Below are 72089 nucleotides of genomic sequence, written 5' to 3' on the forward strand. Positions count from 1 at the left end.
AGATATTGATCACAATTGCGAGATAACATCGCATTTGCGATTAGGCCGGCTGGGGGGCAGTGGTCGCATTTGCGACTTTTGCTTCGCATTTGTGAATGCATCAGGGTCCGCATTTGCGACCCCTCTATCGCAATTGCGATCAAGGCAGAGGGAGGCCCAGTTTGCATTTGCGCACATATTGTCACAATTGCGACTTCGCATTTGTGAACCTGGTGTCGCAAATGCGACATCAGAGGCCTAGGCACAGCTTTTCAAAACGGGACTTAGGCCATTTATTTCATTTTACTTCTACACTTGGGCGATTTGGGAGCTTTCAAAGAGAGGATTTCAAACCTAATATTGTGAGGTAAGTTATCCATACTTAATGTGAGTTTAATACTTGGATTGTGGGTAGATTAGCATACTAAAATTAGTGAAATCATGGGATTTGAGTGAAAACCTAGGGTTTTGATAAAAGTTAGATTTACCACGAAATTTGTTATGAAATGAAATAGAAATCATATATTATTGATCCTTGGGTTATAAAGAGAAACTTTCTTTGAAAATTTTTGGAATCCAGGCACGTGGTCCTGGGGTTGGATTTTAGGAAAATTGTGTTAAGGGTTGGGAAATTGCTTAAATAGTTATAATGCGATCTTGTGAGCTTGTATTGACTAGTTACCACCTCGTTTATCTGGTTTTGGATTGTTCGGCTCCAAATTGAGAGTTCGGGCTCGTTCTTGGTATTGGAAGTGCACTTTGGATCGTCTCCTATCTAACCTTTTAAGAGGGAATTGTCCCCATAGGTGATGTAATCTAATAAATTGTCATTAAATGCGGGGGCTACGTACACACTAGGTGACGAGAGTCCGTCCGTAGCTACTATTATGCTAAGTCCGGGTAGTTTAGGATATGGAAGCATATTTATGTGGCATTCTTGCAACTCTATGTTTAATTTGGATTGCTTAAATCATGGTGATTATGATAAATGAGACTAGTTAAGAGGAACATGATCTTTCTTGGCCTTTTTAAAGAGCAGTTGATAACCCAGTGAGTAATTGCTCCAAAATTATGTGTTCTTGTCTGCTTGTTGCTGTGTTTAATTACATTGATCGCGTCGCATGGTTGATTCGCGCGTGGGGTAATAGATGCATCTATGGTTCGTGTCGTTCGACCCTTGGCAGTGCACAATTTACTATTATGTTGGATCGGGCCGTATGACCTCGACATTATTTACGCATGTTTTACTCGGTATTTTTCTTCTATGACTTGAGTTTATTATTTGTCCTGGAATGGGAGTTGCCAACTGTGACATTATGTAGGAGAGGACCTATTAGTTCTTGCTATACCCTGCTAATTAATTGTTTTATCCATGCTAATTATAATTTATCTCTCCTATTGTTTGACCCTAGTAAGTGTCAAGTCGACTTCTCGTCTCTACTTCTTCGAGATTAGACATGATACTTACTGGGTACATATTGTTTATGTACTCATACTATACTTCTGTACTTAATTGTATATGATCTGAGGCAGGTACATCTGGCTATCAAACTGGTGCGCATCCTTGAGCATAGTTCGAGACTTCCACGGTGAGCTGCCCCTTCTTGTGCCGATCAGCAGGTTGATGGAGTCTCTCTTTATTTATTTTTGCTTTCTATTCTATTTCGGAAAGTAGGATGGATTTATTCTTTTGTATATTCTATTAGTTGCCCACAACTTGTGACATCAGGTCTTGGCACACACATTAATAGACATTTCTTTTGGGTTGTATAATTATTATTGGATGTTGCATATTATCGTCAGTTTTTAATTGCAAATTAAGAAAATGTTGTAATTCTTTGGGGTGAGTAAAATAAGAATTTACTAATACTTCCGCGTTGGCTTGCCTGACAACGGTGTTGGGCGCTATCATGACCTATTATGGAAATGGGTCATGACAATTTTTATTAAAACATCCATGTAAAAATACATATATTTTCTCAACTTATAATTTTTCTAATCTCATATAAAGAGTAAAAATTCCCGTACGCTTAACTCTTAAAATGGAAAAAAAAAGATAACCTTCTTTTCTTGAGAGAAAATAATTTCTATCTTTACAATAAAGAAAATCTCATAAACTTTCTTATATTATGTGTATAATTTATCATATCTGAAATAGTAATAACGATAACTATCCAAAATCATACTTATAAAACTTTTACTAAAATACTTCACTTAAAAAGAAAATACCACACTAACATAATGTCTAACAGTACCAAGGTTGTAAACTTACAGGATCTCATAATAATAATGTCTTAAATCATCTATAACCTCCTAATAGACATAATCCCTTCGAACTCATGTGGATTTACTACGGCACATCCTAATGTTAAGGTACGAGATGCAACAAGGAAATTCATCAACAATAAGAACTTTTTGGGGGTTAGGGTTTGAAAAAGACATAGCTGTACGAGGAAGAAAAGAAGATTGAATATTCAAAGATGGAAAACTTTTATGAGAAAGAAAAGATAAATATACTCAGAAGCAACCGTCAAACAAAAAGGTAAGGATGGGAACGTCATGATGAAAACTGTCACTTCGTGATTGATGTAAGCCGTAAAAAAGCCTTAAAAGCGTTGAAGGGTTGCAGAACCAATCAAACGTCACCACGTGTCACATGTATTAAATAGAAGTGACATGTGAAGTGTTAATTCTAGAGAAGGTATAATGATATGTAGAATGGCGGCAAAAATTCCCGCTTTAATGAGATCCATTTGCCAAATATTCAATTGATGAATAAATGAAAAGTGAGGGGACTATCTGTATTAGGAAAAATCAAATTAACATTTGGAATTAATTATGTGCTGATATGTCAAGACACGTGGATCAATGAAAGAATGACAGCTAGCAAAGAGTATTCAAAGAGACACAAGCCTTAATAGGTACGTGCGAAGATTCAAAAAAACAGGAAGGAACGGTTACTCAGATCTCTTGGTAATTTGAAGAGAAATCGGAGGAACGAACCTAGATAGCAAAAAGTACGTATTATCCGTAATTAATGAGCATCAATGATGGAAAACGTTACAAAATCTTCACGAAACAATTACGATTACCAATTATAACGTTGCATTAATGTCATGCTCATTATGGCTCTGTTATAAGAAAGAAACGTAGTACTTAGAAATAGCTATAAAAGAAGAGAAATAACATTTGTAAAGGGACACAGATCATTATTGGAATACACGGATTTACTTTGCTTTCTTTTGCTTACTCAGCTATCTTTCAATTCAATTCTTCTTATTTTATTCTATAGTTGATTATCAGTAACCCGAGTTCTTCTAAAATTAAACTTTGACCGAAATTCTTATTTTCTGGTTAAACAATTACGACTATCTTAGTATTATTTTATATACCCCATTTAATATGGGACGACAGTCCCAAAATTAGCTATCTCAGATAAAAAAAAGTCAAATAATAAAAATGCCCTTCTTAAAGCATTTCTTCCAAAATTCTTTAAGAAAACAAATGTTAAATTTAAGGTAAAAGTGTATCTAAGATTATCTTGATAAAACTAAATAAGCATTTTATATTATACTTCATATGTCATATTTTAATAATAATTAACCAAACATCTATAGAAAATAATATATTCATTAAATACTTTTATTGTTATTATTATTATTATTTAATTTCTTTTTATAATCCCACATTATAGTTCTAGTATATCCTATTTGAGAACCAAGTGACCCCTCCCCAAATATCTTGTCGTAGGTTTCACAACAATTATGTATGAGAAAACAAAATACGAAAATTATTAATTTGATGAAAATATATCTACCATTAAGTTTATCTTTTTCTCTCTTTTGATTCATCGACTTATAACCTATATATATATACTAGTATTAGGGTACGCGCTTTGCGCGTGTACCTATATCAATAAATATATAATTTTTAAAAATTATATATATATTATTCAATAATGTGTTTTAGTTATTGAAAAAATATCAAAGAAAGAAAATGTAAGTTTCTAAATATAATGAATGTTAATCTCACTAAGCTAGCTCATTAAACAAAGAAATCCTACGCCACATAAGTCTTTATATATCTTATTATGATTTATGAGATAATATATATCTTATGAAAATTATTGTTATCTTTATTACCAAATACTATAAACAAATAACAAAAAAAATACTTTAAAATAATTATTCAAAGATAATAAAATAAATTGAAGAATTTGAATCTTTGGTTCTTTTAGAAATTTGTGAGCGTAGAGATAAAACTATAGCTCCTAGAAACCTATAGATAAATAACAATATAAAGTATGAAATTCTAGTGGTATGGTTTGAAAAGTATGTCGTCATACTTTGTTTGTTTGAGGACATATTACTTTGAACATTTGAGGTTTAACAAAGTATTTAATTACTTTATTTCTCTCCCCAATCGTGATTATGTCCGGCTAAACGGATTCATATCTATGTCGAATACTTCACATCTATTACATATTTACTATAAATAATTTCTAGGCTCTGAAATTAATAAACGACTTCAAAAGTTCAGTACACCTAGCAGAGATGCTTCTTTTGATGATTTGAAGATAGAAATTGAAAATTTGAAAAAGGATATTAGGTCTCTTAAACAAAATCAAATGATTTGTGACCACCGGATTACTCAAATTGAGAAAAATAATTCTCTAACTGATTTTTCGGCTAAAGGAATTTCCGAATCTTCAAATGAAAAGGGAAAAAAAATTCTAAGCAGATTGATTCGATTAATGAAAATTCTGATATGTTTTTAGGAATGATGCAGGTTGTTACGGCTCATAAGTGGTACATTAAATGTACTATCTTGATTGATAATACTTTCTCACTAACTGATATAGCAATGATTGATAGTGGAGCAGATGTAAGTTGTATTCAATAGGGCCTTGTTCCTACTAAATATTTTCAAAAGACCACTCATTCGGCAAAATTTGCTTCTGGTCATGCTTTAGATATAGAGTATAAATTACCAAATACTCGTATTTGCCAAAATAGAGTTTGTATTCCTCATTTTTTCTTTTTGGTAAAAAACTAGTTATACCCTCCGATTATACTTGGAACCACTTTTATTAATGCTATTTACCCTTTTAATAACATAAATGCACAGGGTTTTTCTGCTACTTATCAAGATAAAGAGATAAGTTATTCTTTTGTTGCAGATCTCGTAACTAGAGATATTAACGCCTTGATTAATATGAAACAAAGGCATGTTGATTCATTACAATTAGAAATATTGAGCATGAATATATTTGATACTTTACAATCTTCTAAGGTTCAGCAAAAGATTAAATTGATTGCTGAACAGATGGCTGTTGATGTTTGCGCCGATCACCCTAGTGCCTTTTGGAACCGAAAAAGGCATATTGTAACTCTTCCTTACGAAGAAAACTTCTCCGAGGATGATATCCCTACTAAATCTCGACCTTGCCATATGAATGCCGAATTAGTTGAATTCTGCAAAAACGAGATTGACAGCTTGTTACAAAAGGGTTTGATAAAACCCTCAAAATCTCCTTGGTCATGTTCTGTCTTTTATGTTAATAATGCTACAGAAAAGGAACGTGGTATTCCTAGATTAGTTATAAATTACAAACCATTGAATAAACATCTGAAATGGATTAGATATCATATCCCCAATAAAAGGGACTTTCTATCTAGATTATATGACGTCAATATATTTTCAAAATTCGATTTAAAATCTGGATATTGGCAAGTTCAAATTTTTAAAGAGCATACTTATAGAACTGCTTTTAATGTTCCATTTGGTCAATATGGATGGAATGTCATGCCATTTGGTTTTAAAAATGCCCCTTCTGAATTTCAGAAAATTATGAATGATATTTTTAACCCTTATCTAGATTTTATCATCGTTTATATTGACTACATATTAGTATTTTCTAAAACATTAGAGATGCATATTAAGCATCTTGATATTTTTAAGAAAATTGTAATACAAAACGTTTAGTAATTTCTAAACCAAATGAGTCTATTCCAAACAAATGTTCGATTTTTAAGTCATAATATTTGCCAAGGAAAAATTACCCTGATACAAAGATCGATTGATTTTGCCTCAAACTTTCCTGATGTTATTACTGACAGGACTCAATTACAAAGATTTTTGGGAAGCTTGAATTATATATCTCCTTTCTACAAAGGTTTATCTCGAGATCTAGCCCCTTTATATGACAGGCTGAAAAAGGATCATAAGCAGTCTTGGACTGACCAGCATACTGCGTTAGTCAAAAGTATTAAACAGCGTGTTAAGTCTTTACCTTGCTTAACTCTTGCTAATCCTACATGGCAAAAAATTATTGAGACTGATGCGTCCAACGTTGGCTACGGTGGGATTTTAAAACAAGTGAATCCCAACAATAAGAGTGAATACCTGATAAGATTTCACTCTGGTAAATGGACCGAAGCCCAGAAGAAATATGCTACTGTGGCTCATGAAATGTTAACTATTGTTAAATGTGTTTTAAAATTTCAAGACGATTTATATAATCAAAAGTTTTTAATAAAAACTGATGCTCAATCTGTTAAATATATGTTTGACAAAGATTTCAAACATGATGCGTCTAAATTAATATTTGCTAGATGGCAAGCTCAACTGGCGCCTTTTGATTTTGAAATTCAATACAAAAAAGGAATTGATAATTCCCTTCCGGATTTCTTATCCCGAGAATACCTTGATTAATTATGAATTTCTATACGACTTTTCTAGATGAAGAATTATTAATTACTATCCTTAAAGTGGTTAGATTAAATGGAGATCTACAAAGTCTCATAATTGAATTGATAATTGAAGATATCGTTGATAACCTGATTGAAAATAATTTTTCTATTCATGATTATGCTGAAATTGTTAGGGATAATATGCTGGATTACCTCTTCTCAGAATAAATTGACTTGTTATTTATGCAGAATGGACCCTTCATGGGCCACCAGAGGCATAGGTAGGGGAAGATCTTCCCCTAGTAGATCATATTCTCAAGGATCGTCATACGGATCCTCATCAAATTCTTCGGTGATACAAGCAGGAAAAAAGACTTTAATAAACTCAAAGATATTTCATAAAGGAGATTCCTCATCAGGTCCGTCTATACATCTGGATGATATTCCAGAAGATAATCCGTTATACTGTCATCTACAGGCATATTTGGCCGCCAAAAAGCAAAGTAATACATTTGCTTCAATCGCTAGAGAAGAGGACAACGATGATATCAAGTCTTACGAAAAATTACCAAAGAAAGAAATAATATTTCTCCTAGAAAACTCTGAGATTCAGCGAAAGGATGAACCATGGAAGATATTCCAGAGATACCTGATTAATGGGTTATACTACCCGGGTGAATCATATAAAACCTGCGCTATGAGACCATCCTCATCAGCACATGTAGTGCAGAATTCCAGCACTTTTCCGGTTATAACACAAGTGAGAACGTTTATAACTTCTCAAAAATTATTATCAAGCAGATTATATCTGTTGAAGAATGGGGGATATCCACAATGAAAGAGAGGCAAATAAGCCTTAATAAATCACCCATGAATTTTACTTACTGGGATTATATACAGGCATTCGATAGAGTATTATATTACAACAATGATAGACATAAACACACTTGGTTTATTAAAATATGTGCAAAGATATTTGTAGAACCTATCCATAATTGGTTTCTGAACTGGTGGGCACATCACGGCCCCACAACAAAGATCTTGCCTGAGCCATTTCTTAAGTTATACAAAGAATGGACAAAAATTTCTCCGTTCTTAACAGATTTATATCATACAGGTCATATCTGTTATTTAGAAAAGATTGATCAGATATACTTCTTCATTGAACTCTCTATTCCGTGGATTCACAAATGGACCCCCGAATTGGGGTTTACTGAAGAACAGATTCCTTGCTTATACATGGTCTTCTACAATAATTTTTGGGATAAGTTGATGAAGAATGATCCCAAAACAAAATTGTTATATGGCCAAGAATTATTGGATTCCATTTCAGCACAGATCCAATTATATTCGACTGCTCCCCAGAAGAAAATATTTGACGACAGCTCAGTCAGACATATTGCTAGAAGAATCTCTGTTCAAGAAGGAGATAAGACACAATTAATAAATAAATATCTGGAAGAAGTAAAAAGAAATCTACTTCAAACTATAAACCAGACTGAAAGGTCAGACACATCAATGCACAGTGAAACAAGTGGCGATGATATCGCAGAAGAAGATTCTCAGCCAATACAACCGGAAGTAATATTATCCGACAAAAACATGGACAAGGTGGAAAATTTCCTCCAACAAATGAATGATTTAGACAGAAGAGGACTCTGACTAAAAGCCGCCAAAGACCCCACACAACAGTAGATACATTGTTCTCCACAGTAGAAACACTATATAAGGGACCCAAATACACTATTCCCAACAGTAGAAACACTATATAGGGACCCAGATGTGGGACCCAATTTACTATTTAAAGATTCTTTATGTTTTTTTTTCTTTCTTTAAATCATCAAAAGAAGCATCTCTGCTAGGTGTACTGGACTTATGAAGTCGTTTATTAATTTCAGACAAAGAATAAGGCGCAAAATATTCAAATTCGTTCTTATGTTTTTCAAAAGGTTTTGAACTACTAGAACTAGAACTTACAGCTAAATTAATAATTTTTTCACAAAGTTTTTCATCGGTAACTTCTTTTAAAAGTTCTAGTACATTATCAGATGTAATAGTTTTCATATTCAAATCATGAAATTGTGATTGCAATTTATAAAATTCGTCATCATCACAAGTACAAATATCACCTTTGCAAGTTATGCAAGAAGTATCAACATTTTTATCACTATCAGATAAATCAATTAAATCAACTTCATCCTCAGATTCAGTCTCAGAGTAATAGTCAGATTCTGATCCTGAAGTGTATAACAGGCTATAAACCTTATCGCGTAACTCATCATCGAGTTCTAAGGTTTTCAGCTTTTGAAGCTTGCAATTTGGAGCAATATGACCAAACTTTCCACATTTATAACACTTAATATCAGCGATATCTCTCTTTGATATATTCTTCGCAAATCGAGTAGATTTGCGATGCGCTTTTCTAGTATCATGCTCTTCCTTAGATCTATATCGAGACCTCTTTTTCTTATACGGGCTATCCGGGTTAGGATACCTATGATATCTGTTTTTCTTCTTCTTCCTACTTTGAGTGGAGGTTCCGGGTAAACCGAACTGGGTACAGAAGTCACCTAATTGGGATTTCTCTTTAAGCTTATTAATCTTAAGCTGTCTAAAAAGCTTTAGCTCATTACACAAGTTTAATCCTTCTTGTGTACATACTCCTATAAGTTTACCATAGGTATAATTACCATACTGAATTTCACCGTAACTACCCCTTAATACTTTCCTTACTCTCTCAGCAAATAAGGAAGGGAGACCGTCTATAAACTTAGCTTTCCAATGCTCATATTTATTCTCGGGTAGTTCCATAACCCTACTCATAAAAGTATCTTTATACCATCTAAATTCACTAAGGGTCCTACATCTAAGCCCATTAAGTAAGGTTCTGATGGTCTCATGATTTGAGGTAAATCTACCATTGAAATGCTCTAAAATTGTAAGGATAAGGGTATACACCGCATCCTCTCTACCCTTAACTAGAGCCATACCTATATTATCAACACCCTCGTCTATGGCAGTAGCATTAATAACTAAAACCTTTTCCTCAATGGATAAATAATTATCCCACCAGCCACGAAGTTGGCCAGTAAAGCCCGCAATAATCATTTTGCAAATAGTTCTATCAGTATTTTTAACACTTTTGCAGATAGTCGAATACATAAGCATTCTATGTACGAGAATAGTTAATTGTCTATCAGTTAGACTATCTAGATTCCATTCATAAATTTCGGAACCGCTATAAGACGTATTAGTCTGATTCCAGTCGCGTTCCTCAATCAACACATCTTGAGGAGTAGGACGGGGATAATAGTAGGTTTGCATCCTAGGCTTGTCAGCATACCTACTATTGGGTTTAACTAAACCTTTGAGTTTATTAAACTCTAACCATCTCTCAGCTTTATAATCAGAAACGGTCTCAATTTTATCAGCAAAATTTTGAGATAAATCAATTGGTTTAATATTCAAACCAGAAAGCTTTTTATCAAGGAGTTGTGCCAAGTCATCAAGAGATTTAAATTTAAAATCCTGAATCTCAGGAGGTCTTTGAACATGAGTAAGAATAGCTTGATCAACTGTTTTACTTCCTGAAGTGGAGGCAACATCAGTTGGTTCTTTCTTAATAGTTATTTCCTTTATTAAAACAGTCAAATCATCAAGTTTTTTATCAAGAGAACCGATATGTTCTCCTAAAATTTTTACATATAAACCCAAATAATTGTTTTGAGAAATCAATTTATTAATTTCTGCGATACTAATAGCTGCAACGTTATCATCAATAAAATTTTGAAAAGCAGTGAAGGTAATACCAGTATTATTAGGTAAAATAAAGGGGGCCTGAGGAGGATAAATGACTTTAGTAATATTACCACTCCCATCTTTATAAGATCTTTCTAGTACCTTTATATAAAGAGGCAAATAAGTTGTTATAAACCAAGGAACAAAATACATAATTTGATTATGCAGAGCACAAGTTTCATAAAATTCTTGAGAAATACTATTCAAATCATCTTTACTATAAGCATCGAAAAACCACGTTTTAAACTGGCTCCATTTATCACTAAAAAATTCCTTTTGAATATATTTTCGTGCCCGAGAACCGGGGCTAAAATCAATTTGGTGTGGAATCATTAAGTACTATTGGGGTCGAAATCCATCTCGGATACAGAAGGAATATCCTTATCTGAAATATTGTCATTGTCCTGAACAATATTTGTTTGAGGGTTAACTTTAACCCTTTCAATCCTTTCGACAGGATTATTACTAACTTTACTAGTAATAGTGTGTAAAGAGGTTGCACGATTGCGAGCTGGACCGTAGACTGGTTCAACAGGAGAAATATGTTGAATAGCAGGTAGAAGTCTATGATTAGAAAACGAATGTCTATTATAAATAGTAGACTTATCATCAAATTGAATACAAATCCTACCATCCGGATTTTGAGTAACATGCGAAAATTCAGTATTTGACAAGTCGTTAGTAATCTGACTTGGGGATATAACCGAATTTAAAGTCCAAGTAGTTGAGAAATTAATTTATTCCCACCTAATAGGTCTCCTAGTGATGACCTTGGACCTTGCAAAATTGGTTTCTACTAGTATGGTCTGATCCGATGTATCGTATAACTTACATCTAGGATTCAAAGTAGATAACAATTTAAAATAAATCCTATAAGACAAACATATAAGTTCAGAACCAGGCGCATAATTATAACCATGCGTTTTCACATTTAAAGTCAAGGCATCAAGAATATTAACATCAGAAAGAGATAGTTGCAGATTGGGTTGAGTATTAAAATATACTGGACCATAGGCCACAGTAGATTCAATCGAACCCATCAGAGATTGTCTGAAATTCAGATTTCTAGCATCTCTAAGAGCTGCCAAAAAGGTTTCTGGTAACCCTTTAAGGGTTAAAGGTTTAAACGCAATTTGAACCATACCAATATGCAGATAATGATAATGATGTTTATATAAATCTATATCGGGTTTGTTTAACAAACGAATAGTCTGTTCAGACGAATTTAATGCCAAAGACTGTTCAGTCGTTTTTATTAATTGTTTTGAAGAAAGTTTATCAAACCAACCATAATCATAAATGGTTTTTATAAAAACTTTAGGAATCGCCCACTTATTTAACAAATCAAGGTTTTGAGGTATATCTACCTCTTCAAGTCTAGTACTTTTAGTACTTGTTTCTCCCGGATCCATTCCAAAAGCTTCATATCTATGTTGAATACTTCACATCTATTACATATGCTCTGATACCATTTCCACCAGGATCAGGGTAGGCGGGCGGTAGTCCGCACGGCCATCCAGATCTAGCTGTTTCAGTACCTTTGAAGGTTGGCGGTAGACCGCACGACCAGTAAATTCGAAATATACTAGGATTTTATTATAGTTTTAATGGATGTATGGAAGGATCTATCCTTTTACCCAAGCAAGGGGCCTGTCTAGGTCCGATACATACTCTTATTGAGCCCATGTGTCTAGTAGTTCTAACTGTGAAAGGGATAGCCCTTTTGACAATTTCAGCGGGCTTTAATGTCACAGCTGGCTAGACGTAGCCACTAAGGCAAAGCCAATAAGAGTAGTATCAGAGTCGACTGTACCACAATCTTGGAACCAAGCCAAGAAACTATATTAAAATTCTTTTATATTTTGAAAGAGTCTGGATTCTTCATAGTTAATATGCAAGAGAAGTTAGTTTTTCAACATAAATATGAATCCGTTTAGCCGGACATAGTCACGGCTGGGGAGAGAAACAAAGTAATTAAATACTTATAAAATTAAAATAAACAAATACCTTTAAGGCTGGGATGCAAGGCCCTGAGGATGGTGAACTGAACTTCGAAACTTTATTTACTTCAATTGATTTACAAAATGAAGAAGCCAAGAAGCTAAAAGTCTTTGCAAGAGAGAGAGAGAGTTCTTAGAGAGAGAGAGAGGGTTTTTACAATCTGGCTCTTCAAATGAAGAGCTCCTCTATTTAAAGAAAGAAAAAAGAAACATAAAGAACCTTTAAATAGTAAATTGGGTCCCACATCTGGGTCCCTATACAATGTTTCTACTGTTGGGAATAGTGTATTTGGGTCCCTTATACAGTGTTTCTACTGTTGAGAACAGTGTATCTACTGTTGTGTGGGGTCTTTGACGGCTTTTAGTCAGAGTCCTAGGCTCTTATACCATTTCAGCACAGATCCAATTATATTCGACTGCTCCCCAGAAGAAAATATTTGACGACAGCTCAGTTAGGCATATTGCTAGAAGAATCTCTGTTCAAGAAGAAGATAAGACACAATTAATAAATAAATATCTGGAAGAAGTAAAAAGAAATCTACTTCAAACTATAAACCATACTGAAAGGTCAGACACATCAATGCACAGTGAAACAAGTGGCGATGATATCGCAGAAGAAGATTCTCAGCCAATACAACCGGAAGTAATATTATCCGACAAAAACATGGACAAGGTAGAAAATTTCCTCCAACAAATGAGTGATTTAGACAGAAGAGGACTCTGACTAAAAGCCGCCAAAGACCCCACACAACAGTAGATACATTGTTCTCAACAGTAGAAACACTGTATAAGGGACCCAAATACACTATTCCTAACAGTAGAAACACTGTATAGGGACCCAGATGTGGGACCCAATTTACTATTTAAAGATTCTTTATGTTTCTTTTTTCTTTCTTTAAATAGAGGAGCTCTTCATTTGAATAGGCAGATTGTAAAAACCCTCTCTCTCTTTAAGAACTCTCTCTCTCTCTCTCTCTCTCTCTCTCTCTCTCTTGCAAAGACTTTTAGCTTCTTAGCTTCTTCATTTTGTAAATCAGTTGAAGTAAATAAAGTTTCGAAGTTCAGTTCACCATCCTCAGGGCCTTGCATCCCAGCCTTAAAGGTGTTTGTTTATTTTAATTTTATAAGTATTTAATTACTTTGTTTCTCTCCCCAGCCGTGACTATGTCCGGCTAAACGGATTCATATCTATGTTGAAAAACTAACTTCTCTTGCATATTAACTATGAAGAATCCAGTCTCTTTCAAAATATAAAAGAATTTTAATATAGTTTCTTGGCTTGGTTCCAAGATTGTGGTACATTCGACTCTGGTACTACTCTTATTGGCTTTGCCTTAGTGGCTACGTCTAGCCAGCTGTGACATTAAAGCCTGCTGAAGTTATCAAAAGGGCTATCCCTTTCACAGTTAGAACTGCTAGACACATGAGCTCAATAAGAGTATGTATCGGACCTAGACAGGCCCCTTGCTTAGGTAAAAGGATAGATCCTTTCATACAACCATTAAAACTATAATAAAATCCTAGTATATTTCGAATTTACTGGTCGTGCGGTCTACCGCCTCCCTTCCTTATTTGCTGAAAGAGTAAGGAAAGTATTAAGGGGTAGTTACGGTGAAATTCAGTATGGTAATTATACCTATGGTAAACTTATAGGAGTATGTACACAAGAAGGATTAAACTTGTGTAATGAGCTAAAGCTTTCTAGACAGCTTAAGATTGATAAGCTTAAAGAGAAATCCCAATTAGGTGACTTTTGTACCCAGTTCGGTTTACCCGGAACCTCTACTCAAAGTAGGAAGAAGAAGAAAAACAGATATCATAGGTATCCTAACCCGGATAACCCGTATAAGAAAAAGAGGTCTCGATATAGATCTAAGGAAGAGCATGATACTAGAAAAGCGCATCGCAAATCTACTCGATTTGCGAAGAATATATCAAAGAGGGATCTCGCTGATATTAAGTGTTATAAATGTGGAAAGTATTTGACGGCCATATGTATGTACAAAGTATTTGAAGAGGACATATTCAAAGATAATAAAATAAATTGAAGAATTTGAATCTTTGGGTCTTTTAGAAATTTGTGAGCGTAGAGATAGAACTATAGCTCCTAGAAACCTATAGATAAATAACAATATAAAGTATGAAATAGCTAATATTGAATTATAAAAAATGATGTAATACGATATGAAAAATATAGGGAGCTATCATTTATTAAAATAAATATAAAAAGAAAGAAAAATGATAAGGGTAATTTTTGTGAATTTTTATTTTGTCTTGGGTTATATCCTTATTGCTTCAACTTAACATTTTAGCAATTTAACTTTTAATACTATATTATAATAAATTTTTCTCTATTTTCTTATTTCTTTCACGGCAATTGCTCTTATTGTGTAAAATAATTTGTGTACCTTAAGAGTTTTATCAACTTGACAAATAAGTTTACTTACATAATAATTTTAAAACAAAATTGAATTGACTTTTCCGTTGCTTTATTAATTCAAAGACTTAATTATTTGTTGAGATTTTATGCTTTTTTGATAGTATAGAAGATACAAATTATTTTCAAACTATTCTCCTACTCGAGCATAATATTATTCTCTTTATCGATTTTATGTAATATTGAAAACTACATTTAATAATTAGAACAAATATTTAATTAGGTAATGTTAGAATTATAGGTTCCCTAATAAGAGGAATCAATGTAAACATATTTCTATGGAAATCACGTGAGTATACAAGGAAAAGAAACGTAATACTCTTAATTAATTCTCTTAAATAATATCTATTTTAAAGTCCTTAATATTAGGGTTTCTTATTTAATTCAATAAGGAAAAATCTAGTAATCAAATTTTAGTTTCTTTTAAAGTCCTAAATATTAAGATAATAATTAAATGATTATTTTGTCTAGTGTGAGCTTTATTTTAAAAGGATAAAAAAAGCGAACGACATTTCGCTAAGGGCCTTCGTGCTTTTAATATAATATATATATATATATATATATATATATATCACATTTACATAACTACATATCCCACAGATTATGCACATATTTTTCTCTTGATCTCCCAAAGATAGGTAAAGTCGTTTTATAGATTATTTCTCTAACAAGTTTAATCGTCATTTTTGATAATCTGATTATAAATATTAATGTATTTGTGAAGTTTGTTGGCAGCTAGTTTAGCACTCAACCATACAAAATTTACAGTTTGTAAACAGATTTTAACAAGTTCAGTTGTATTATGTTGTAAAAAAGATTTTAATTTTTTTTAAATTTTAAAATAGCTGCAGTATATAAAAAAGGAGTAATAACTATTTTTCAAACAGTACTTTGTTTTAGTCCAAATTCGACATGCCGAAAATTAAAATAAGAAAAATGAAATCTTAAGCAAATCGTCTTGTGCCACATATCCAATATTTAGAATCCCATGAGATACGTCCAAATACCCGTACCCGTGGACTCTCCGCTTCCGAAAGCTTCTTCCGTCTCTCTCGCATGGCGTATTTCTGCACTCAGGTTCTATCCACTTCCTTCTTTACTCCCAAACCTCAGGTAAAATCTAATCCCATCATCTGCCCATACTCCTATTAAAACCTCATGCTAATTTCATAATCTCAAGACAGATTAAAGTTGGATTTAGTAAATACTAGTAATTTAAATCAACTTTGTTACTCTCTTAACTAATTGTATAATTTATTTAATAACATAAAGTAGATATAGTGTCTGCATCTGCTATGGAAAAGCTAAACTCGTTCCTTATTTTCAATTTTTTAGATTCCAGTGCTGTTGAATCCAGGCGTAGCTTGCATCAAAAGCTTTCATCAGTATAGGTTTTTGCATATTAAGGCAATGCAAGACGATAAGGTTTCCACGCCTACGCCGTCGGATGAGTGCATGGTTAGAGTTCCGCATGTTCTGACGGTTGCCGGCTCCGATTCCGGCGCCGGAGCCGGAATTCAAGCGGATCTCAAGGCTTGTGCTGCTCGGGGAGTTTATTGCTCCACTGTGATCACTGCTGTTACTGCTCAAAACACCGTAGGGGTTCAGGTAGGGGTGTCAATGGTTCGGTTCGGCCGGTTATTTTATAAAATTTATATCGTATCAATTTTTCAATTATTCTATTATGTATAACCAAAATTAGACTTTTCGAAACCATCCCAATCATGTCGGTTTTTCTTCGGTATCGGTATGGTACGGTTCGGTTAATTTTCGTTATTATTTTAAATATCATGAAGTAGAAGGCAATAACATATGTTCTTTTATAGGACTTAGCAAAACTCTCCAGACATTTTACTGTTTAAAGGGTGATGAATTAAAAAAAAATGACTAGAGTATAAATCCATCAACTATTCTACAACAACGTAAAAGAAACCAAGCAAAGGCAAAGAAAATATAAATCACACGAGTGGAAAGATATTAACCAAGCTAGGACTCAAGAATAAAGTCTATAGAAGATTAAATATTCAAAAAGATAAATCTAAATTATATGAAAGGAAACATATTCATTGTAGTTTGCTACTCATGATTGCTAGACTACTTTGTGTCTTGCTAATAAAGATACTTGAAATAACTTAGTTTAAGTAGAAGTAGTATAATAGGTTTTAGGAATTAATATTTTGAGTTTAATTACTTGTTGGCTTGTAATAGTTTTCATAATTCCAAGCCCAAAGAAAAATTTAATGCATTATTATTTTTAAACTTACTACATAAATATATTTTCCACATGTAAAATTTATTCGGTACGGTTCGGTATTTTTTCGGTTTATTTTTATAAAATAAAAAACCAACCCTAATTATCGGTGTGGTTATGGATTTATATAAAAATTTGTAGTTTCTTAAAAAGAAACCTAGAAATCGGTTCTGTGTGGTACGGTTCGGTCGGTTTAGTCGGTGTTTGAATATCCATTGACACCCCTAGGTTCAAGTATTAAAAGGCTATAGTCTGTTTATGTTTTGCTAGTGTGTTTTCGATTTGTAAAATTTATCGTGGTTTATTCTAGGGCGTGAACATTGTGCCAGAGGATTTTGTGGCGGAGCAGTTGAGGTCGGTGCTTTCTGATATGCATCCCGATGTGGTAAGTATATTATGTTAATGTTACAATGCTCGCATCCATTTGATGATGTTGTTTATGTACAATATATATTGACTTGAGCAACTGAAGAGAGTAAAAGTCCCGGTCATTCATAGGATCATCAATAGTTCTAGCCGAGGCAGGGGATTATGTACATGGAGTCAAGTTATGATGCTGCACAAAATGGAATATGAGATATTCTTTTCGGAGTATTCATATATTGCTATTTTGATGCTCTTAAGATTTTCCAGCACAGGCTCACTGGTGCTTAACTTTAATAATAGGGGATTACATTCCCTGTTTACTTCACTCTGTGCTTTCATATATCTTAATGTTCTCATTGGAAACTGAATTAATTGGTCTTTTTAGTCCAAGTCGTATGTATCTTACTAGTAAGTAATCTAAAGACACTTCCAAAGACCAATGTTGCCTTGTAACCCCCGAGATTATTACAGGAAACAACGAACACACTAAGAAACTTGGAGCTGTCTAGCAATAATTGGTATAGATAATTTAGGAGTTAGGACGCAAGGTTGGATGGCTGAAAGTAATGTTGATAGAACATCCCTTATAAACAAAGTCATTGGTTAATTTACTGGTTTCCAAATTATCAGGACCATTTTCTTCAGCCATTCATATTGGTTAAATATCATGCCATTTTTGCTTTTCAGTTTTTTCTGTTAGCGCAAATGTCACCATATATGTGAAATTAATTTGAAGAATTGATTGGCTATTTGGGTCTTGGATACTCAGGGGATAAAAGAGAGTCCCATGTTTGGTTAGCGATTGGGGATCAGATTTGGCAGGGATTATAGTTCCCTTTTATAGGATAATTTTATGCCATGGGAGAGGTGGGATAAATGGTTATTTGAACAACATTAGCCCACCTCTATACCTGATTCAAATGCTTTATTGATGTCTTCTCGATTGTATATATTGCAAAACTATATATACAACCTGATCTGCTATTCAAGATATACATGGAAAGAGTATACCAACACGATCAGGATAAGCAATCTGCAATTTCCAGTAATGTCTCAGTTTGCGTTACAGCACTAAGATTATCTTAGGTGAAAACAGGCATGCTTCCGTCAATTGGCATAGTGAAAACTCTCTGTCAGAGTCTGAAGGAATTCCCGGTACAAGGTACACAATACTTCTTTCTGCTTTTGAAATTTCGACGACGTTAACTATGCTGCTATCAAATGCTTGAAGACAGCCTTGGTGGTTGACCCTGTTATGGTATCCACAAGTGGACATACGCTAGCTGGTCCCTCTATTTTGGATAGTTTTAGGTATGTCATCTGCGAGTGATAGTGTCTCTCCATTTTCCCCGTGGTGTAATCTCAACTGTGGATTTATTGGCTAACAATGTTTTTTTGCTGAATATTCTTCTGCCAAATTCATGAAATATACAACAAGCTGTAAACTTCCTATATGGACATGCTATCTATTGGTATATTGTCGTATGCTTGGATTAAGCTTGAACATCATTATGTTTTTAAAGACCACAGTTTTCGTGTTAATTGCTGGAGCACAATAAAAGAAACTTCCTTGATATATGTACTTATGTAATTTTTCTTTTTCAAAAAAAAAAAAAAAGTACTTATGTAAGTTTCACATTTTATATGCTGTAATATTTGATTCTTTATGTTTCAACTCCTTGGATAATTATGCTGTAATATATGCTGTAATATTTCATATGCCTTTCTTGTTCTGATAACAGGGAGGAGCTTCTTCCCATGGCTGATATAGTGACCCCAAATTTGAAAGAGGCGTCCGCTTTACTAGGTGGTGTGCCATTGGAAACAATTGCTGACATGCATTATGCTGCAAAAGCGATACATGACATTGGTCCAAGGTTAGTTTTGAGGTTTTTTTTTTCTTTTTTTTTTCCAAATAGTGAATATTGATGCCTTGACCTTGTATTACTTATGACCAAATTCCATTTGATGGCCAAAAAGTTTATCAAGCGTAGTTCTCAATGATAAGAGAGAAGTAAATACCTTTTAAGTGGGTATTTGGACATAAGAATTGTAAAATTCCAAAAAAGGATGAAAAGAATTTTCAAGTGAAAATGATATTTGAAATTTTGAGTTGTGTTTGGACATGAATATAATTTTGGGTTGTTTTGAAGTTTTATGAGTGATTTGAGTGAAAATTTTGAAAAATAGGTTTTCGGAGTTTTTCAAATTTTCGAAAATTTCCAAAATGCATCTTCAAGTGAAAAATTGGAAATTTTATGAACAAACGCTGATTTAAAAAAAAAGTGAATTTTTTTTGGAAAAAAGGAATTTTTTTTAATGTCCAAACGGGCGCTAAATCATCCGAACCATCATTTGCTATCAAATGTAGCATAATGCCTTATGCCCTCTCCACAAACCCAACAAGCTTGGTCAATCTTGAATTATTGGTGATATTTTAGGTAGAGGACATCTATGAATTCTACAGTTGGCTTCCACAGGACAAAGCTTAGTACTTGGTCGCATATGGCGCTTAGCAGTTAGCACCCACACTTGCCGTTAGTCTTCATGTTCTGATATTAACTTAGATGGCCCGGGTTTAACAACTTAGCGGGCTTCTTCTTGATTGCCGAAAATATGAGGCACAAGTTGCTGATGAGTCGACCAAAAGAACTATGAACTGCTAGAACTATCATCCATTCACTCATGTAGCAAGTAGTTATACGCATCTCATATCTGACATCTGCTTATCATTGAAAATGGACAAACAAGATATTCGCTTTTTACCAACAAGGGAAGACTTCAGGAAATCTTCTGTGGATGGATGTACACCTACTTCATCTTGCTTGGAGGAAAATTAACTTGAGCATGAACTACAGCTGAATAAAATAAAATTAGTAGATGCTTCAAAGAGGAGTTTTAAGGGCTCATCTCTGGATGCTCTAAAAGGAGTTACTTCCATCCTTCTTGAGGCTTTTCCTTGACTTGGGGCTGTGAGAGTGGGAGAAGAATGGCTGGCATTTCAAACAGAAGGAAAATGCTCTTTTACGGATTTGAAGGCATAAAAGTTGTTAAGTACTTGGGCAATAAAGAAATAGGATAACCTACAAGCCCCAGGGCCTAGCTCAAGTGGCAAAGGGTGGTGGATTTGTGTCTTAGGTCACAGGTTCAAGCCCCCACACCATCCAAAGCAAAGCCTAGTATTTAAGTGGAGAAGGGTAGAGGGGCGGGCCCATTATCCACCGAGTTTCGAAGGCTGCGGTTGGTCCAAAGGATCGGCCCCAGACGGATTTCTCGGTCATCAAAAAAAATAAAAAAAAATAAAAAAATAGGATAACCTATAAACTTGTTCCAGCTTATGCTGGTTTAGTTCAAGTTCACAGTGTAGGGCAATTAGGGAAGATCTATAAAAAATAAAAAATAAAAAATAATGCAATTAGGAAGATGTGTATTGTGGATTCTCTTCTTTTTGTGTCACTACTCTATCTCCATAGAGGGCTTCGTCTTCTAATGTGCTAAAATCTCTTAATTTCTTGGACAGAAATGTACTTGTGAAAGGAGGTGATCTCCCTGCTTCCCTTGATGCTGTGGATGTGTTTTATGATGGTATTTCTAATAATTTCTTAAGATCTTTAGGATTTATCAGTGTGCTTGTTTTGTTCTTAAGTGAAAGCTTGCATGATTCTTCAATGCCTATATATGCTCATCCCTATTATGGTCTTTCAATTGATCCTATAGGGAAGGATTTCTATGTGTTTCAGTCTTCACGCATAATGACACCAAATACTCATGGAACTGGCTGCACTTTGGCTTCTTCTGTCGCAGCTGAGCTAGCAAAGGGTTCTCAAATGCTTTCTGCTGTTAAGGTAATTGACTTAGTATGGCATCTGGATATACAAAAAATCTATACATTGCTGCAAAATAGATTGTATGTTGGCACAAGCTTAGGATTTTGTGTAAACTTGATGTATAGTGGATAGTGTAACAATGGCTGAGCTTTGACAATTATTAGGTCTCTTATGAGATGGACATAGACTAGACACTTAAGGGTCATCTGGTTGACTGTATAAGAAAATAAATCCAAGCATAATTAATACAACATTTTTTTTCCAGCATAAAACTCTATTAATAGTATAACCTCAGCATAACTAATACAATTTTGTCTACTAGTATTACTCTGCATGATAGATGCAGCTGCTTTGCATATTAAATTCTGCATGCTAATGCCCGCATGACTTATGCAGGATTCTTTGTATTATTTCATGTAGGATAGAAGGTGAAATGAAAATGTGTAGCTAAAACACTTAAATACTCTTAATATAGGCAATCCCTACATAAGAATTCCTATATTATTATCATTCAACATATAAGGATCCTACATTATTATTTTTCACGGCATAACAATCCTTGCACTGTAATTCCTACATCACTAGTCCATGATCCAAATAACCCCTTAATGTGTAGGTACGAACACTTTACACATAACATTCTGTTCTTTTTTTTGTCCTTCTCCTGTTTGTACCTTTAATGAGGAAGTGGGAGGAGGGGGTCAAAGCATGTCAAATAACTCTGACGTCAGGTAATCAATTCACCCTCCTGCCATCCTGCTCGCCTTTAAAAAACAATTGTCGGTCCCTGATAGTGAAAAAGATATATTGTTTGATTCTCTGTTGGTCAAGGAATTTGCTCATTGCTTCATTTAAGTTGGCTTGTTTGCCAAATGATGCATGTTTTCTTTTATATATATTTTGACGTTTGCCAGGTAGCTAAACGCTACATTGAAGCAGCCTTGTCTTATAGTAAGAACATTGCCATTGGAGGTGGTCGTCAAGGTCCTGTGGATCATCTTTTGAAGCTTAAGAGTAATGTGCAGCGACGACCTTTTGATCCTTGTGATCTCTTTCTGTATGCTGTCACTGACTCCAGGATGAACAAAAGGTGGGGTCGTTCAATAGTTGATGCGGTAAAGGCTGCCATAGAAGGAGGTGCCACCATTATTCAGCTGAGGTTTGTGTCTTTGAAATTGGTTCACTTTCTTTCCCTCTTTCAGTCTTCACTCTTCCTTTTGATTCCTTAGAGTAAGAAAGAGCTGACTTACTAAACCTAGGTGTGGAGAGATCAATAAACATTAGGACTATCACAAGTTCTACATATTATTATTCTGATGCAGTGTCTTTCATGCTTAGGTTGCAGTAGCTTAGCTAATCTTGGGTTACTTTCACTAAAGCCCCAGTCCTATCGTGTTGGACCGAAAGGGAGAGCTTTTAACAGATGTGAGAGAATTGACAACTTAACAGTGTTATATAGCATACAATTTGGTCTTCCATTTAAATCTTCATGCATGAAAAAACCATGCATTTTCGAGCTCATAGAATTTCATGAGAAAATTGCTTTGAAGAAAAATGCTCATGCACAATAAATTTAAAATTCCACTGTAATCATACTGCAGAATAACTGTTGTTTCAGTTGTAAAGAAATGGACCTTGGCCTTAACTCACCTAATAAAGTTTTTCCGGTTCTGTGCATTCAAAAGCGACACCAATGGAGAGAAGTGTAATGAAAGATCTCTTAGACTCTGATCTCTGTGTTCTTGGCCCAAATAAGAGTTATGCCCTTTTTACACGTTTGCCTCAACTTGGCATTTTATTCTTAGATATCTTACCGCCATTTTCAGTAGAATCATTGGATATATATAATGATGTGACTTTATCTGTTACAATTGCAGGGAAAAGGAGGTTGAAACTAGTGATTTTCTGGAAGCAGCAAAAGCTTGTTTAAAAATCTGCAGAGTTCATGGTGTTCCTCTGCTGATCAATGACAGGATTGATGTAGCTCTTGCTAGTGATGCTGATGGTGTTCATATTGGGCAATCCGACATGCCTGCTCATGTTGCACGGGCTCTTCTTGGGCCTGACAAAATCATTGGTGTATCATGCAAAACACCGGAGCACGCCCTGCAAGCATGGATAGATGGGGCTGATTACATTGGCTCTGGGGGTGTATATCCAACCACTACCAAAGAGAACAATAAGACGATTGGTTTGGATGGCCTGAAAACTGTTTGTTTGTCATCCAAATTACCAGTTGTAGCCATTGGCGGCATAGGCACCTCTAATGCTCAGGCTATAATGGGACTAGGGGTCCCAAACCTGAAAGGCGTTGCTGTTGTATCTGCTCTATTTGATAGGGAATGTGTTTTGACAGAGACCAGAAAGCTACTCGAGGTGCTCAAGGAGTCGACCAAATGAGCAAATTGAAGAAATGCTGGAGATCACCACATACTTCCAGGCAAAGCAACCTCAATTTTTGTTACCAAAAGATTTCTTGATTAAACTTTTGAAAGTAAACACGTGTGTGTAGAGAAGTAAATGCAGGCACTGGGATTTCAATATCGTTTCATTGATGCTGGTACAGTAGGAGATTGAAACTAAACATTTTCTTGAAGTTCAGTACGTGTTCATTGCCAAGGTTGATATTTTTTTTATTTTTGGCAATCCGCTAGGCAAGCGCCTAGGGCTAGTTTTTTATTAATAATAGAAAAGAAAAATACAACAATTAGGAAAAGTAGAAATAAGGGGGGGACAATAGCACCGGTATTGTTACCCATATAACACAAACCGGGCTAAACCTTACCTTACTAATCCTATTAAGGCATAAAATAGCCTCACTAGCAAGCATGTAAAAAGAAAGAACTAGCTACAATTAAATATTCAGTGTTCACCACAGAGTTTATAACATACTCTGTGATGATATTACAAATCAGAATACTAACATAATGGTAGAATAAAATGATGAAGGAATTAAAATGTTGTCCCTTCTTGTCCAAACTTGTAATTTCTTCAATTTGTAATTCTTTTTCATCACACTCCCAATTCTTCAAGAAGTATTCAAAAATCATGATTTCTTTTTAGAACGATTGGACCTTGTTGATGTAGTTGAGGTGACCTGCTTTTGTTTTGTATTTCTCATTGGAGGTCGCCTAACATTTAAAAAATCACTAACCTTGTCGTCCCAACTATTTTTCCTTGTATGAATCTTTTTACCTTTGCCGCTATGCCTTGGTGATAGATCCCCTTTTCTTGATGCCTGTGCACGACATTCTTGTAACATTGCTTCTTCTTCTCCTTGTTCAAAAAATTCACTCCCCAAATTAACAGGTTGTGGAGAACTTTGAACGATATCGAGTGTCACTAAGGCATCTCCTCCTGTGTCGTTGTCACGATTGTCTTACTTTGTTGTTGTCCTATGTTTTGCATTTTTTTTTGCTCTTACTTACAGGACCAGTGCTAAGCGTAGCAGGATTTAAGGATTTTAAAGGAGTAGAGCTTACCATTGCATCCAAAAGTTTCCTCTCCTCCAATGAAATGAGTGGCTCAGTTGTTACAATTTGATTCTGCCCAGATTTTGGCACTACTGTTGCTTTTCGATCACCAGCAGAATTTCGCCAGAGCATTGTTGTTGTTGCACATTATCTCCTGTTGCCTTTTGACCCAAGTTTGTTGCTTCTGCATTTGCAGAAATTCTTGGAACAAAAGCTGGAGCATTATGGTTCAACTTGCTGTTGGGACTTGCTGCAGGTGCCGCAAGTGCATGACAATTCAAATTGTTCTTGGGTGCTGCAGATTTCCCCTAAAATTTTGTCTTGACTGGAGCATCAATGTCCTCTCCTGCACTTCCTGATCATCCTCTTGGTCTTCTTCTTCCGATGAAAAACCAGCAATTCCGTCACCCCAGCCCTCCTCATTATCATACTCTCATTGGTCGTTCCACAGTTTCGAGTTAATAACCATATCCCTCACCTTTGCTTGAATTATTTCTTTGTTATTGCAATTGGAGATTGATGGTTGCCCAGGTTCACCCCCATGCTCACCAATTGACTCACAAGATTGAGAGGGAATATCATACATCGATGTGTTCAAGGTGATCAACGGTTGCTTGAACATAGGGTTGGCATCCAACATCATTTTAATCTGTGAATCTTTGATAATTTTCTCCACATGTGGACTGGAGAAATGTATCGTAGGAGTTACCTTCCCTTCATTTTGATCATGGGCCAGCAGTTGCATATTTGGATTAGTAGTCTTACCCTCATTCTGATTCACAGTAACAAGAGCTTTATTCAATGTCGCTGGAGTCGATGAGCTATTTTGATCCAATTTCTGGTCCTTATAACTCTCAACCAACTGTAAATTCTCTCTAGTCAACTTCCCATCATCATCATTCACATTGCCAAGAGCAGTAAATGAGTTTGAATTTTTTGGTACACCTGGACTCTTTTTTGCGATCTGCATTAGTTTTTTGCTGTTTGGAGTCCTTTTTTTGCTAGAAACCGATGTCCAGTTATCCTTAGTAATATGCTGTCCAGCTTCCCTTGTATGTTGTCTAGCATCAGTAGGTTTTGATCGCTCAGATTCAGCCCCTTCTAAAGCAAACTCAGCTTGAACTAAGGCAGCATTAGAGACATCTACAGCAGCTGTACCTATAGAAACAGTCACACCACCTTGTTATTGAACCATATCAGGCTGGTTAGAGGTATCTGCTCGGACTGCCTTCAATGCAACATCAGTATCCATAGGATTTGCTGTTCTTTCAATAAGATCAATTACAACACCATGTTTATCACTCCTAGATACAACTCGATTAACAGGAGATTGCAAAGCAACAGTACAATCCAGCTTCGAAACAATAGTAGCTGCAGCAGCTGCTTCAATAGCTTCTGTCCAGTTGTTACTCTTGTTACCCTTTGTATCAGATGCTGCAAACTCCAATTCCATAACATCTACACGATGTTCCTCATTAGTAGCATCAACATTTGTTGCTTTATCAGTTAATTCAACAAAAGTATCCTTAGGTTATGCACTACCATTTGCTTTCCCAGTAGTTTTGGTCTCCACTTTTTCTTGCACAACATTTTTCAAACTCCCACAAGCATCTTGTTCTGCTCCAGCTGACATTTGGGAACCTGTAGCTGCACACTCCGAAACCACAACTTCACTTTGAATCCTAGATGGCCCAGGGACATGTTTAAACATATCAAGGTTGTTTGAATTATCAGTTCGATTAGCAATTGCCTTTAAAGAAACAGCAGTAGCTTCATACATCCTTGAAAATACTGTGGAAGCAGGGATATCACTCAACTTTGTATTCAATACAACAACATTTTTCAATGCAACATCAGTAGATTGAACAAATGGTGGTTTTCCAATTATTTCACGCGCAACTGTAGTATCTCGATCGTTCTGTAGTTGACCTTTAACAACAGATGGTCGTGGACCATCAGTCAATGCAGACTGAGTTGCTGCAATATTCTGCTTATTTACATCAGCTCCTTGATGATAAACAAGGGAATTATTTTCAAAATTGTTATCTGGATCCACACTTTTGCCTTCTAAAACCTGTTGCATCTTTCTTGCATTCAACAATTGCCTTAAATCCCCTTGATATTGTTCTATAGGACCTTGATCAATTGGTTCTTGAAAAACTTCTACATCTTCAATCTCATCATTTTTGTGTGCCCTTTTCGATATATATCGACATGTTTTCTCATCGTGGCCCTGATGTTTACAGCAATTACAATACAAAGGTAGATTATCATACACAATTTCCTGAAAAACTTCAACAATTTTTCCAGAATTTTTATCCAAGCTTTGGATTCTCACTCGCTTGGGATGCTTGTTCATCAGGTCCAAAATTACCTTCACCCTTGTTGTGCTTGGTCTGGATTTAATTTGTGTTGATTTATCAATGGCTATAGGTTTTCCAGCAGCAGAAGCAATTGATAGCAACGAACGCATAACAAATAACTCCGGCGACAGATTCGGCAACGAAATCCAAACTACTGCCATTGTAGTTTCTTCGTTTGGATTAAATCCAATTGTCCATGGAAAGACTCTACACTGGTGTTCTTTTCCATTCCATGATCGGTAATTTACTGCACGAGCTAAGGCCTGTACATAATCTTCATTTTGATCAAACCTTAACAGAATTTGCCTTGGTGCGAGTGAACCTACGAGGCATCGACCTTTTGTTCCTAGATGTTTGGGCAGTAAATTTCTTAGCTCTTTGAGATCTGGTGCACCTGAAGATAGTTTAAAAACAACAGATTGGTATAACCCCTCCTCCATTGCAAATTCACGTCTTTCTTCCATGGTAAAACAAACAGTTGGTTCGCCATGTACATATTGAATCGATTTCAACACTGTTTTTGTTGCAATTTGTGTTGGTGATTTGGTTTGGATCTGAGCAGCATATGTTGGTTTAATTGATGGCTCTCCCACAGCCAAAGGCTGGGGAGAGGACGCAACAGACATGAAACTCTTCAACACTCCATTAACGTGAAGAATCAGAAGAAGTTAATGAAAAATGCCTGGTTGCTACAGTAACCGCAAAATGAAATTTAAGATCCTTACCAATTGGTTACAGATTTGAGTATGAAATCAATTGGGGTTTGTGCGCAAAGAGAAGATGCTTCTTTTGACACCAAGTTTGTGACAATCCGCCACCGGATGCCGGAATTATGGCCGGAAAATGGTGACGAAAATACTATTCCCTCTCTTCCTAGAGAGAAGGCAGAGAATTTTAGAGTAATTTAAGGAAAATAGGTTGATGTTTTACTTTGCCTTTCAAGTTTTTTTTTTTTTTTTTTGGGAATTCCTTCCTCTCAGAGATATCTGATCTTAGTCTGTTATATACTCCCTTGCCATTTCAGGTAGATTTTTGTGTTGCTATTGGAGGGTATCTTGTTATTCAATACTTCAGTCGGAGTCCTGGAGATATGTATCTATGTACAATAATTGCGAAATCTAGTTAATCTGTTGTTTTAGTGGTGAAAATAAACTCCAATTTTATGTTATAGATATAAAGGAGTATTTAATATTTTGTTTGAGATGTTCACGAGTTCGAGTCGTGGAAATAGTCTCTTGCAGAAATACAAGGTAAGACTGCATATGATAGACCCTTGTGGTCCGGCCGTTCTCTAGATTCACGCATAGCGGAAGCTTAGTGCATCAGGCTCCTTTATACTTGGATACCCCCAAAAAAAGAAGGAAAAAGTAAAGAAAAGAATGACATGGTGTAAATGATTATAATCTCTTGATGGTAGCGAAGAATTCACCACTACTTCTAACTTGCATGTGTCCTATCCAGGAAAAGGTCAAAAGATACATTTGCTTGATATAGTTCTAAAATGATTGTTTCATGCCTTTGAGCTAGGCTTTTGATCATACCTCGTGAACAATTTGCTTGTTATGTATAGCAACGGGAACTTCCTTTCTTTGTTTGGATAGGCAAATGTCACATGATTAAAAGTTTAATTGCCATTTTCGTGACTCACGTACAAACAATTAATTTGTATCCTCTCACGTTCTAAGCTGGCTTTAAAAATAGAAAAAGACAGTTCTCGTTTTATGGGGAAAAAGAATTCTATGTTGTCATAATGTACTTCAGCCATCAGTTGATTTTGATATAAGCTGCAATCACCCAAAACAAGAAAGCTGTAAAAAAAAAGGATAGTGATAGGTTTAGGCCTTTGCCCCTCTACTCCCAGTGGAATCTTTGAACAATAGTAAACCAACAAGAGTCCAAGAAAGTATAAAGCAACTGTAGTTTTTATTTTCTTTATATTCACGGCTCATCTTATTAAAGGAATCGCTTTTGAATTGAAAAATACAGATGTGACTGCTCTTGCAAGTGTAAATGGAGCTATCAAAGTGTCTCAACTTTTGCCTTCCCTCTTGCTCTTTTTTCTTAGCAAAAGAACAGCCCACTTTTTTTCATTCTCCCAAAAAGGACACCTTAAGACAAAGGGTAGAGCTGTATCAAGAAAAACGTCACTCCAATACTTTAAAAGACCCAAAATTCTAATCCTTTTTATGTTTAAACTTTTTATAAATAAGTACAATATATAATATTTACTAGTATATTAAATATGCAATATTTAATAGGTACAGATCAGTACTTTTTCCATTTTAAATATAAACCAATCCGAATTACTCAGTATCACTATTACAATAAATCTATTCTTAAAAATAAAAATAAAAACAGTCAGTTTATTTGGTATAGTTACAAGCTTTACACTTGCACATAAACCTATTTTTAAGATCGACAGATCACCAAGACTTACAAATGACATGATTTGGAGGTATGTTTTAGCAATTGGTATTCTAACTTGTTCAGTGAGCAGTCATATGGATTTTTTTAATTTACAAGGGGCTTGAAGCAAGGGAATCTGTTGTCGCCAACCCTCTTTATATTGACAACGGAGGTATTGCATGTCTAGAAGCTTGAACTCTTTGAATGAAAATAGTTTATTTTGTGGTTTTGGCGTTGCCTAAATGGATTCCTAATATCAATCACCTCTCATATGCGGACGATATTATATCCCAACATATTAAATCTGGCCACCATAGGCATGAAGCACTTCACTAGTACTAGCCTTCAAAGCCACAGTTCCAACACCCATTTTGCGAGCATGATCCAAACCTGCATCCATATATAGAAGTATACTTTTTGGACAATGATGCAGCAAAGGCTTGTTAATGCTGTTCCCAGAGACTACGCTATTACATGGTACTGCAGCAGCAAACTCATTGTAATAAATGTTCCCTTTTTGCTAAACTAATTAAATAAGAAGATAGAGGGTAAATCCTAGTTAAGCATAATCAATTCTAGATATGAGATGGATAACATGAATAGAAAAATATAGCCGAGTACAAATGTTGCCAGTAGTTATGGCCGGATCTACTAGTATGAAAAAGACTGTCACGACCCGAATTTCCTACCCTCGGGAGTCGTGAGGGCGCTTATTAATGAAAGCTAGACAAGCCAACTGTTTGAACAAATTATTTTTTTCCCATTCTAATCCTTTAACAATTGTGAAACAATAGCTTATAAACAACAGAGTTTTAAACAACCGGAAGAAACAATAAAATCATTTGAATATATATCCAATACAACGTCTTAAACAAATTCTACCCAGAACTAGTGTCACAACTTCACAGACATTCTAGAATTACTACAAACAAGGTCCGAAAAATAAATAATACACTGTTTCTGAAATATGTATATGAAACAGGATGAAGGGATAGAGGGAGACGTCAGGGCTTGCGGACGCCTGCAGGACTACCTCGGAATCTCCGACTGGACTGAAGGCAGTCACCCAAGCTAAGGTCCGAATGCTGCTGCTCCGGGATCTGCACACAGTGCAGAGTGTACTATCAGTACAACCGACCTCATGTGCTGGTAAGTGCCTAGCCTAACCCCGGCGAAGTAGTGACGAGGCTAGGACCAGACTTACCAAATAAACATGTGCAGTTATATCATATATAGCGGAAAATAAAACATAAATATACAATTAAGGATGGGAGGGGGATTTGCTGCAGGGGAATATCATTTACCAACAGTAACTCAGGAGAAAAGCATAAAGAATAATTTAAAATTTGTGGCAGAAAGAATAAGGAATCTGTAACCAATCAATAACCATTTTTATCATTTATTGTTGCGGCGCGCAACCCGATCCAAATCATAAAAACATTGTTGCAGCGTGCAACCCGATCCAATTATAATATTGTTGCGGCGTGCAACCCGATCCAAATATAATCCGATCCAAATATAATATTGTTGCAGCGTGCAACCCGATCCAAATATACAATTCAACACCAATCACAAAAGAGTCCCAGTAAGGGAACAATAAGGAAACAACACTATCCCAGCAAGGGAATCAACAATATAAGTAAATACGTCCCGGCAAGGGAATCATCTATAACCAAACTTGTTCCAACATTTAACTTCACAAAGAAACCTCAACTAGCACCAATACTCAACCATAAGCAATTTTCACGAAAATATTCATAATTCTTGCTCAACACAGAGAATCAACAACTTAGGCATTCATAGTACTTATTAAGAACACAACGATTTCAATTTATGACTCACGGGCATGTTTGACACCAACGTATAGATACTCGTCACCATGCCTATACGTCGTACTCAACAAATAACACATAGCAAATAGGACACAACTCCTAATCCCTCAAGCTGAGGTTAGACCAAACACTTACCTCAAACTTTCACGGCCAACTCAAGCCTCAAACACCGCTTTTCCTTTAGAATTCGCCTCCAAATAACTCGTATCTAGTCCAAATTGATTTAACAATATCAATAAATGCTAAAGAATTCATATCCAATGCTTAATTATAGGTTTTCTATCATTTTTCCCAAAAGTCAAAAATTGACCCCGGGCCCGCTTGGTCAAAACTCGAGGTTCGGACCAGAACCCGATCACCCATTCACCCACGAGCCCGAATATGCAATTAGTTTCGAAATCCGACCCCAAAACGAGGTCTAAATCCCAATTATTCAAAAAGCCCTAACTCTACCTAAATTCCTAATTTCTACCATGAAAACTCTTGATTTTTGATTAGAAAGTGATGAGAAAAATATGGGTAATTGAAAGAGTAAAGTTTAGAATCATATACCAGTGTTTTGGAAAAGAAATTGTTCTTTGAAAATCGCCTCAATGCTCCCAAATTTCGAAAATATGAAGTAAATGGTTCTGCCCGTTTTAGCTTATGTTTGAAAATCACTGGGCAAGCCTTCATCGCGTTCGCGATGGGCCTATCGCGTTCGCGAAGGGTCAGGTCAATTAACCTTCGTGTTCGCGTATAGTGGCTTGCGTTCGCAGAGCTTTGACTCCTCGAGCCTTCGCGTTCGCGGGCCAGTGGCCGCGTTCGCATAGAATAAAATCCCCTTTCCGCTGCCCAGGCCCAAAGACCTTCGCGTTCACGATAGCAGGTCCGCGTTCGCGAAGTAACACCCCCCAAAGCTTCGCGGTCGCAACCTGTTTCTCGCGTTCGCGTAGAAGGAAAATTCCTTCAGCCTGACTTACCCTCCCCGTTCGCGAGAGTCCTTTCGCGAACGCGAAGAACAAAGTTCCAGAACACCAGAAACTGAAAACCCGCAACTTTTTCTATGTTTAAAACCTTTCGAAACCTATCTGAAACTCACCCTAGCCTTCGGGGCTCCAAACCAAACATGCAAACTAACTCAAAAACATCATATGAACTTATTAGTGCGATCAAATCACTAAAATAACACCTTTAACAATGAATTTAGCATAGAAATCTAAGAAAAACCTCAAAACTTTCAAAGTATCAATTTTTACAACTACGGGTCCGAATCACATCAAACGACTTCCGTTTCTTATCATATTTCACAGGCTTAGCTTAAACCACATGTAAGACCTCTACCGGGCTCCGAAACCAAAATACGGGTGCGATACCAACAACTTCCAAACACATTTCATTTCCAAAAACTCATAAACATTCTAGAAAACAGTTTTCTTTAAAAATTCATTTCTCGGGCTTGGGACCTCGGAATTTGATTCCGGGCATACGCCCACGTCTCATATTTTCCTACGGACCTTCCGAGATCGTTAAATTACGGGTCCGGGTTCGTTTACCCAAAATATTGACCAAAGTCAACTTAAATTCATTTTAAAAGCAAATTTTATCATTTTTCATAGATTTTCACATAATGGCTTTCCAGCTATGCACCCGGACTACACAAATCAAGGTGATACTAAAAGAGGTTTTTAAGGCCTCGAAACACAGAATTTATTTCTAAAACAAGTGATGACCTTTTGGGTCATCATATTCTCAATATCTAAAACAACCGTTCGTCCTCGAACTGACATAAGAAGTAAGTACCTGAGTCGGGGAAAAGATGGGGATAATGGCTCTGCATATCGGACTCGGACTCCTAGGTCGATGCCTTAGCAGGCTGACCTCTCCACTGAACGCGAATAGAAGAAAAACTCTTCGATCTCAACTGACGAACCTGCCGGTCTAGAATAGCTACCGGCTCCTCCTCATAGGACAAGTCCTTGTCCAACTGGACAGTGCTAAAATCTAACACGTGGGATGGATCGTTGTGATACTTCCGAAGCATGGGCACATGAAACACTAAATGCATGGCTGATAAGCTCGGCGACAATCCAAGTCTGTAAGCCACCTCTCCCACTCGATCAAGAATCTCAAACGGGTCAATGAACCTAGGGCTAAACTTGCCCTTATTTCCAAATCTTATCATGCCCTTCATAGGCGATACATGAAGCAATACCCGCTCACCGACCATGAACGCCAAATCACAAACCTTATGGTCGACATAACTCTTTTGCCTGGACTGAGCTGTACAGAGCCTAACCTGAATAATCCTGACCTTGTCCAAGGCATCCTGCACTAGATCCGTACCTAACAATCGAGCCTCTCCCGGCTCAAACCATCCAACCGGCGACCGACACCGCCTACCATACAAGGCCTCATAAGGAGCCATCTGGATACTCGACTGGTAGTTGTTGTTGTAGGCAAAATCTGCTAAAGGCAAAACTGATCCCACGAGTCTCAAAGTCAATGACACAAGCTCGGAGCATATCCTCCAAAATCTGAACAATCCGCTCGGACTGCCCGTCCGTCTGAGGATGAAACGTTGTGCTCAACTCAACCCGTGTTCCCAACTCTCGCTGAACTTCTCTCCAGAAATGTGAGGTAAACTGCGTACCTCGATCCGAAATGATAGACATGGGCACACTATGAAGACGAACAATCTCCCGGATATAGATCTCAGCTAACCTCTCGGAAGAATAGGAGACTACCACATGAATGAAATGTGCTAACTTGGTCAACCGATCAATAATAACCCACACTGTATCGAACTTCCTCTGAGTCCGTAGGAGCCCAACAATGAAGTCTATAGTGATATGCTCCCACTTTCACTCAGGAATCTCAATCTTTTGGAACAAACCACCGGGCCTCTGATGCTCGTACTTAACCTGCTGACAGTTCAAACATTGAGCCACATATGCAACAATGTCCTTCTTCATTCTCCTCCACCAATAGTACGGCCGCAAATCCTGATACATCTTAGCGGCGCCCGGATGAATAGAGTACCGGGAACTATAGGCCTCCTCTAAAATCAACTCTCGGAGTCTATCCACATTAGGCACACAAACTCGACCCTGCAGTCTCAAAACTCCATCATCTCCTAAGGTAACCTGTTTGGCACCTCCGTGCTGCACCGTGTCTCTAAGGACACATAAATAAAGATTATCATACTGCTGTTCTCGTATACGCTCCAATAAAGAAGTATGAGCGACTATACAAGCTAACACACGGTTGGGCTCAGAAACATCCAATCTTATGAACTGATTGGCCAAAGCCTGAACATCCAAAGCAAGCGGTCTCTTACCGACCGGAATATAAGCAAGATTGCCCATACTGACTGACTTCCTACTCAAAGCATCGGCTACCATATTGGCCTTTCCCGGATGATATAAGATGGTAATATCATAGTCTTTCAATAGCTCTAACCACCTTCTCTGCCTCAAATTTAGCTCTTTCTGCTTGAACAAGTACTGCAGACTCTTGTGATCCGTGAACACCTTACATGCCATGCCATACAGATAATGCCTCTAAATCTTCAACGCGTGAACAATGGATGCTAACTCCAAATCATGGACTAGATAGTTCTTCTCATGAATCTTCAACTGCCGCAAAGCATAGGCAATGACCTTGCCATCCTACATTAACACCGCACCAAGTCCAATATGAGATGCATCATAATAAACTGTATATGGCCCTGAACCTGTGGGCAAAACCAACACCGATGCCATAGTCAAAGCTATCTTAAGCTTCTGAAAGCTCACCTCACACTCGTCCGACCACCTGAACTAGGCAACCTTCTGGGTCAACCTGGTCATCGGGGCTACAATAGACGAAAACCCATCCACAAACTGACGATAGTAGCCTGCCAAGCCCAAGAAACTCCGGATCTATGTAGCTGATGTTGTTCTAGGCCAGTTCTTGACTGCCTCTATCTTCTTTGGATCTACCTGAATGCCCTATGCTGATATAACATGACCCAAGAATGCAACTGAACTCAACCAGAACTCACACTTCGAAAACTTACCATACAACTGACTATCTCTCAAAGTCTGAAGAACCACTCTCAGATGTTGTTCATGCTCCTCCCGGCTGCGGTAATAGATCAAAATATCATCAATGAAGACTATCACGAATGAATCCAAGTAAGGCCTGAACACTCGATTCATCAAATTCATAAAAACTGCTGGGGCATTTGTCAACCCGAATGACATCACCAAGAACTCATAATGCCTGTACCGAGTGCGGAAAGTTGTCTTAAGGATATCGGATACCCTAATCCTCAACTGATGGTAGCCAAATCTCAAGTCAATCTTCGAAAATACCTTGGCATCCTGAAGCTGATCAAACAAATTATCAATACTCAACAATGGATACTTATTCTTGATTGTAACCTTGTTCAACTGCCGATAATCTATACACATTCGCATCGATCTGTCCTTCTTCTTAACAAACAACACCGACACCCCAAGACGAAACACTAGGTCTAATGAAACCTTTTTCAAGCAAGTCTTGAAACTGCTCTTTCAACTCTTTCAACTCAGGCGAGGCCATACGATACGACGGAATAGAAATGGGCTGAGTGCTCGGAGCCAAATCAATGCAGAAATCAATATCCCTATCAGGTGGCATACCCGGCAGGTCTGAAGGAAATACCTCAGGAAACTTGCGAACAAGAGGCACATAATCGATAGAAGGAACCTCGGCACTAGAATCACGAACATATGCCAAATAGGCCAAATACCCCTTCTCGACCATACGTCGAGCCTTCATATATGAGATGACACTACGGGTAGAATACCAGGAGTCCCTCTCCATTCTAAACGAGGTAAACCTAGTAAGGCTAAGGTCATAGTCTTGGCATGACAGTCCATGATAGTGTGGTAAGGTGATAACCAGTCCATCCCCAATATGACATCAAAATCAACCATGTCCAGAAGTAACAAATCTACACGAGTTTCAAGACCCCCAACCACAACTATACATGAACGATGGACTCGATCAACCACAATAGAATCACCCACCGGTGTAGACACATATACAGGAGCACTCAAAGAATCACTAGGCATGACCAGATACAGTGCAAAATAAATGACACATAGGAGTATGTAGACCCCGGATCAAATAGAACTGAAGCATCTCTACTACAAACCAGAACAGTACCTGTAATAACTGCATCGAAAGCCTCAGCCTCAGGCCTGACTGGAAGAGCATAACATCGGGGCTGGGCCCCTCCACCCTGAACTACATCTCTAGGACGGCCTGCTGCTGGCTGGCCTCCACTTCTAGCTGCCTGACCTCCACCTCTAATACCTCTACCTCCACCTCTAGCACCTCTACCCCTACCCCTAGCTAGCGGAGTGGACGGTGGAACACCTGGAACATGAATCATAGCACGGGAACTCTATTGTTGTGACTGAATACCCACCAATATCGGACAAGCCCTACGGATAGGACCATACTCACCGCACTCAAAGCATCCACCTAAGTGATGCGGTTGAGGAAACTGAGACTGACCCTGGTAACCTGAATGACCACCTCAAAAACTCTGGAGCGACGGTGCACTGATAGGAGCTGGTGATACACTATAGGGCTGCTGATCAGAATACTGCATATAAGAACCACGGCACCTGAAGCGCCGTGAGAAACCTGAAGTGCTGACTGAAAGACCCTAGGAGGATGGTCTCTACCATATGAATCCCTGCCTCCAGACGAGGCACCACTAAATATGCCTGATGACGAGGCCTCTTGTCAGACCCCTGACCACCCCCTACGATAGAACCATCTCAACTCTCCTAGCCACATTGGCCGCCTCCTGAAAAAGAAATTTCACTCCCTGTCTCCTTAGCCATCTGAAGTCGAATATGCTGAATGAGTCCCTCAATGAACCTCCTCACCCTCTCTCTCTCTTGGTGGGAAGTATGATAAGAGCATGACGAGCTAAGTCGATGAATTTAGTCTCGTACTGAGTAACACTCATAGAACCCTGCTGAAGATGCTCAAACTGCCTCCGATAGATCTCTCTTTGAGTGATAGGGAGAAAATTCTCCAAAAATAGCTGAGTAAATTGCTCCCAAATCAAAGCAGGTGATCCGGCTGGTCTAACCAAACAATAATCTCTCCACCAAGTCTTGGCGGATCCAGACAAGCGGAAAGTAGCAAAGTCAACCCCATTGGTCTCCACTATCCCCATATTCCTGAGAACCTCATGACAGCTGTCTAGATAATCCTAGGAATCCTAAGAAGACACACCGCTGAAAGTAGTAGTGAAGAGCTTGGTGAAACTGTCCAATCTCCACAAAGCATCGGCAGACATAACTACTCCATCACCGGTCTGAGCTACCACACCCGACTGAACTACTCTAACTGGCTGAGCTGTTGGAGTCTGAAACTGGGGAGCCATCTGCTCCGGAGTGCGAGTAGCAGGAGTCTGGGCTCCTCCTCCAGCCTGAGAGACGACTGGTGCTACTGGAAGCAAGCCTACTCGGATGACACTCTCCATAAGGCCCACTAGACGAACCAGAGCATCCTGGAGTACCGGGGTAGCAATGAACCCCTCTGGGACATGATCTGGGCCGGAACCTCATGATCAAAGTCAACCTGAGGCTCTACCGCTGGTGCTGCTGCTCTAGGCTGAGCTCTGCCCCTACCTCGGCCTCGCCCTCTGCCCCTCGTGGGAGCTGCTACTGGGGGCTCGGGCTACTGATCGGTGGATGAGGAAGAGCGTGTTCTCGCCCTTTGCAAAAGAATAGAGTAGAAATTCAATTAGCATTGAGGAACCAAACCGCACGACAGGAAAAAATAAATGTGAAGTTTTTCCTAACTTTCTAGCCTCTAGGGATAAATACAGACGTTTCCATACCGATCCATCAGAGTCTACTAAGCTTGTTTGTGAATTGTGAGACACATGTAACCTAGAGCTCTGATACCAACTTGTCACGACCCAAATTTCCTATCCTCGGGAATCGTGATGGCACCTACTAATAAAATCAAGGCAAGCCAACTGTTTGAACAAATTATCTTTTTCCCAATTTATTCCTTTAACAATTATGAAACACTAGCTTATAAACAGCGGAGTTTTAAACAAGCGGAAGAAACAATAAAACCATTTGAATATATATCCAATACAACGTCTTAAACAAAGTCTACCCAGAACTGGTGTCACAACTCCACAGACGGTCTAGAATTACTACAAACAACATTTGAAAAATAAATAATACACAATTTTTAAAATATGTAAATGAAACAGGATGAAGGTATAGAGGGAGACGCCAGGGCTTGCGGACGCCTGGGCTTGCGGAATCTCCGACTAGACTGAAGGCAGCCACCCAAGCTAAGGTCCGAATGCTGCTGCTCTGGGATCTGCATACAGTGCAGAGTGTAGTATCATCACAGCCGACCTCATGTGCTGGTAAGTGCCTAGCCTAACCTCGACGAAGTAGTGACGAGGCTAGGGCCAGACTTACCAAATAAACATGTGTAGTTATATGCGCATATCAGTCAGTGCGTAGCTACTATTATGTGTAATGTCCGGGTAGTCTAGGACCCAAAAGCATGCTATACTTGGAATATCTGTAATCTTGTTGGCAGATGAATTACTTAAATCTTATCGAATTGGTAAATGAATTTCTAAAAGGATTAAACTTCATTTTCTTAAATCGCTAAAAGAGAATTGACTTTTATTTGGATAAACATTCCCCGATAAATTCTTTATTTACTGTTTGAGCATGTATTTCTATGTGTACCTGTGTCTCCTGTATGATTCGCGAGTAGGGTGATTGTTTATTTAAATTTGACCGCGTCGCATGTATAATTCGCGAGCGGGATAATAGATGCATCTATGGTTCGCGCCTTTCGACCCTCGGCAGTGCACATTTTATATTTATGTTGCATCGGGTCGTATGACCTCGGCATGATATGCGCATGCTTGTATTGTTTGCCTGAGATTTATAATGTTGATATTTTCCTTCCTGGCCGGAGATAAATTAATAAAAGATGATGAAAAGTAAATCTTTGAAAATCGTTTATTATTTAAGAAGTTGTTTACCTGCTTTCCAGCTTTATGAGTTAAATTTTGGCTTTATGAAATCCATGAAATTCTCACACTTTTACTATATTATCATTGGACCATTAGTAAGTGTCAAAGTCGACCTCTCGTCTCTACTTCTTCGAGATTAGACGGGATACTCATTGGGTACACGTTATTTTCGTACTCATACTACACTTGCTGTGCATTTTTGTTGCACAAGTTTATGTGTGGCTAGTGGTTTAGTGGCATTATGGCATGGTTGGTACAGAGACTTAGGTGAGCTTCATTATCGAGGCGCCCCGCAGTCAGCAGAGTCTCCTTCAGAGTATTGTATTATATTTTTATTTCTATCCACTTGTATTCCGGATAGTCACTGTATTTTATTTCATTCACTAGCAAATGCTCATGCACTCGTGACACCGGGTGCTGGGATGATCAAGAGATTTTTCAGTAGTTAAATTTTGTAAAGACATCCGCATTTATTCAGTAGAGTTTATTACTTATTATTTATTGGTTTAAAGGAACTGATTTCAAAATAAACAAAAAAAATGAGAAATTGCTAGTAAATAGTTGTTGGCTTGCCTGACAGTGGTGTTCGGCGCCATCACGACCCTTAGTGGATTTTGGGTTGTGACAATATAAGAGTAGCCTGAAAATGAAGGAGTTCTCGTTGGCCGCATCAAGTCACTATGAATAAGTTCTAGTGGGGACATTGCACCTTGACAAGGATTTGTCAAATGGAAGACGATGTGCATTTCCATATTGACATCCTTCACAAACCTCTCCTCCACCAAAATTTCTTAAGTTAGGCAAACCTTTTACTAGATTTAACTTTATCCATGCTTAGATGTCCAAGTCTAGCATGCTAAAGATGTGTATTATCATTGCTACTCATCTTCTCAATATATGAATTAGAGGCAGATAAGACATATAAATTGTTGACACTCTTACCTGAGTGAACGATATCTTCCTTGAGCACCTTGATATTTCGAAGGACCTTCACATCGCGTGGGCCAAATAGCAAATAGTTTCCAGCATCTACAACATTTGCAACTGAAAATAGATTTTTCTTCATTCCTGGAACATGAAAGACACTGTTGAGGGTGATAGTGTCTTTTTGTTTCTCGTTGATCACAACAATGCCTTCCTTCTCAACATTATGGATTGTATTATCTGTTGTAACAATGACATCATGTCCATTGTATTCGCGAAAGGTGGAGAATTTGGATTGATCTCCAGTGAGATGGTGCCCACATCTTGAATCCACGATCCAGTCTCTTTCAAAATTTATGGAAGCCATGGCATTTATTGCTCGAGTCTCCACTGCGAAGCACTTTCCCCAGTCTTTTTCTTTTTCTTCTTCTTCAGCAATTTTCTTGGTTTGAGCCATATTGCTCTCTTTGGCTCGACAATATCTTTTTATATGCCCGACTTTGCCACAACGGTAGCATTTTAAAAGTTTTTTACCGTTACTGAAAGACTCCCCCTTCTTTCCTGGCGAGCTTGAACCACTTGACGATTGAAAGTGCATGCTATCTCTTGATTTCCCTTTATAGTTTCTCTTATCGGCGGCAAGAGCATTTCCTTCCCCGTCTTTGATAGATACACCAGCCATCTGTTTGGCTAGTAGCTCTTATGAAGACAACAAATTCTCAAATTCTTTCAAAGATGGTTGTTGAACCCATCCTTGAATCGATGTAGTAAATGGAATATATTCTGTCTTTAAACCACGAATAATGATTCTTCTTATTCGTGCTTTAGAGATAGCCTCGTCCGGATTCAATAGAGAAATTTCTGATTACATATTTTTAACCTTCAAGAAATACTCGGCGATAGAGAGATTACCTTGAGTAGTGTTAGCTAACTCATTCTCTAAAATTTGTAGCTGATCTTCATCCTTCTTGTTGAACAGTTGATCGAAGGTCTCCATATTTCATGAGCTGATTTACACCTTATTATACGATCAAATAAATTAGGAGAGATAGACCTCTTTAGGATAAACTCCGCCTTACCATTAATCTGCTTCCACTTCTTACGTGCATTGCTATTTTCCGATGCATCAACAGGAGGATTTGTGTTATTCCCATTGACAACTTTCCCAAAATCCTCACCAACAAGGTATGACTCCATACAAGTCTTACATACCTTGTAGTTGGACTAGTTCAATATCTACATCCCAGTCCATTAGCCCGACCACCCAAATCCATTTAGAAAAACCAGTTGAATCAGCCACTAACCCGACCTTGAAATCTAGAAGTCAACTTATGGCTCTGATACCATGAAAAGAATAGCAGAAGAAGAATATTATTCGGAGACCTTCTACTAGCCCAAGATCGTTAACTAAGATTGGAGGATTCAACTAAAGAAGAGGAAACTTGAAAAGAGAAGATAGATTTTAGATAGGAGAACTTGTTTTGGAAAGAAGGCTTTCTTGATTTTGGCTTGGTCACAAATGCCTAAGACCATCTCCAACCCTAACACCAAATTTCACACCAAAATGGTGTAACACCAAATTTACTCCAACCATTACATTATTTTTTACACCAAAAAAGAATATTTCTTTTTATATTCTTCTCTCTCTTCTACATTATATTATTATCTTCTATTTAAATTTTATTTTTTATTTTCTTCAAATAAATTATATCTTTTTTCTTTTTTCCATATTCATCACATATAATTCACATTCACCACTTATATAATCATTTATTACAAAATTATTTTAAAGGATAAATCAACTAAAAGTGAAATCATTGATAAAAGATAATTAATAAATATTACATCATAATCAAATTAATTTAAGTACCACATAAATATTCAACTTTTGTCTCTATTCTCCCATAAATGCTCGATTAATGCATTACGAAGTGCGAAATGCGCATCTTTATCCTTATTTTTTTGTGTCGAGCTAAAAGTTATTCAAATCGGTGATCTTCATCTACTGTCATTTCTACCGTAGGAGCTGGACATTCACGTGCATCTTGAATTGGTGCATTAAGATCATGCTTGTCCTCAATTATCATGTTGTGCGGTATAATACATGTGGTCATTATATCACATAACACCTCTTTTCTCCAAAAACGTAACGGACCTGCAACAATTGCAAAACGAGAGTGCAAAACTCCAAATGCACGTTCAATTTTAGTTTTCACTTTTCTATTTTAGAAACATTAGATATCTTACATTTGCATTTTTCATTTTTAAATAATGGTTATATTTTCTTTATACAATTATAATAATAAGAATAATAAAATTAACTTATAATTTTATATAAATATAATATATACAAAAATTAATATATCAAAAAAATAGGATATAAAATTAAAATTATAAAGATCTTAATATAAAAATTAATTATATATACAATATATGATAAATTAAAAGTCCAAAAAAAATAAAAAGATGAATAAAATAATAATAAATCAAATTTAGTGTGACACTATTCACACAGTAAAATGGTGCAAAATTTGATGTTCCATTGGAGCAAAAAACTACCAAATTTTATACCAAATTTAGATTTGGTGCAAAAAATAGTGCACTATTGGAGATGCCCTAAGACCACCCCTATTTATACTTCTCTAGGGATGGTTCTAGATAATATTCTAGAACATGTACAAAAAAAATCTAGTGAACCTTATCTTTCCATAATACTTTAGAATATCTAGATGTCTCTAATAGATAACCTTATCTTCCCACAATATTCTAGAACATCTAAATATGCCTAGTAGATAAATATCAAGGACACTACACTAGGACATTTTAGAGAATTCTATATTTTTTTTCAAACATTCAACTTTATTTTTTTTCACATTGTGTTGTTGTTAGTTCGATATAAACATGAGGAACTTAAAAGTACATACCTCTCCCTTGAAGTTGGCAAAACTTCTATATATTCGGATGCACCAACCATTTGTTGGAATTCCAAGATTTCATTAATTTCTTCTTCGGACACTACTTCCTCATACGATTTACGCAGCTCTGGAGGCCTTCCCTTCTTATATACACACCTGAAGCCTAGAATGTTGAATTTTGGTACCTAACACACTTCATCCAAAAAAAAAAAAAAAGACAAGAGTAAGATAAATGAAAAACTTGAATAAGATAGTAAAGAATCTTGTAAAAAATAGTGAAATGATACAATATATTAGGCACGGGTTGTATATCATCGTCATCTTTTTTTTTGACATAGTCATATCCTTGCACAACCCGACACTCGCTGCATATTGTAGGACATACTTATGTGTGCTACAGTAATAACCAATAGAATCTGGATTCTTTCTTAAGCCTTTATAATTGAACATAACTGATACATGTTCCACAATCTATTGTGTCGACAACTCAAAAGGTTTAACTTGGTATATGCGAGCATATATAGCAGAAATGGCTTCTCCCACGTTGTACGTGTTACAAGCATCTATAAGCATCTATAAGAAAAAACAAAAACAAAACAAGAACCAATAAATTTTTTGTTAGAAGTACAAAATAAAATATTACTACCACACAATTATGATAATTTCTTTAACTTACTCATCTTTCCCTGATCTCTTACGAACGGAAGAAGTATGTCGTCGTATAACCGGTTGAAATCCTATATAATAATTGTTAACGCAATTAGTAATATTCAGGTATGTCAATATATACTACATTCACCAGAAACTTATGCACCAGTGAATTGAAATGAAACAACAAACCATTTCAACAACTTCTTCATCTTCTGCCGCCATAGTATGCGTGTTTCAGGAAACAAGAAAAGAAGAAGAAGAAAAATAATTAGCTGTATAACCAAATCAACGTACATTACAAAATTACTTTTTTTATGATCTTTCTTTTGCATTTTGTTAGGGGGGAGTGAATTCATTGTAGCCCTGTCTAGACGAAAATCTTCTAATTACTAACAAAATTGCAGCTTTCACAACAGAATGTGAAATAGGACAAAAAAAATTTCGTCTTTTCATACAAAGAAACTAAAATCTCTAAACAGAGTTAAATATTCAAATGATATCAAAAGAATCACAGTTTTTCTTGAAAGACAAGAGCCTTCCAAGAAGAAAAAAGAAAAGAAATATGGGTACATGGTGGAGAGTTATAGTATGTTTAGCCAAATTTTTTTTTGGTCCAAAAGTATTTTCTTTTTTTTTGCCAAAAGCACTTTTGGCAAAAAAATTGAGGTGTTTGGCCAAACTTTTGAAAGGAAAAAAAGTATTTTCGAGGAGAAGAAGAAGTAGTTTTTGAGAATCAGAAAAAAGTAGCTTCTCTCCAAAAGCACTTTTGAGAAAATACACTTATAGGCAATTTTCAAAAGCTTGGCCAAACACTAATTACTGCCCAAAAGTGCTTTTCAAATTAATTAGTCAAACACAAACTACTTCTTATCAAAATCATTTTTTTTAAAAGTAATTTTGAGAAAAACATTTCTCAAAATAAGTTGATTTTAAAAGTTTAGCCCTCTACTCGATAGCGTTGTGGTTCTGAAGCTAAGAGAAAAGCTTGAAGGGGTGGTAATATATAAGCTCCTTTTGTAGTACGGACGTTTATACATTTTAAATAGAAATCAGTAAAATTTTACTTCTTTTTATTGATAATTAGAATAATGTTGGAAAATAAAGTGACACTTGAACTTGTACCACAAATCCCTGTTACACACCTATTAGTTACGGGAATATTTTCAGACACTCAACCTTTCAAAAGTGTATCAATTACACACCACTTTCATGCTTGACCAGTTTCACAAAATGTGTGTGTATCACGCACCAATATGCTCGTGACATGTGTCATTAACTTTAAAAAAATAAAAACACACTTAAAATTATATATATACCCCTTCTTCATCTTCCCTACCATGTCTTCAACTATCATTGTTCGTGAGAAAAATTTCCAGCAAGACCCAAAAAACCAATAACTTAGAATTCAAGGACAAAAAAAAAGAATTTTTAAAACCTATATAATTAGTATTCCTTTCTGTTAAAAAAATATTTTTTTAATATCTCAAAAAGAATATATAAATTGATGTCTAGGTTCATTCTTTTAATGGGTCTTTATATGACCAATCAATTTGAATATATTTTAATGTGTGTAAAAGTAAATTAGAATAACTTTGAATATAATATTTATTAACATTAAATGGCTATCAAAATAGGTTATTTTTTATATCTTTGAATCTGATCAAATATGATCTTAAATGACCGTTTCTTAACATTGATTTAGAAATCATTTATTGACCGTTTCATTACGTTAATATCAGTTGATATTTGACTCCTTAATGGAGTAAATGTCAATAAATGTCTTTCATGATTCCTTTTGGTTTTGTAACAGAAAAACACTAATGTCTTGCTTATGGTTTGAACGTTTGGAAATTTAAAAAGCCTTTATGGCTTTTGACAATTTGATGTATATATATTTGTGTAGTCACTTGGAGGAAAAAAAAAGAGAAAAAACTTTTCTTTCTCCTTTCTTTTGTGGTGGGTTTTCTTCTCATAAATCTTTGTTGTTTCTGTTCCTAGTTATATTAGAAGAGCTTGTTGAATCCTCGGGGATACACCTAATATTATTCATCTCGGTTTGGGCGAAATATCCTTAAGGACAGTGTCTTTGACACGCCTCAAGCTAAACCTTTTATTTCCATAACCATCCAATTTTTACAACACTTTCTGGATCGAGTCACAAACGGGAAGAAATTTTCAAGAAGCGTCTTAATTGGATTTTCAACACTCTGCCACAAATTGAAAGAGATTGCCAAGTAACCTTAACTAGTCAATCAAAATCGAGTTACAAGTTCAGTTAAGAAATTCAAAATTAACTAGATCCAGTTGAATTTTCAAGCTTTTTCAATAGCTCAACAATGGTGTTTTCTAAATTTTCCACCCAGCTTTCACAAAATATGTGATAAACTTTTAAATCTAGCACAATTAAATGATTTTAAAAAAAAACCCAGTTGGATATGGCTGTTGTATTACTTCGACGATGGAAGACGAGAGGGGCGAGGGGGTTAGTTATAGGACGGACTCCGGCGAGTTGTGTGTATGTGATTGAGGAAGTTTTTAGGTAAGGGACCCATGTCCTTTTTGTATATATTTCATAGCTGAATTGATGCAATTAGATGGAGTTAGACAATTGGGGGGGGGGGGGTTATGGTTTAGGACAGGGAAGAAGACGAGAGTGGGAGAGGTTATTTTCTTTTTCTTAAATTGGCGTAAAATAGAAACAATAAAAAGAGAAAAAAATAATTTTTTTTTGTAAAGCTTCTACATTATATTTTTTGCATTCACGCGCCTATGTTATGTGAAAAACACGCGAGTGTCACGTAGTTAAAATAGTGTGTAATAGACACTTTTAAAAGATTTAGTGTATAAAATTATTTTCATAATGAACATGTGTGTAAGAGGAATTTGACTATAAGTCAGGTGGCATTCTATGTATTTTGCCAATAAAGTTCAAATTTAATTATCCTCCGTTAATCTTTAATTTGATCCATGAAACCGTTAATTTCGTCCTATATTTATTTTTCCCTCAAATGATTTTCTAGCTTGGCTCTTGAAATTTGTTGGCTGGAGCCATATCAGTAAATAAAATATTTAAATATATGCTATAATAACATTATTCGTTCCAACATTTTTAGGCTTTATAGTGAATAGTTGTTCTACGCCTATAACAACATTTGTCGTTTAAACGTTTTTTGGCTGTTATAGACAAAAGTTATCAGAAAATCAATCTTTTCCCCCCTTTTTAGTGTTACTTATAAAAGATAAGAAAATATTCAAATCTAAATCTCAAAATATATGCATATTTTACTAATTAATTATTAAAGACAACTAATACATTATTAACAAATTCATAACTAATGTCACACCCCTTTTTACCCCTTCAAGAGATAAGTGTGCAAAATATAACGGATTGTGGGTTAAAGAGCTTTTCCAATTAAAGTGACAAAATTTGAATAGGGATTATTTTATTGTTCAGAGTCGCCACATAGAATTGATTTTTTTCGGTGTTCCAAGTCACCATTTATTTGGATCCCTAGTCAAAGGAAGCTTTGACTCTATTTTAATCGGTCCGCGAAAATAAAGTTCGGGTAAGGAATTCTGTTGACCGGGGAGAATGTATAAGGCATTCCCCGAGTCCCGTGGTTCTAGCACGGTCGCTTTATTGACTATATTTGGCTTATATTATTTAATTACTCATTTTAGGACCTATGTTTATTTTATATTTTACCACTTTTAATTACTTGATTACAAAATCTTGAAACGAATCACGCGTACATATACTCTTTTGGTGCGTCAAAATCTATGTCACGCATACGCATACATAACTAATGACACTTGATTATTCCTAAGATTGTTTGGCCAAAGTCACTTAAAGGAATTACATGTCTTAAGCCTCTTTTCAATTAAGTCCAAATCCTTATTAGTCTAGTGCCGATAAATCCCACCGTCTTACCTAATCTAAATATATTTTAACAAAATTGCTTATGTTTTTAAAACGACAAACATTTTTACATATGTTTAATTCTTTAGATCTACTGATTCAGGGCATTAAGTTGATAAAAGACAAGAAAACAAACAATCATCACATTTTAAAAAAAAAAACTAAAATAAACACATGGCTAAAAGACAAAGAAACAAACAACATATTAAAAATTAGTGTAAAAATATACCTTGTATTGATTGAATCCAAACTTTAAAATTGCTGGTACTAAACAACCAAACCAAGAGCGACGACCACCACCGGGAACCTCCAATGGCACAACATTGTCGGAAGCACGAAATTGACTGAAAGTGGAGAAGTGTCAGGGCTATTTCAGGGGTATTTTAGGCTTGGCTTTGGGTAGCATTAGAGCTGATTTTCGGGGTTGTTAGCAGCTGATCTCTGATGCTATTTTAGCGCTGTTGCGACTGGTTTTTGGCTGATTTTAGAGCTGTGTTAATGAGCTGAAAAAGGGTGCTGGACATGGACGAATTTTTTGCTGGGTTTGAGGATTGTTTCGCTGTCTTTTGGAGCTTGAATTTCCAGGTGATTTGGGTCGATTTTGGGCGACTTTTGGCTGCCTTTTTGCTGCTTTTTTTAGCAATTTTGCAGCAAATTTCCCTGCTCTTTTTTTGGCCTCTAGGATCAAAGTTTGGGTTGTCCCTCTTTTTTTTTAAAAGGAGCTTTACATGGCTGTTTTTATGGCGGAAAAAATGGAGTGTGATGGCTGCTTTTTTTGACTTTGTTTGGCCGAAAGTGACCAGTTCTTCATGAGCTTTACAGCTGGGGTTTTTAGGGTGCAAGATGATGCCCTCATCCTCTTTTCACACGCTCATTTTCCTTTTATTGTCCCCTACTTTCCTCCTTCTTTTTTGACTTTTTTGTTGTGTGTGTTTGTATTAGTAAGATAGAGTGAAAATGTGAGTTGTGAAGGAATAATTGTGTTAGTGATAAGGTTCGTGCTAAATGATGTGAAGGAGTTAAAAAAATTCAAGCATGGTCAAAAATTAGATGCTCACAGCATGCCCCTCTTTGCTTGAAAACATGAAGAGTTTTCAGGCAAAGAAAAGATGAGTAATATGACTAATTTTTGGCTATATCATTATTTAAAATTGGAAAAATAAAAGACAAAGAGTGCAACCGAGTCCTGGTTTGGACGGCCTACATATCCCGGGTTATAAGGGAATCAAGTCGCGTGTAGTTCAAGGAAAGGTTGGAATTCCAAGTAGAGGAGTCAAGCGAGGTTCCGTCGAGGCTCCGGTCTGCAGTCTTGTATATTACATCGAAGATATAAAAAAGTTACATTAAAGAAAAGAAAACTACAAGATCCTATCTATGTCTTCAGAAACTTGATCTTGTGTCTTAACTGACTCTTCTACACATTCTTCTTATCAAAACGGGAAAATACAATGCATCGTGACTCCAGTCATGTCTTGAGTAATCCAAATCTTTTCATCTGTTGTTGCATTTTGGATTCACTTTTTTTTAATGCTGGATTGACACTTCTCTTGGTCATCTCTAACTTTGTGCCTTGAGGCAAAACCTGCTCAGACACCAAAACAAACAAACGAAGGGAATTTTTATGCCCCAGTTTTACAAGAAAAATTTCGTGAGTTATTGTAATGATTTTCTAAATTACTTTATTAAAATCATGAAAGTGTCGAGATTGGTGTACCCTAGGAAAACACGATTATTTGGAAATGGTGTATCCTGATTGTCTAAATGGTGTCTCAACTAAGGATTGATGTACCTTATATTGGAAAATAAAGCTAGGGATTGTCGTACCCTATATTGGTAAGGAAATGTAACCAGGGGTTAGTGCCATGTATTACTGAAAAAGAAAATGTAACCAGGGTTGGCACCCTGTATTACTGACAAAAATGTTGAATCCCCCTAGGCGAAAATGTTCTACCCGGGTTAAGCTATGTAAAACAACCTGAGCGAAGAGTAATTCTACCCGGAAATATGAGCTGGATTCCCCTAGGCGAAAAGGTTCTACCTGGGTTGCTGCGTAAAAACAACCTGAGCGAAGAGTACTTCTACCCGGAACTATGAGCTGGATACCCCTAGACAAAAAAGGTTCTACCTGGGTTAAGCTAATGCAAAACAACCTGAGCGAAGAGTACTTCTACCCAGGACTATGAGCTGGATCCCCCTAGACGAAAAGGTTCTACCTGGGTTAAGCTGCGTAAAAACAACCTGAGCGAAGAGTGCTTCTACCCGGAACAATGAGCTGGATTCCCCTAGGCGAAAAGGTTATACCTGGGTTGTTGCATAAAAACAACCTGAGCGAAGAGTACTTCTACCCGGAACTATGAGCTGGATCCCCCTAGACAAAAAAGGTTCTACCTGGGTTAAGCTAATGTAAAACAACCTGAGCGAAGAGTACTTCTACCCGGAACTATGAGCTGGATCCCCCTACGAGAAAAGGTTCTACCTGGGTTAAGCTACGTAAAAACAACCTGAGCGAAGAGTACTTCTACCCGGAACTATGAGCTGGATCCCCCTAGGCGAAAAGGTTCTACCTGAGTTAAGATGCGTAAAAACAACCTGAGCGAAAAGTACTTCTACCCGGAACAATGAGCTGGATCCCCCTAGGCAAAACGGTTCTACCTGGGTTAAGCTACGTAAAAACAACCTGAGCGAAGAGTACTTCTACCCAGAACTATGAGTTGGATCCCCCTAGGCGAAATAGTTCTACCTGAGTTAAGCTGCGCAAAACAACCTGAACGAAGAGTACTTCTACCCGGAACTAATGAGCTTGATCCCCCTGGCGAAACGGTTCTACCTGAGTTAAGCTGCATAAAATATCCTGAGCGAAGAGTACTTCTACCCGGAATTATGAGCTAGATCCCCCTAGGCGAGAAGGTTCTACCTAATTTAAGCTATGTAAAACAACCTGAGCGAAGAGTACTTCTACCCGGAAATATGGAGCTGGATCCCCCTAGGCGAAAAGGTTCTACCTGGGTTAAGCTATGTAAAACAACCTGAGCGAAGAGTACTTCTACCCGAAAATATGAGCTGGATTCCCCTAGGCGAAAAGGTTCTACCTGGGTTGCTGCGTAAAAACAACCTGAGCGAAGAGTACTTCTACCCGGAACTATGAGCTGGATCCCCCTAGACAAAAAAGGTTCTACCTGGGTTAAGCTAATGTAAAACAACCTGAGCGAAGAGTACTTCTACCCGGAACTATGAGCTGGATCCCCCTAAGCGAAAAGGTTCTACCTGGGTTAAGCTGCGTAAAAACAACCTGACCGAAGAGTACTTCTACCCGGAACTAATGAGCTTGATCCCCCTAGGCAAAACGGTTCTACCTGAGTTAAGCTGCGTAAAATAGCCTGAGCGAAGAGTACTTCTACCCGGAATTATGAGCTGGATCCCCCTAGGCGAAAAGGTTCTACCTGGGTTAAGCTATGTAAAACAACGTGAGCGAAGAGTACTTCTACCCGGTGTCACACCTCCTTTTTACCTACACCCGCAGGGGCATAAAAGAGTTTTTCCAATTAAAGGACAATCGAAACGGGATGGTGTTACTTCCGCTAAATCTTGTTATCTAAAAGGGTCGGTCTTAAACTATTTCCCATTATCCAGGAGGGTCCTGACAACTCTTAATTAAACGACAATTTTAAAGCTGAATTATATCTACTGAAGGTATGTCTTATGCTAAATCTTGTTATCCAAGCCAGTTTTAAACTACGTCCCATTATCCAGGAGGGTCCTGACAATCAAAAATCAAGTCTTATCTTAAGAGTGACAATTTTACGGCTAAACTATATTACCCTACAACAGAACTTATGCTAAATCTTGTTATCTAATGGAAATCTTAAAGCTAGGTCCCATTATTCAGGAGGGTCCTGAAAACTCCTAATTGAATCCTATCTTAAACATGCAATCTTTGAAACCAACTTATATTCTTTTAGGGTACATTTATGCTAAATTTTTCTATTTATGATTGTTTCATTATTTTAAACTAGGTCTGATTTTCTAGGAGGGTCATGAGAACTCCTAGCTGAATTCTATCTACAAATTTTTTTTTTGAAACCAACTTATATTCTTTTGGGGTACATTTATGCTAGATGTTACTACTCATGATTGTTTTGAATTTTAAACTAAGTCCCATTTTCCAGGAGGGTCCTGAAAATTTCAAATTAAATCTCACCTTAAGAGTGACAACTTCAAAGCTAAATCATATTTCCTAAAGGTAAAACTTACGCTAAATCTTATTTTCTATGAAGGTCTTAGAACTAAATCTCATTGTCCAGGAGGGTCCTGAACACTGGTTAAAACCCCTAAAATATTTACATAGAAGAAGTGATAAAAAAAATTAAATATTATCAAAAATTAGGTGCTCACACCCGGAAATATGGAGCTGGATCCCCTCGGTGAAAAGTTTCTACCTAGGTTAAGCTAATGTAAAACAACCTGAGCGAAGAGTACTTCTACCCGGAAATATGAGCTAGATCCCTCTAGGCGAAAAGGTTCTACCTGGGTTAAGCTACGTAAAAACAACCTGAGCGAAGAGTACTTCTACCCGGAACTATGAGCAGGATCCCCCTAGGCGAAAAGGTTCTACCTGAGTTAAGCTGCGTAAAAACAACCTAAGCGAAGAGTGCTTCTACCCGGAACAATAAGCTGGATCCCCCTAGGCGAAACGGTTCTACCTGGGTTAAGCTATGTAAAAACAACCTGAGCGAAGAGTACTTCTACCCAGAACTATGAGCTGGATCCCCCTAGGCGAAATAGTTCTACTTGAGTTAAGCTGCGCAAAACAACCTGAGCGAAGAGTACTTCTACCCGGAACTAATGAGCTTGATCCCCCTAGACGAAACGATTCTACCTGAGTTAAGCTGCATAAAATAGCCTGAGCGAAGAGTACTTCTACCCGGAATTATGAGCTGGAACCCCCTAGGCAAAAAGGTTCTACCTGGGTTAAGCTATGTAAAACAACTTGAGCGAAGAGTACTTCTACCCGGAAATATGGAGCTGGATCCCCCTAGGCGAAAAGGTTCTACCTGGGTTAAGCTATGTAAAACAACCTGAGCGAAGAGTACTTCTACCCGAAAATATGGAGTTGGATCCCCCTAGGCGAAAAGGTTCTACCTGGGTTAAGCTATGTAAAAATAATTTGTGAGTTTTCAAAGTGGTGGTTGGTTTTGTGTCCTTGATTGTTTTGATCACTTGATCTCGGCCCTTTCAACTAAAATTGGTTGCTTCCTGAATACCGATTGCCTTTCTGACTCTGGAGAAACTCTAGATTATCTAGACTTTGCCATGATGATTGGTTGGTGGAACTCAACCTTTTCGACTTTATCTTGCCTTCGTAGGCCTTTTCCTTCTGATTTTCTCTCTATTTTTTTTCTTTTTTATTATTCTTTTTTTTCATCATTTTTTTTCTTTTCTTTTCTTCGGAGCATTGGGGAACTTTCGGCTCCTCAAACTTTGCTGCAACGGCTAGTCGCGTGGGACTTAACCTTTTCCAATTTTATTTCGCCTTCGTTGGCCTTTCTTTTCTGGCTTCTTTCTCCCAACTTCAAATTCAGAGCATTGGGAAGCCTTGGCTTTTATCAACTCTTTGCTGAGATGGTTAGCCACGTGGAACTCAACCTTTTCAACTTCATTTGCCTTTATAGGCGCTCCATTTGATTTTTTCTTTCCAAGAGTTTTGATTTCGAAGCATCGGCCGCCATGGCTAGTCGGGGTCGACTTGATGCTCGTACAAGGCCGGGTTCCTTTCTACACATTAGCTCGCGCCAAATGAGAACCCTGTAAATCAGTCTTGCCATCCTTTCTTTGTCTTAGTTTCGGAACAGTGTTAGACCGAAATGGATTCAAAGAAAACAAATAATGGAATGGAGAATGAGTTTAAAACAAGAAGTGTCCCTTTCGGGGAAAGGAAAGAAGGACTTATCTGGAGTACATACGGACTTCAATGAACATGACATGCCTTTTGGACTGGATGCCTGATCTGTGTAAACCGTCCGACTCTCAGAAATTCATCACAATGTTTTCCTCAAAATCGAGAAACCTTGCCAGGACTCTGTCGGTGCGGATGGCTGTGAGGATCCTCTTTTCGATCAGGGGCGCCCTTTGCGGGTTTTCACGAGCTGACCTCTCTCATTTTTCTTCTCGCCTTATAGTGCTCTTTACGAGTTTTCACTAACAAGACTCTCTTATTTTTCATTTCTCTTCTTACCATCGCCTCATGGTGCCCGTGTGGGTTTTCACCAATAAGACCCTCTCATTTTATTTCTCTCATTTTTATTGCATCGGATCCAAGTAGTCGTATTCTCTGATCCTTGAACATTCTCACTGATTGAACGGAAGGACTTGAAAGGATTTGGGTAAAAATAATTTGGATCGAATTACAACTTTGGAACCATTCAGGCAGGATCATCGCCGGACCATTACAACATCTGCCCCAGTTTCACTTTTGGGGGAATTTGGATTTTTATTTTGGTGTGACTGAACCCCAGACAGAGGTTGCCTACGTATCCTTTCGGAATCAAGTCGAACGTAGTTCAGGGTGACATGAACTTGTTTTGATTGATATTTTTTGTTTCATTTTTCATTTCATTTTTTTTTTCTTTTTTTTTTCAATAACACCTTTAGGTTCCAAAAAGGGTGATCAAAGAATGGGAGCCGGCTCAAAGGGTTTGCAAAGGGTTGATAGTGTTTGGGAAGCGAGAATGAAAGCCTTCGTCATCCCAATTGGAGAATATTAGTACTATATGGAGGATCCAACATAGTACATTTTGACTGTATTTGCATTGACAGTTATTTCAGGAACATTTCCTTCGATGTGTCCCAAGTGCAACACACTCTTTTGGCAGTACTCTTGTTGCAATGTACGAACCTTTCCAATCTGGGAACCAATTTTCCTTCAGTTGTTCCAACTCTTTGTTTTATTTCCTTAAACTTTATCTTTATTGCGATCTAATCATTGATTCATTATTTCGAGGCCTAACAACTTTCAGGATATGGGCATGAAGTCCGCAAGCATGTCATGTTATTGAAATCTGCATTTAACAGAACTAAAAAGAGAATAAGAAAGAAAAATGACAAGATTAAGAAAAGAGACATTCCTGGAAAATGAAATATTAATTTCATTTGATTTTTGATTTTTTTAATTATTTTTTTTTCAATTTTTTGAAGATAGAAGGGTTTGCATCAGAAAGTAAGACAATAAGGTAAAACATCCGGATCACACCCTGAGATAATCCGGATGCAGAAAGGATAGCAAGACTGGCCACTAAGACTCCCGTTTGATGGGGAACTTTCATGCTTGGCGACCATTTTTGGCTTTTCTTCTATCTCGGCAAAGGCTGCAATGGCCTTCGGTGCCGGATCAAATTCCTCAGCTTCACAAATCATTCTGACCATTGGCCCAATGTTGTGGGCAGGCAACATATTGTTCATCACATCAGAAGCTTCTTCATCCCGAAAAACGATTCTTTCAGTTTTAATCAAATCTTCAACTACCCTTTTGAGGGTCCAACAGTCCTTTGTACTGTGTCCCTTTGCTCTGGAGTGGTATTCACATCTAACATCAGCTCGGTGCGAAGGGGACTCGGGGTTCGGCCATTTCGGGGCCACTAGCTGCAATATCTAGCCTGATTAGCTTTTGGAACAAGCTTGAATACGATTCACCAATAGGGGTGAACTGATTCTTTCTGAAAGGCTCTCTTGGGCGAGGATTGTATCGGAGATCATTTGGTTGGGGATTATATGGAGCTGGGTAAGGATGAGCATTTCTAGGAGGTGGAGCTCGATTTTATGTATAATGTTGTGGCCGCGTGCAAGGTTGTGCGTTCATCACTGCATACCAACAAAACCAACCACCTGAACAAAACCTGACTAATTTGCTCACACCACAACCTCGTTAGTTTTGAGACATTTAACACATAGGAAATCGCACGTTGGGGATGCAATGCACCTAATAGTTAAACATTTCTACTATGTGTTTAAACGGTTGCATGTTTCATCCCGGCCTTAACTAACTTTTTAAGTATGTACCTCTTTTCTTTTATTTCTACCTCTATTTAATCACTCTTGATTTTTTTTCGTCTCTGTCGCTTTTTATTTTTTGGCATTCTCCTTTCTTTCTTTTTTTTGGTCACTCTTTTATTTTCGCCACTCTCTTTTTTTTTTCTTTTCTTTCTTTTTTTTTAGTTTATTTTTTCCTCAGTTAATTCTATGGTTATGATCGAATCCGATGGGGATTGCCTACGTATCATGACGCCGCATGAATTAGATCATTACGTAGTTCAGAAACAAATCAGGAATAAAGTACACAAACTAACTCTAATTTTTTTTACTCATATACAAATAACTCCACGAAAGCTCCTAACAAAGAAAATATTTTTTGATTTTTTTTTTATAACAAGAAAGACTTCAAAAAAAAATTAGACTTTTTCTTAAATTTTTTTTTAATGATTGAAAGAAAGACTTCTAAAGAAAAAATAAAAATATAACTCTTATTTTTGAATTTTGATTTTTTTTATTTCGTTTTTGAAATTATTGGAAGAAAGACTTTTTTTAAAAAAAGAATTTTTTATTTTCAGAAAAACTTCTGAAGCAGAAAAAGGAATAATTTGGAGTTCAACTATTGTTTTTGAATTTTCGATTTTTTTTTGCCCTTTTCATTTATTTAATTTTTTGTGATTTTTGAAAAAAAAAATCTGATTTTGATTTTTTTTTTTGTGGTAGAAAGACTTCTAAAAGAAAAAGGAAGAAAATATTTTTGAATTTTTTTTTGATTTTCTTAAAATTGGGGCCTCTAAAAAATTCTTTTCTAAAGAAGAAAGTAAAGGGAAATTTTATTTTTTTATTTTTTTTTAAAATAAAAAAAATTGGGGGCCGGAACCGATAAGGTTTGCCTACGTATCTCACATCCGGTGAGAATCAGACCCGCGTAGTTCGGTAAAACAGGGTACTCTCCCCTTTTGTTTTTTTAATGAAAATTAATCTTTACAACTCACACCAGACTACTACAAAACATATATTTTTTTTAAAAAAAAAAAGAGGTTTATTTGCACTAAACTAGGAGAATTATTCTCTCTTTTTTCATTTTTAATAATTACACTAATTTTTTTTTAAAACCGGTCGACAATGCAAGTAAGCCTTCCAAATGATGTATCAAGTAGCACATACGTGAACATGATGGTCTCGAAGAGGATACCTGCCTTATACGGACCCGACCCCTATGCCGAGTTTCGCTAAGTCAAATGCACGTGATGCAAATAAAGCGAACCTACTAGGGATATCTGGCATGAGGCTTGTTCTTCTAGGTTTAGATCCTATTGGAGAAGGTATCTAGACTGGCTTACTCGAGCGGACAACTCGAGCCGAGGAGGGTCAATATACCGGTAGCATTGCTTTCCGGCTTAACTGGTGGTGTTCCCCGCCTAAAACAGGTGTGACTAAAATCCTTCACTGGGTGACGAACACCTCGGCTATCTTAAAGAAAGCGGGCTATGTCAAGCAAATGCCCAATTTTTAATTTCAAAAAGACTTAGAGGGGGTGCGTGAGAAAACAGTTTATATTTACAGTTCAACAATATCAAAATGATAAAAAGCGAATAGGTAGCACATTAGGCACAAATAAATCACAATATTTACAAAATTAATAAAGCCAAATAAAAAGTCAATATGTACAAGCTCGAATTCTTATTGTTTCCCCAGCAGAGTCGCCAGAGCTGTCACACCCCTTTTTACCCCTCCAAGAGATAAGTGTGCAAAATGTAACGGATTGTGGATTAAAGAGCTTTTCCAATTAAAGTGACAAAATTTGAATAGGGATTATTTTATTGTTCAGAGTTGCCACTTAGAATTGATTTTTTTCGGTGTTCCAAGTCACCATTTATTTGGATCCCTAGTCAAAGGAAGGTTTGAATCTATTTTAATCGGTCCGCGAAAATAAAGTTCGGGTAAGGAATTCTGTTGACCGGGGAGAAGGTATAAGGCATTCCCCGAGTCCCGTGGTTCTAGCACGGTCGCTTTATTGACTATATTTGGCTTATATTATTTAATTACTCATTTTAGGACCTATGTTTATTTTATATTTTACCACTTTTAATTACTTGATTACAAAATCTTGAAACGAGTCACGCGTACATATATTCTTTTGATGCGTCAAAATCTATGTCACGCATACACATACACAACTAATGACACTTGATTATTACTAAGATTGTTTGGCCAAAGTCACTTAAAGGAATTACATGTCTTAAGTCCAAATCCTTATTAGTCCAGCGCCGATAAATCCCACCGTCTCACATAATCTAAATATATTTTAACAAAATTGCTTATGTTTTTAAAACGACAAACATTTTTACATATGTTTAATTCATTAGATATACTGATTCAGGGCATTAAGTTGATAAAAGACAAGAAAACAAACAATCATCACATTTAAAAAAAAAAACTAAAATAAACACATGGCTAAAAGACAAAGAAACAAACATCATATTAAAAATTGGTGTAAAAATATACCTTGTATTGATTGAATCCAAACTTTAAAATTGATGGTACTAAACAACCAAACCAAGAGCGACGACCACCACCGGGAACCTCCAATGGCACAACATTGTCGGAAGCACGAAATTGACTGAAAGTGGAGAAGTGTCAGGGCTATTTCAGGGGTATTTTAGGCTTGGCTTTGGGTAGCATTAGAGCTGATTTTCGGAGTTGTTAGCAACTGATCTCTGCTGCTGTTTTAGCGATGTTGCGACTGGTTTTTGGCTGATTTTAGAGTTGTGTTAATGGACTGAAAAAGGGTGCTGGACATGGACGAATTTTTTGCTGGGTTTTAGGATTGTTTCGCTGTCTTTTGGAGCTTGAATTTCCAGCTGGTTTGGGTGGGTTTTGGGGCGACTTTTGGCTGCCTTTTTGCTGCTTTTTTCAGCAATTTTGCAGCAAAGTTCCCTGCTCTTTTTTTGGCCTCTGGGGTCAAAGTTTGGGTTGTCCCTCTTTTTTTTTAAGAGGAGCTTTACATGGCTGTTTTTATGGCGGAAAAAATGGAGTTTGATGACTGCTTTTTTTGACTTTGTTTGGCCGAAAGTGACCAGTTCTTCATGAGCTTTACAGCTGGGTTTTTTAGGGTGCAAGATGATGCCCTCATCCTCTTTTCACACGCTCATTTTCCTTTTATTGTCCCCTACTTTCCTCCTTCTTTTTTTTTGATTTTTTTGTTGTGTGTGTTTGTATTAGTAAGATAGAGTGAAAATGTGAGTTGTGAAGGAATAATTGTGTTAGTGGTAAGGTTCGTGCTAAATGATGTGAAGGAGTTAAAAAAATTCAAGCATGGTCAAAAATTAGATGCTCACAACTAAATATTAAAAAATTTAAACTCTAAAAGGCACACATCTTAAAGCTATTAGAAAATTATATTCTTTCAAGATTGATGGAAGAACTGTGAAAAAGATATGTACAAATCTTAAGCATCATACAAGACGAAAACTTTATCTAATAAAAGAGATATATGTGCAGATCTTCAAATGTTAGACATTGTGCATGATATAATCTTTTGTGCAATGGAATGAGATTGAATTAAATGGAATCTTTAATTATAGAAATATGTACTAACATAAGATTTTTTATTTTAAGTGGTGCATTAAAATTTTATAAAATATGATCAAATATAATCTTTAGTTGTATTATTGGTAATCTTAAAAATTCTATGTGGCTGTTATAAAGGGGCAATTTTACAAAGAGTGTACCGCTATATATAAAAATGGATATTGCTATTATAGGTAAAAAGCTGTTATATAGAGATAAAATATAATATAAAACTCGATTCCGAGAAAAATATAGCTTTTAATATTTTATTTAAAGTACTTTTTTTCTTTTTAATTCCATAGTTAGAGAAATGAGCATATGAGCTAAAAGAGTGATCACATTCTCTATAGGTACATATAAATTGTAATAATCCGGCTCTAATTTGCAAGGACTTCTTATGGAAACGTGAGCCAATATTTTATTTTTGGGATATTTTCCATTAGTACTTACCATGTTTTACTAGAAAGAATAAGCTATACCTAGCAATAAATAAACCCTCTTATATAGGGTTAAAATTGGGCCCACCCGATTTTACTATTTGACCGAAATCGAGAGGTTGCATCGAAGGTCGGCCTCGTAACGGAACAGACTAAATCACGAGGATAAGGTACCGAGTTCAGAATCGAGGTACTTGTCGAGATCGAGTCTAGTAGCGATCGAAGCCAAATGAGACAGACATCGAGCAAGATCGAAGATAGCACAATAACAGAACGGCGAGATATCGGGACTGGTCGAGGATCATAGCGTAAATCTCGGAACGGATCAAATCAGAAACGGTTAATTAGCTAATCATGGGATTTCTTTATGTAATTAGAGTTATACCATAAGTAGAATTCCTCTACTATATAAAGGGGGTTCTAATAATTTATAAGATACATTGTTCACAGATATCAAAGCAATAATTCTCTTTCTCATTTATACTATTGTTCATCAGCTTGTTATATTTTAATTGTTCTTGTATCAACCAGTTCGAGAGTGTCCAAACTCGAGGGCTGAGTTCCATTCTAACATTGGTTTGTTTTACTTTATTGTTCATTTATATTATTAATCTTCATATTTATCCATTGGTATTGACTAAAATCACGTGTTCTTAAAATCACATTATAAGTTTAATTGTTATCCAATATTAAGGGTAAAGACGAGGAAGCAGATGGGATTTCACAATCCCACAATGATGCATTGGTAATCTCTATCCTTATGAATAAAATTCAGGTTAAACATGTTTTAATTGATCCAGGGAGCTCTGCCAATATTATTCGATCGAGGGTCGTAGAGCAGCTTGGCCTACAGGATCAGATCATGCCAGTAGCTCGAGTTCTCAATAGTTACAACATGGCAAGTGAAACAACTAAAGGTGAAATCATCTTACCTGTGAATGTAGCTGGAACTATTCAAGAAACAAAGTTCCATGTGATCGAGGGCGATATGAGATATAACGCCCTGCTCGGAAGACCCTAGATTCACAACAACGGTCCCCTAAAACCTTCACCAAATGTTGAAGTTCTCAACACCAGATGGAGTAAAAATGGTATATGGGGAACAACATGTTGCCAAAGAGATGTTCACGGTCGACGAAGTAATACCGGTATCGGCGCTTTCATCGTCAAAAGGATCAGAGTCCAAAGGAAAATAGGAGGCTAAATAGCAACCACCGCCACCAGCCTCGACTCAGTCAGAGAAGCAGGGAACAGATGAGGACCATGACTGCTGGATCCCTCGATCCTTCATAATCCCCGAGGATTCTGATGCCACCAAATTGACAGTCGAAGAGCTAGAGCAAATCATATTGATCGAGCATCTACCCAATCGAAAGGTATGCCTGGGTACGGGGTTAACCCCCGAGCTCAGGGAAAAACTCATTAAATTTCGCATCGATAATATGGATTATTTTGCTTGGTCCCACCTAGATATAGTAGGGATCCCGCTGGAGATCACTATACATCGACTAAGCTTGGACCCGAAGTTTTGCCCAGTAAAACAAAAGAGAAGGCCACAGTCCGAGGTAAAACATGCATTCATCAAGGACGAGGTAACCAAACTTCTCAAAATAGGATCCATTAGGGAGGTAAAATATACCGAATGGAAACGTAGTCGTAGTCCCTAAAAAGGGAAACAAACTTAGATGTGCGTAGATTGTAAAAATTTAAACAAAACATGTACTAAAGACTCTTTTCCTCTGCCAAATATCGATAGCATGATCGATGCCATGTTCGGCCACGAGATACTTAGTTTTCTCGATGCCTACTCTGGATACAATCAAATACAAATGAACTCGGAGGATTAGGAAAAGACTTCGTTCATTACTAAGTACGGCACCTATTGTTATAATGTAATGTCGTTTGGACTAAAAAAATGTTGGGGCCACTTACCAACGCTTAGTAAATCAAATGTTTGAAGAACAAGTAGGTAAATTAATGGAGGTTTATATTGACGATATGCTAGTTAAGTCTCTGCGAGCAGAGGACCATTTGATACATTTGCATGAGACCTTCGATATACTAAAGAAGTACAACATGAAGCTCAACCCGGAGAAATGTGCATTCGGGTTTGGCTCTGGCAAGTTCCTCAGCTTTATGGTATCAAATCGGGGGATCGAGATCAACCCCGATAAATCAAGACAATCGAACACATCACATTCATGGACAATGTTAAGGCCGTTCAAAGATTGACAGGGCGCATAGTCGCCCTAGGCCGATTCATCTCGAGGTCTTCAGATAGAAGTCACCGGTTCTTCTCACTGCTCAAAAAGAAGAACAATTTTGCATGGACCCTGAAATGCCAACAAGCATTGGAAGAATTGAAGCGGTACCTCTCGAGCCGCCATCGCTTCATACTTCAAAAGCGGACGAGCAACTCTACTTGCTTATCAGTCTCGAAAATCGCAGTAAATGGGGTCCTAGTTCGAGAAGAGCAAGGTACGCAATTTCCTATTTACTATATTAATCGAACCTTAGGTGAGGCCGAGACCCGGTACCCACACTTAGAAAAATTAGCATTTGCCCTAATAAGCGCCTCTAGGAAATTAAAGCCATATTTTCATTGTCACCCGATTTGTATGGTGACTGCATATCCTCTTCAAAATGTTTTGCATAAGCCCGAACTCTCAGGCCAATTGGCCAAATGGGCCATCGAGATCAGATGGTACGATATCGAGTATCAACCCCGAACGGCCATCAAGTCTCAAATCTTAGCAGACTCCGTGTCCAACTTTATGCCAGCCCTCGTACCCCAGGTAAAAGAGGAACTATTATTAAAATCGGGTACATCATCGGGGGTGTGACGCTCTTCACCAACGGCGCTTCGAACGTGAAGGAAGGGGTCTGGACTAGGCATCGTTTTGAATCCACCCACGGGTAATACAATTAGACAATCTATCAAAACTTTCAAGTTAACTAACAATGAGGCCAAGTATGAGGCCATGATTGCAGGTCTCGAGCTAGCTAAATGTTTGGGAGCAGAGGTGATCGAGGCCAAATGTGACTCCCTACTTGTGATAAACCAAGTCAACAGAACCTTCGAGGTTTGAGAAGATCGAATGCAGAGGTACTTGGATAAACTACATGTGACTTTACATCTGTTTAAAGAATGGACCCTACAGGATATGCCTCGAGAACAAAACAGCGAGGCCGATGCCCTTGCCAATTTGGGGTCATCAGTCGAAGACGGCGAGATTAGCTCGGGGACTATCGTACAACTTTCAAGGTCAGTAATCAAAGAAGGCCATGCCAAAATAAACTTCACAAGTCTGACCTGGGATTGGAGGAATAAATATATTGAGTATCTAAAGAACTGGAAGCTTCCATAGGATCCTAAGGAATCGAGGACTCTATGTACGAAGGTCACACGATTCCCATTGGCCAAAGATGGAACACTATATAGAAGGATGTTCGATGGACCATTGGCAATATGTTTGGGACCAGGAGATACCGACTACGTCCTATGAGAAATCTACGAGGGCACTTGCGGGAATCATTCCCGTGCCGAATCATTGGTTCACAAACTCATCAGAGCAGGATACTATTAGGACAATATGGAAAAGGATACTAAAGAATCCGTTTAAAATGCAACAAGTGTCAAAGATATGCGCCAATGATCTACAGCCCGGAGAGCAATTCCATTCAGTCCTATCCACATGGCCGTTCATGAAGTGGGGAATGGATATCATCGGCCCTCTACCATCGGCCCCAAGTAAAGCTAATTTGTTTTGTTTATGATTGACTATTTCTCTAAGTGGATTGAAGCACAGGCTTTCGAGAAAGTTAGAGAAAAAGAAGTCATAGACTTCATCTAGGACCATATTATATGTCGATTCGGGATACCTGCCGAGATCGTATGCGACAATGGGAAGCAATTCGTTGGCAACAAAGTGACAAAGTTTCTTGAAGATTACAAAATAGAAAAGATCATGTCAACGCCATATCACCTTAGTGGGAACGGACAGGCCGAATCAACAGACAAAACCACCATTCAAAATCTAAAGAAAAGATTGAATGACGCTAAGGGAAAATGGAGAGAAATATTGCCCGAGGTCCTTTGGGCCTATCGAACAACGTCAAAATCCAGTATGGGGGCAACACCATTTTCTTTAGTATACAACGCCGAAGCTCTGATCCCGGTTGAAGTCAGGGAACCTAGCGTCAGGTTTCGATATGCAGCGGATGAGTCAAATCACGAGGCTATGAATACAAGCCTTGAATTGCTAGATGGAAAATGGGAAGTCGCCCTCGTTTGAATGGCCACACAGAAGCAGCGGATCGAAAGGTACTACAACCGAAGAACCAATCTTCGACACTTTAGAATCCGGGACTTAGTTTTTAGAAAAGTCACCCTCAATACTCGAGACCCAAATGAAGGAAAACTTGGCCCAATTAGGAAGGCTCGTATTAGGTCCTTGATATCGTCGGAAAAGGATCCTACAAGATTGGCACGACGAACAGAGAGCAATTGCCGAACAATTGGAACATATCACTTCCCAAACGATATTACTACTAAGGTATGAGCTTCTCCATTTTTCAATTACATTTTAATACTAACCTATTGCACGTGTTCAATTGAAGACATCGAAGGATTCTTTAAACACAAAATCTTTAGGTCTGAAAGCATGCATCACACTCTTTTTCCCTTAGACCGGTTTTTATCCCAAATGAGTTTTTCCTGCGAGGTTTTTAACGAGGCAACCATTGTTCGTGCTAACTTAGAGCAATTCAATAGTATCCAAGGCTTCTTTATAATCAAACTCAAAACTGGGGGAATCACCCTCGAATGATTACAAGGAAAGTACTTCATGTCAACAAGGTCTCGATAGGTAAATTTTGTAAAGGGCCAAACGGTCGAATGAACTGTGTCCATATAGATTACTCGAGCCCTAATTGCAAAACATGTTTGCATGTATAATCTATTGAAAGAAGTATTTTTTTTCCTTGCCAGATATTCTTTGCCTTAGAGAAATTTGTACTTTAAAATTTCGTACTTGTGATCTATTGTGGAAACTGGCTCAAGGGATAATCGCAACTAAAGTTTGAACAATTGACCCCACACTTGGGGACTGCCATCCAAAAAATTGACATGGTCGAATTATTAAAACCTCGAGTTCGTAAGACCTTAAAAAGGAAAACCTTGATTTTATAGGCCACGGCCACACCACTCGGGGACCGACACTTTGAACAAGTTCGAAGTATAATCGGAAAATAAGCTCAACAGGCAAATCCCAAGGCTACGGCCAAGCTAACACACTTCGGAGACGTCCGAATTTCGCAATAAAAATAGGCCTTCGAATACTTTTATAAACTGGTTAAAAGGCTACCCTCGGCAAAATGACAAAAGGGTTTCAATAACGTCAACCCTCGAAAAAACCTAAGGGGAATCGAATTGTTCGAACCCTGGAACAATTTTGTGATAAGGCATAACAAATAAAAGGGTTTTGATAACACTAAACCCCGAAAAACCTAATGGGTACAGATTTATCTCTTGCTAAGGCACGATAAATATTTATATGATTAACTCTTTTAAGCCGAAAAGGGGGAAAAAACCATTCTTTTGAGGCCGTATCGGCCTAATTCAAGAGCCTAAGGGCCATTTTATTTTTTGAGATCGAGAAATCGTCCTTACTCAACTAAAACCTAAGGGTCACTCTACTTCGAGTTCGAGCAAGCACTCACTCGATTAAAAAGACTACACTGGTCCGACTTCGGTCTAAATGCCTAAGTCTCAAACTTGTAAGCAAAATCTTCATAAGGCATGAATGAAATAGAATTTTCACGAGGCAGGAAATAGAATAAAGACAAGTCAAAGAGAAAAAAGATCGCTTATATATACGAAGATATTTACAAAGACCGATCAGGGTCCCAGGCAAAAAATCAAAAAAAAGTCTAAGGTTCGTAATTTTCCTCGGGGGATTTTTCTTCTCCATCGAGGTCCTTCCCATTCTCGGACCCACTCTTTCTGCCATCATTATATCGTAATCATCAGCAATATCATAAGAGTCTAGTGCTCTAGCATCAGCTTCATGCTCTTTAGCCTTTATTATCTCGTCGGTAAGATCGAAACCTCGAGCATGGATCTCCTCGAGGGTTTCCCTTTGAGATTGGCATTTGGCGAGTTTAGCAATCCAGTGTGCTCTAGCTTGAGTGGTCTCGGCAGCCTTTCTCGCTTAGACTTGAGCGGCTTCAGCATCAGACCAGTAGACGTCCACGATCATCTCTACCTCGGCATTTGCCTTTTCGGCCTCAAATTTGGCCTTTGCAAGTTCGGAAGCCAATCGAGCCTCAACCTCCTCTATTTTATTTGCCTGAGCTGAGCTTTTATCCTTCTTGCTTCGAAGTTGGCTTTTGATCGATGACAATTGGGATCGAGTAGCCTTTTTTCTGCAGCAAAGCGGTCCATACTTTATTTCCACCCCAAGGTCTCCGCCTTCATTGTCTTGACCTCTTTTCGGAACTGCTCGATCCTCTCGACCTTCTACTACAGCTGTGAGATTGAAGTGTTAGCCACCGTTCTCAAATCAAGCTTATGAGCTTTTAAGATTATCATTACCTGCTCGATTATTTCGGTCTGATCTTGGTGAGCCTTGGCCAACTAGGCTCGGAGGTCCTTGATCTTTTCCTCTTTTTGACCATTGAGAAGTTTGCGGGCATTTCTCTCCTTTGTGAGCCTTCAGAGGTCGTCCTCACATCAGCTTAGCTCTGCTCAGGACTTGGAAAATGCCTCTTGATGGAGTGCTAAAGCATATACGAAAAAAAGAAAGGAAACTAGAAAGGAAGAGAAGAAATAAACTAAGTATGATATCGACAAATGGAGTTAAGACTCACCCGATTCAGGGCTTGTTGAGCCTCGTCGAAGAGACTCGATGCTTCTCTTAGGTCGGTAGCATCTTCGACTCTGATAAAGTAACCACGGAAGGGGTCCTCCCTTCCATGGGACCCGTCTACCTCGGGATTCCTTATAGCTTGGGCCTCCCGAATTGCCTCATCGGAAAACGCAGGGAGAATTGGTGAATCTCCACTCTCCAACATCTATTGCCCCAAGTGGGCCACTTGGGCCGTTCTCCTCGCTAAGAAGGGCCTCGGAGTCGGCCCCTTCATACATACCCGCTATTTTGCTCATCTAGTAGGAGGCATCTTTGATCTTCGATGACTCGGGGACTTTTCCTGAGCCCTTTTCCAAGACCCCCTCAGCTCGAGGAGGAATCTCCTCAGCCACACCGACTCAGTGGCCTTTGGGGCCTCGATGGTCTTCTACACTCAGGCCACCAGTTCCGAGCCATCGTCTTCATATTCTTCTTCTTCCTCCCTTATCCATTGAATCACATCCACAGGCAGGGAAACTGTGTCTTTCTTCGGCTTACGAGCCGGATTCATCTTAGGCTTTGGATCCTCAGAGGTTGAGGTCTTTTTAATCTCCTTATCCTTCACCGACTTCGGAACTGGGGTCGAAGTCTTCTCCTCAATAGACAAGGGCCTCATGATCGCATCTTTGCCCAGGCCTGTACAAGAGAAAATTGAATAAGTACAAGAAGAATATCTTAATCAAATCATCAAATACATAACAGGGGGGTTTACCATGATTTTTAGCCTCCATCGGCCCTTTGCTAAATCGCTCTATGAGCACTCGGTGTATGTAGAGGTTGAAGCCAGGCTCCGAACCCAGCTCTCGAGGTCAGGAATCGCACGGGGCATCCAAGCAACTGCTACATCATGGAAATAGACATCAATGAGATAAAAGCAAAGGAACAAATAATACATGGAAGCTAACAGTGAGACGATACTTACGATTCATGTTCCATTTCTCAAGAAATGACATTTTCTCGACCGGGATTAGGTCGAAAGTCCTAAATTGAACTAATCATCCCATCCAGCCTTGATCCTTATCCTCGTCTATGCTTGAGAACAGCGCTTTGGTAAACCGACATTGGAGTTTTATTAACCCGCCTCGATAGAGACGGGGGCTATACAATCTGATGAGGTGATCGAGGGTGAAAGAGAGCCCCTCGACTTTGCTCACAAAGAATAGGAGCAGAATAACAACTCGCCAAAAGGAAGGATGGATTTCACCTAGGGTTATCTGATATTTACGGCAAAAATTGACGATGACGGGTTTGAGGGGGCACAACGTAAAAAAATAAGTGTAAACACTTAGAAACCCTTCCACATGGGTAGTGATGTCTTCTTTGGGGGACAGGATCACCATCTTTTTGCCCTCCCAGTTGCAGTCTTTCTTACCTACTTAAGGTAGCCCTCAGTTATCGAGCATATGTATCTCGACACCGGCTCGCAATGATCGAGAACCGACGAGACCTTATCGGTCTTGAAATCGTAGTTTAGCGCGCACCCCCCAGGAATACATTCCTCTAAACGGGGTTCCACTGATGCTTTCCCGCCGGCGGGTTAAGAAGATGAAGCAACTTCTTTTTGTGGTACCGTTTTCGATGTTTTTGCCAATTTTATGTGAGTTTGAAGAAGGAAGAGAATAATAGGACTTGATGTTTGATAGGGGATTCACAGCAAAACTTGAAGATTTATAGAAAGGAAGAGTTTAAAAAATATAAAAGCTTTGGAGATTAGAAGAAAGTGAAAGTAAAGTTTGAATCAACGAGAGAGGGGACTATTTATGGGATTCACAACGACGGTTCAAAGGCACTAGTGGCCAACCACCAGCTGACACCCATTAATGACTTGGGGAAGTGTACCGACAGGACGTTTCGGTCACTCTGTCGCTTACGTCACGAGGAACACATCATGACAGGTCAAGGTAAAAAATCGAAGGCTCAATTTGTTTCTTGTCATTACACTCCAAAAAACGAGGGGATTATCTGTATACGGTTAAAATCGAGCACACCCAATTTTACTATTTGACCGAGACCGGGAGGTTGTATCGAAGGTCGGTCTCGTAACGAAACAAACTAAATCATGAGTATAAGGTACTGAGTTCAGAATTGAGGTACCTATCGAGATAGAGGATAGTAGCGATCGAAGCCAAATGAGATAAACATCGAATTGAGGTACCTATCAAAGATAGCACAATAACAGAAAGGCGATATATCCGTGATTGGTCTAGGATCATGGCATAAATCTTGGAACAGATCAAATCAGAAATGGTTAATTAGCTAATCATGGGATTTCTTTCTGATATGCATCCCATTGTGGTAAGTGTTTGACCAAAAAGTGTTGAGCCTTTTAGTTAAACCAATTAATGATGAAATGGAGGGAAATCTTAGCCATAATTAACTCTAGATCTAAGCATATTGAATATGGGCATTGAAAAGGACTGAGCTCATATAACATTTCTTAAGATGATTAACAGACATCAAATGTAAATGATAAGCTTACATATTTGATATATTATTCTGTACTTGTAAAAGCAAAGAAGGAAAAGTGGGACAGTTGTCGTTAACTATGAAATCTATCTTTATTGATTCAGCAATGATGATTACAAAGGGTTGTAACCAAAATATAGGCTTTTGGTTTGATGTTGGAAGTCACCTCCTGTTGAGAACCAAGATCTGAGAATTGTGAAATCTAGGATTGGAACTCCCTTTCTTGCTTTCTTCCCTCACACATATTACCAATTTCCCCCCTCTATCCAACAATCTTTAACCAACGTACCCTCTAATGATTGTACTCTTCCTTACTCACCCAAGTGTTATGACATATGTGTTGTTGTGTAAGCATTCTGATGGCCCGATATCGGCAGTGGCTGAGATACTCGTTGCTATTACGCCTCGTGGGCACGACTATGGCTTGGTCGACCCCTTACCATTCCTTTTAATTATAACCATCTTGTGGCCAGATTTTGACCCATACAGTTAGTCCCTCCGCCCGTTGGGGTCACCTTTTGGTGAGCTCGATGGGCGGATTCTATTGATTCAAAAGTTAGGAGATATCTGGACATTGTGCGAGGAACAGGTCCTTATGGTGAGGTGGTGACGTGAGGCTTCAAGGATTTTAATGGACCGTTATGTTAGTTCAGAGTTGGATCGTCACATCGATTCAGGGTACCATGAATACATATTATGCTTTATTATGGCACATGTTTCCCAAGCACCGTATTGTTTCTAGTTCCCTTTCAGTTTTTTGATTGGCGGCTCTTAGGTTTCCCGGTCAGGACATTTGTGTCCCTATAAATAGGGGAATCCCTCATTTGATTGTTGTGCCTTTCAATTTACCTGAGAAAGAACTTTGCAAAATCCCTCATTCTTTAGTCTTTCATACTTCTGCTTTCGCTAGAATTCGACGTGACCATTCTCTTTTCCTTCATCGTTCTTGTTTATTTCAATCAAGACAGACAAATGGCTAGTACTTCTTCCCAATCTGATAGAGTTGTTGGTGCTCCAGCGCCGAAAAGCGACGTATCCCTCTTTGAAAAGGGAGTGGAGATGGTGGAAGATAAAGAATTTCCGATGGTGGATGAGATAGTTCCTCATCCGGGGAAGGCGAGGACTGATTTTTACAATGATTCCGGAAATGAACCGAAACCCCTTTCCTTCCACTATGGATGGGCGGCAATCACAACGCTCAAAGCTAAGTGGGGAATCTATGCTCATATCGAAATTGTGTCGGTGGGGAAGGATATTGTGCATTTGCACCGCGCGGGATATTGTGCGTTTTATGCATACCCCTTTGTCATCGGATACACACTCCCCCTTCCTTCCCTGGTGGTGGATTTCTGCCGCTTCTACGAAGTGTGCCTGACCCAACTCTCTCCGTATGCGTACAAGCTCTTTCTTATGCTCATCAAGTATGCAGAGCTGGCCGGCCGAGGAATTTCCCTGGGGCACATGCTCCACATCTTCGTCCCTCATTTTCTTCAGGGTACGATGATTCATATGCGCCATCGAGGAACCAAAAGCTTGGTGGTGAAGATGGACGATAAGCCAATTTCCGTTTTTGGGAAAGTTACTTCTATGTGCGGACAAAGCACCTTGTGGCGAACTCGGCGGGGTTTCAAGAGACGTGGAACTTTGCTCGTAAGTTTTCCCTTGTTTACCTTTGTGATTTTTTCTTAAGATGGTTGTCGGTCGTATTCCTCTTAACGGCTTTGCTGAGGACTCGTTTTTGCTTTTGCAGCCGAGAGACTACCTCCCCCGCTAGTTGTCGATATTCGCGAGTGGGTGATCACATTTCTCCTCCACACGGTGGGGATTCGTGAGTGGGCACCCTTCCATGAAAGTTTGGGCGCAAGCCTCTTACTGGTGAGTTAGCTTGGTGTAGTTTTGGTTTGTTCCCTACTTCATAGTTTTTTTTTAAAAAAAAAAACTTGCCGTTGTATGACTAATCCCTCCTTATTGACAGGTCGAAGAGGGGAGAGGAGGACAAGGGCTTCTTTGCTCGCATTTCATCAACCGGCGACCTTTGCCCGTCCTGCGCCGAGGGCTATTGCCCGACCTGCACTGAGAACTACTGTCTGGCCTGTGCCTGTGGCCGAAGTCGTGCGCTTGGAGATTACTCAACCGGAGATTTCGACTCCTACAGTCCATTTAACGGGTGAATCTTCCCGCGCTGGTAGTAGGGAGGCCCCGTCGAAGAGACAAAGGGTCGTGTTGGAAGAGGTTTCTCCCGCCAAAACTTCTTCGAGGGACGTCCTTGCCCCGGCGGTGACCGAGGTCAGAGGTGGTGCCAACCCAACCATGGATACGATGCCCGTTGCGAGCGTTCAAGGGGTTAATGTGGCGGAGAGACGGAGTTCTGAGGTCGCCGCTGCTGTTTTGGGCATCCCTTCAACATAATACTCGAAATTCTGTCCGACCTTAACTTACTTCAAGATACGGTGGACTTTGTGCGCAGTTCGATCTTCTATGCTCCGCCGCTAAAAGTGGAGCTATTCAAGATGTTAGCGACTCCGAGTTGTCACGCGGTGTGGCTGCGATAGGCCTAAGGGTGAGTTCCTTTTTGTTTCCTTTGCTTAGCGACCTTCGTTTTTACTAACTCCTTCCTTCCCCCTCTTCTTCTTTCTTTTAGAATTAAATTCTGGAGGTCGAGAGTGCTCCTTGGGCCGAGACGCGTGCCGTGATTTTTCTAAATATGGCCGAGAAGTATCTACGGTACCGTAACAGATGTCGTGAGATGCACGAGCAGCTCAGAGCGAGCGCCAGTACCTAGTCTACCAGGGAGGAATTG

The 72089-nt window shown here is 37.8% G+C and overlaps 1 protein-coding gene and 1 long non-coding RNA gene across 5 annotated transcripts; one reads left to right on the forward strand and one right to left on the reverse strand.

The window, feature by feature from the left end:
• The first annotated feature begins 15876 nt into the window (after nucleotides 1–15876).
• Nucleotides 15877–23969, forward strand: LOC104218186 (thiamine biosynthetic bifunctional enzyme TH1, chloroplastic). 2 transcript variants are annotated; one of them, XM_009768614.2, is made up of 10 exons: nucleotides 15877–16019; nucleotides 16242–16514; nucleotides 17468–17542; nucleotides 18610–18685; nucleotides 18759–18834; nucleotides 19266–19400; nucleotides 21044–21108; nucleotides 21241–21368; nucleotides 22265–22509; nucleotides 23228–23969. In XM_009768614.2, exons 1-10 carry the CDS (start codon nucleotides 15963–15965, stop codon nucleotides 23748–23750), a joined length of 1653 nt encoding a protein of 550 aa, XP_009766916.1. In that variant the 5' UTR covers nucleotides 15877–15962; the 3' UTR covers nucleotides 23751–23969. The 2 variants fall into 2 exon arrangements, with proteins under 2 accessions (XP_009766916.1, XP_009766917.1); XM_009768615.2 differs by having other exon boundaries at nucleotides 15888–15983.
• Nucleotides 23970–42273: 18304 nt separating this feature from the next.
• Nucleotides 42274–48571, reverse strand: LOC104226922 (uncharacterized). 3 transcript variants are annotated; one of them, XR_710961.1, is made up of 6 exons: nucleotides 48113–48571; nucleotides 44154–44176; nucleotides 43990–44050; nucleotides 43601–43886; nucleotides 43323–43506; nucleotides 42274–42553 (listed from the first exon to the last, which is right to left on the reverse strand). It is a non-coding gene; the product is annotated as an uncharacterized lncRNA (long non-coding RNA). The 3 variants fall into 3 exon arrangements; XR_011402903.1 differs by having other exon boundaries at nucleotides 43323–43886; nucleotides 44154–44173; XR_011402902.1 differs by having other exon boundaries at nucleotides 43323–43886.
• Nucleotides 48572–72089: the final 23518 nt, after the last annotated feature.

The sequence above is a fragment of the Nicotiana sylvestris genome, chromosome 1 (genome assembly GCF_000393655.2).
Source record: "Nicotiana sylvestris chromosome 1, ASM39365v2, whole genome shotgun sequence".
Taxonomy (NCBI): Eukaryota; Viridiplantae; Streptophyta; class Magnoliopsida; order Solanales; family Solanaceae; genus Nicotiana; species Nicotiana sylvestris.

What these genes read in the sequence shown, in the direction of transcription:
- LOC104218186 (XM_009768614.2), top strand. Translation starts at nt 15,963, where the DNA reads ATGGCGTATTTCTGCACTCAGGTTCTATCCACTTCCTTCTTTACTCCC. An exon ending in GAAGGAATTCCCGGTACAAG is followed by an intron (nt 18,686 to 18,758) that starts GTACACAATACT and finishes GCTTGAAGACAG; the next exon opens with CCTTGGTGGTTGACCCTGTT. An exon ending in ATACATGACATTGGTCCAAG is followed by an intron (nt 19,401 to 21,043) that starts GTTAGTTTTGAG and finishes TTTCTTGGACAG; the next exon opens with AAATGTACTTGTGAAAGGAG.